We start from the raw sequence: 71,923 nt of genomic DNA, 5'->3' as shown, positions 1-71,923 counted from the left end.
GGTGAACATTTGCATCTTCAGAGGAAAAGGGGATTGTTTGAAAGTGATGCGCAGTTTGTTTTGACCGCCCTGGGGCAAAAAGAAGCTGATCGTGAGAAGTTTGCAGTGGGGGGGGGGGGGGGAGATAGTGCATGGATAGTGCAAATTTCTGGACACCTTGCTCTAGAAAGAGCGCAAAATGAGCTACTGAGCATGCTGGGGCTGCCTGCGGGTCTCTCAGCGCGGAGACGTGCATGTGATCGTTGACGATCAAGCCCATGCAGGCGTCAAACTCCTCTCGGTTTGTTAAGGAGCAAAGTTCATCTCCTGTGATGCCTGCTTTTGGGTAACTGTGCTGCTCCTGTCCTGAATGGCCTCACACCTTCATGGGCTCCTCAGTCACCCCAATCGGGTACTTTGGCCTTCCCACGTGCTTTTCTGAGCACACACACGCACGGTGAATGGGAGGCTCATCGCCTGGGGGCGGGGGGAATCTTACCCAAAGTGGGATCCCTGTGTGGCACTCTTGTGTGACTGAACCTTTTCCCCCAGAAAGGTGGAGGGTGTCTGTGTGCGTGTGTCTGTGTGAGAGAGAGAGAGAGAGAGAGAGAGAGAGGCAGCAGTTCGGTACAGTCCTGCCGTTAGCCTTGGCCAGTAAGTGAAGCCATTACATTTGGATTATTCTGTTCCATAAATACCTGCCCTTTGCTCATATTTAACTTCTGATATCCTTCATTAATATTAATTCAATGTTCGTGCTTTTAATTCATATCTCTTCTGTTTTTAAAATATTATCATTGCTGTAAAATAGAATGAGCTTCCCTGTTGCTTTTGTCTGCAATCGGTGTCCATGGCCCTGGCAACAAAACAGGCCTGATTTCACTCTGTGGGGGTGTTAACCTCAGTCCGTCTGCTGGGTGTAGTGTGTGCTACGTCGGCCCCTCCCTCCATCACAGTGTAATATAGTATCAGCATCAACCTGATATAGAGGCAAAGTATGGAGGTGGATTTATGTTAACTCTGAAGGGAGATGTGTTAGACTGTAAGCAATGTGTCTTCATAAGGATAAACTGGTATGAGGTGCATGGTCCAAGGCACACTCCTGCCTGGGGGGCGGGGGGCAAGCAGCTAAGAAATAATTAAGAATAAGGAGTCACTGAGAAGAATGTTTCATGTAAAACACAGACTGATATCACAATCATACTTTTAGAGGGCAGCAGGGTAGCTGTACACCCCTGAAAGACACCTGAGTGTTGAGATGTTTAGTAATGTCACAGTAGAAATCGGCAGCAGAAGTCACACTTATCCAGCCTTCACTGCTCATGCGATTCATGGCATGTGAAAAGAAATAAATCAGTGATAACATTTTTGGCTTTGTGTTTTAGTTTTATTATTGTTGGAGTTCATTTTCACCTACTCGTGGAACTGAGAAATTAGGCTGAAATTATCGCTACATCAGACTCAGCGGTTAAAGGGTGAGATGTTTGACCCAGAACACCTAAACCACACCTAATACCTTGGTGTGAAGTGGGCAGCGCCAAACTGCTTCTGAGGAGGGCTGAGGGTGGAGTTGTCAATCAATTAAATAATCATCCCCACCTGGAAGGCAATGAGCGTCTCTGCTCCGATTCCAAGCTGACGCTTGGAATTGGGTTCTAGCACAATAAACAGTGGACTCACCCTAACTCTCAGCCTTTCTGCACTGGAGTCTGGGCATCATGCATCTGCATGATGATTTACGGCGTCTCCTTGTATGGAAGCAGGAACGCGTGCCACCCTGCATCAACACGCTCCAGCGGGGATCTGTGCAGACTGTCTGCTTACATAATGTTCCTTTCCTCGCCTCTCTCTCTGCCCTTCTCTCGAGGGGAATGTTCCATTCATGCAGGCAGGAGATGCTAATTCAAGATGCAAGCAGGTTGCGCGCATAGGTCATTCAGCAGCACGTTTGTGCTGCCTTACCACCCACAGAGGTACGCAGTCAAACGCCATGCCCTCAGCGGGACATTCTGTCGCCTCTCCTTAAACTCACAGATATGGCCGAACAGACATGCAAAGTTGGCAACAGCTATATTCATCCCATAATCACAACTCTGCAGCAACGAGGCTTGCGGGACGTCTCAGGGATGTCGCGAGGAAAGCAAGGGCAAGCTGCCGTCCACGCAGCCCCTCCATCCTCCCTCTCTCCTCTATCTTTTAACGAAGGCTTTGATACTTGTAGAGCACTTAAAGTCAAGACTGGGACAGGGTGTTTCAGAGATGCTGACAGCTTGCTCAAGTCAGGAAGTACTTGTTGGCTGGCAACCCATCTAAATCCGGAGGCAGAACCGGATGCATCGGACCCGACCAGATCCTGCGCTACTTTTTCTATCGGTTTATATCAGTGGCGCCTTGTTTCAATTTCACTTTTTAATTTTCAGATTGTTTACATTCACATATAATCCAAAATAGCATGAAAAACGACTGCGGCGAGAAAAGAAAGGGGGTGAAAGTCTCAACAAGAGTGAGATCCTAAGCACTGACCAGCACCCCCCCCCCCCCAACAGAAATCTCCAGGGAGGTAGGTCCTGCCCCCTCCAGTGATGGCATTAAGCTGGAATCAGAAACTGGGATTTTTAAAAATTTGTTTCATGTTAGGCCTGGATTTAGATGGTCAGAGCCGATTGCTGTGAAGGAGTCAATAATCCCTGGCTGAGACCTTGCCCCCTCTCGTCAGGCGGAAGACCAGCCCCCCATCTTGATCCAATATAGATCCATATCTCTTTCCCAGGAATGGTCCGACCCACCATCCCAAACCATCCCACTCCTGCAATCTCCTGAGTTCCCTCTCCTCTCAGCCCTCTATCCTGCCCCACACGACTGCAAGGCTCCTCCAGATGTTGCTAATATCTGCAGAAAACACCTGTGTTAGTTGAAGACTTATGATTACACTATAAAAAGCCAAAAGAGTTTTTAATGGTCTAGAGCTGGTTTGAGGTACCACGTATAACATCAAATTTTATGTCAGTGTTTAAACACAGTGGCAGACTAATTGAGCCTGCACAACGGCTTGGCTGATGTACGTATTGCCGTACACCCCCGGGGTTTGTGGGTAAGAATCCAGCTCTCACTCTTCCCCGTGCTCACCTGGTCTTTCCTCCCAGTCCACGGACTCCCCCCCCCGTTCATTTGGTTATGTGTTGGGTGTGGCTTACCGCCCAGAACATACTCTGTGGATTCTGGCTAAAGGTCATGGTGACCCTAAAGTCCATGAATTGCAGCTAAATAGAGCGAAGAATAAAATTAATTTTGTTGTGCTGTTTTATGGAAATGAAACATACTTGCAGCCTCTCCAAGTGCCTCATCTGAGCAGCGGCTCCTTCAGATTAAGACATTCCATGTCACAAACCCACTTCTAAAATGAGAAGTCTTACCCCATGAAGTTGTATATTGCTGTCCTTGTCACCCATCGAGGATTCCCTGCTTTGGTCACCCTATTGAGTTGTGCCCACAAACTCATACAAATTACAGGTCTTTGTAATCATTATGCCCCCCCAGTCCATCCAGAGGCCCTATTTGACATAAATGCAGCTCATACTTAAAGCACTTCCTAGGTGTTCATGCTAGAGGTGTAGGTTTCTTGCTGCAATGTGGAGAGGCAGGCTGAGAGAGAATGACTCGCATGAACACCCAACTGCATCTTCATGTGATATTTTCTTCCCTCTATGAAGGCTCTGTTTAAAATGGCGCACTTTGCCTCTAATTGTTTCCATACCCTCACCCCCAGCAGCCTTAAAAACATAAATTTAAATACCATGATTCATGTCAGTTTCCGTTCTGTGTGAGAGTTGTGTCACCCCTGCAAAATGCACTTCTGCAGTTGTGCTGGTATTTATGACTGCGCAGGCACATCTGCCTCTAAAGGCCGGTGACGCCCCCCCCCCCCCCCCCCCAAGCAATATACATAAAAGCATAATACTGTAAATGACGAAATCAAATGTTACCCGCGACGGGTCATCGTGAAGTTTGGGGGACATTAAAGGCATGCAAGTAAGTTGCCAGACATATAAACAAGGCGAAAGGTCTTGAAATATGAAGAGAAAAGTGAGAATAAATAACTGCAAAGAAGGGATCAAGGAGTAAAGCGAGGTGGAGGCATGAGAGTGCAGTCTTGGAGGTCCAGTGACATGCTGATGGAGAAACGCCAACGTGGAAAAGCACACCCACAGCTGGGTCTCCCATTCCTCTGTAACACCCCTCAGGAACCATTAGCCATGTGGGATTAAGGTATGGGGGGGGGGCACTATTGTAGGAAAACACCACCATTACAAGGCGAGGGCCAGCACCTTCCCCCGGAGAGACCCAGTAAAAGCCAGCGCCCAACAGAATCCAGCAAATGAAGAGCAGGTCGGGAAGAGTGAGGATGCGGTTTTGGAGAAGGCAGACCCAGACTGGGTCCTAAGCTCATTCCAAGCTGCATATACATCGCATGGAGGCCCGCACTGATTAATGCACTGGCCAGCGAGCCCTTTCCATCTCCCACTGAGCTATCCGGGTTCAGGCCTTGAGCCGGTCGGGATTTCAGGCCCTGAAAACCAATCCCCGGAACAGGCCTGGAGAGTAAATCGATATCCAGGCCGACCACATGTGATTTTTTGTATTAGCTGATTTCAATTTTGACTTGAGCCAAAAGCAGAAAGCAGCCGGCCGGCCGGCCCAGAGGTGCCCTGTGCCGTGGTACCCAGAGATGGATAGCCCCGATCTGAGTCTGGCTTTGTTTTGCCTTCGGTTCAGGTTTTGTTCTCATTAGATTTGCGTCTTCCCCTCCAAACCCCCCTCCCTTCTTAATGCGCTGGCAGAATTTGTGCAAACGAGAGAATATTTCTGGTAAATGAAACCCCTTTCTGGCTGATGCCGATGCAGTGTTTCGCAGGTGATGTGATTACCACAGCAACATCACCGCAGGCCCCCCCGCATATGCGCCTATGCCTGCACTTCTGTCTAGCTCTGCACAAACACACACAGACAGTTTTGCATCGCACTCTCTGTGGAGACTTCTTCGTGACTCACTTAATGACATTAATGACTGCTAACCTAACACAACAAAACTCACAAATATCAAGCTGACGACAGACGAAAAAAGTTTCTATGACTTGAGTGGTGTCAAGGAGGCAGGTATACTCACACACACACACACACACACGCACATGTAGGATATACCTATCCTTATGGGGCTCGCTCATTCACTTCTATGGGAAAAATACTAACTCTAACTATGACAACCTTAACCCCCACCCTAACCATAGCCATAAGTAACCAAGCAAAATACAAGAGTTTTTGCATTTTTAACTTTTTCATAGCAGTCACAGATTTTTATAAAGTAGAGTTTTCCCTTATGGGGACCAGGAACCCGATTCCCATAAGGGAAAAAAAACAGATATTTATCACGTTATAGGGACATTGTGTCCCCATAAGGATAGGTATACCCGCTCACACACACACACATTTGTATTCATATCTTTGTGGGAACTGCCCATTCATATCTATGGACACAATCCTCATCCCACCAACAAGAATCTTAAACCCCTACCCAATCCTAACATTACATTTGGTCCCCACAATGTAATGTATACCTGGACCACACTCCTTTGGTCACCTAATTCCATCCATTCTGCCGTTCCTAAGCCACAATCATCTGCCTAAAACCAACTTCTCTGGAAACAGAGACCAAGACACAAACTGATGAAGGTCTATAGGGTATCTTGAGATATTGCCTAGCTGGCAAATAACCACAGGATAAGATACAGGCAATACAAAGTCTACTTCAAAGCTGTTCGAAACCCCTCAGGTAGCCATGGACCCACTTGGGTTAATTTGAGAGGCACGCAGGTGTCTGAAGAAACAATGGCTCTTTCATAGGAGCACAACAGCGCAGCTGAATCCAAGCCCAAAGCCTGGCATGCTGCCGTCGGTCGGTATGGGACAGAGGTAAATAAACACAGTCAGAGGACGGAGGGGGGAGGCATGCTCGCCTGGGTCAGCCAGGACGGGAGCTAACGCCACCAAAGCCAGTCTGCTCACATCCCCATAATTCCCCTTATTGCTTTCCAGCACTCCAAAGCTTTTCTTAAACAAATATGAGTGGCCTGCATCCTGTGGTGTGAGCCACCCCCCCCCCCCCCCCCCACCATACACTCCTCGCATGCTCTACATTCTACCCACAAGACATTTCAGCAGACAATGATCATATACATGTTGAGTTCCTGGCTTTTTTTCCCTGCATTTACCTTATTAACCTACACCAGCTGGTATTTTGACAAGATGATGTAATCTAGGAAAGGTAACAGCTCTCTCCACGACAGCACAAACAAGCTCATTACTTAGACAATTAAGCACCAAATAACGAAGCAATAACTTCACTACAGCCAGACTTGCAGGGAAAACTGACAGATGATTCCTGTGAGACTTTAACTCTCAGCAGGAGTGAGGCCTTTAAATGAGTATAAGTCTGGACTTTATGAAGCATCTTAACTCTGATTGTATAAAAAATAATCAAGACACGAATAAAACACAAGGATACATAGATGAGAACATAACTGGTATACTGAAAATATGTTTTTAAATTAAAAACTTTATATCTCTCTTTTTTCTGTGTGCTCTTCGAATAATAATAATTTGCTGATAATTCTTTCTTGTAAGTCCTGCAGACCCTGTAAACACCGTCATAATGCCATGTATGAATGTGATTGACTGCCCCCTAACAGTCACGCATAGCAGTACATCACTTCTGCCAAGCCTCTGATGTGGGTCGACCAAAATCAATGCCTTTTTTTATTTATAAATGCTACAGTATAACAAGAAACCCTGCCCCCTGTCCTCATCTGAGAGAACTACATTTGCTTTATATGGGTGGGCAAACACACACACACACACACCTAGCTGTGGAAAAACATTAAGAGGCCACATGAAAATTTTCACTTTCACTCATTTCGCAACTTATGGGTGTGTGCCTGTGTAAAATATACATATTTTGGAAACTGCAGTCTGGCCCTTGCCTGCTTCTCATTAATGAAGGGCTTCTTCCTTGCTTTAAGGCTCTTCAGTCCTGCTTCTATGACCATGTTATGAGTTGTGCTAGCAGTGCACTTCACACCACTGAATGTTTCCCATTCTTTTTGAAGGTCACTTGGGGTCGTCCTTCGATTTATGAGGCACTGTCAGATAAGTTGACGGTCATCTCTGCCATTAGAAAGTAGCTTCTGCACTCTACCTGACTGGTTTTGGTCATTGCATGCTTCACCTTGCTCTTGTCCTAGAAACTTCGAGCCTGGAAGCAGCCTGCCTCGTAGTGTAGCCTTCTGTCAGCAGAACCATGATTAAACCAGGACTTAAAACTGCAGATTTTTAAAAACTATAGAGTGGTCTCTTATTTTTTCCAGAGCTGTACATGTAAAACTTAAATCTTAAGAGGACAGGGTTACTACGTTCCAGTTCCTGCCAATTCCTACGAACTCTTCAGCTACCAAAAACCCTTCCTTTGCCTTCAAAGCGAGGGCAAGGTCCGATTCAACCAAGTGACTGGCCCAACCCACCCAATGGAGAGCACAGTGAGACTGTTTTAGCTCCAACCACTCACTGGATGGTGATATTTGTTAAAAGTGCGGCTCTATATTTCTGCATTAAATCTTCTTAAAGGGAACTTTGTTAAGAATTATTGTAATAACTGACCAATAACCATAATATTATGGATGAGGCAAAGACAGCATTCCTGTGTTAAATCATGCTTGTAATGGCTGGAATTATTAAGAAAAATTAGCAGTGGTTTTAATGAAATGGAAAACAATAGGATTATTGTTCGACCTCGTTCAGGAAGGCTCAGAGGTATTGTGTCTGGTACCTCAGGAATTTGGGTGAAACGGTAATGCACACTATAATTGCTATATACAGTAGCTGCCATTATGATCGTTTTTGGGTATTTTTTAATAGTGTTATGACCCGGTCCAGGTGACTGGAGTCTCAGTAGTAGCAGCTCTGATGTGACCATAGCATGTCCCGGGCACCCAGGTGCTGCTCGGGTGGGTTTGGTGAACCGGGTCGGCCACTTTGTGACTGCAGACCTACATGGGAGACGTGAGAGAGGGACCTGGTCCTGAGATGGGAGTCTTGTTCTCACAGGCAGCACCGTTCCTAATTTAATAACTGTGACCCACTTGGCTTGTGCTATTAGTTCAGCTTTTGTTTGGCTTACGCTGTGAGGCCCACTTGAGATTTAAGACAGACTTGCTGGTAAGTTCACTGCCTCGTCTGGTACACTGAAAGGCTTACGTGTGACTTTGCACCAGGCGTCGCAGGTCCCCGCCCAGAGCCCTGATCATTCTCTATAACCGGCCCATGGAGAGATTCCCAAAAGAGGAGGCAACGAAGAGTCCCAAAAGAGGAGGCAACGAAGAGTCCCAAAAGAGGAAAAGGGGGAGAGACTCCCGAAGGATGAGGCTGCTGAGAGAGTCCCAAAGAAGGAATAGGGGAGAGACTCCCGAAAGATGAGGCTGCTGAGAGAGTCCCAAAGAAGGAATAGGGGAGAGACTCCCGAAAGATGAGGCTGCTGAGAGAGTCCCAAAGGAAGAAAAGGGGAGCGACTCCCAAAAGATGAGGCTGCTGAGAGAGTCCCAAAGAAGGAATAGGGGAGAGACTCCCGAAAGATGAGGTTGCAGAAAGTCCCAAAACAGGAGATGGTGGAGAGAGTCCCGAAAGAGAAGGCTGAGAATAGAGTCCCTAAAGAGGAGTTAGGGAAAGAAGGAAGAGGCTATGGGGAAAGACTCCCACAAGAGGAGGCTGTAGAGAGAGTCCCAAAAGAAGAGAAGGTGGGGAAAATCCCAAAATTAGAATCCACAAAAAGAGTCCTGAACGTGGAGCCCACAGAAAGTATAGGAGCAGAGCCTGATGCCACGTCGGATTTGCATGTACTGACCCGCGTTACGGTGCTGCAGCACAAGGAAGATTCACTGGCCAAAGAGGCTGCTTGTTCCCAGGCACAGAAATAGCACACCCCACCCCAGCCACCCAAGCTCTCCATCTGCAAATGTAGTCAATTTCATATTTCATGGATGATTTCTGTTTCAGCACACTGATGTGGAGTTTACGCTCTCGTAAATGAGCCTCTGTCTGCCATCTGCCTTTATTCGGACATTATTTCAATATTTCCCTGGGCTACTGTGGAATGATTCCCAGCTATGAAAAGTACAAACATCATTTAAAAAAAACTATCCATCAAATTTCATTCCTTTGTCTGATTTGACTGCAGAAGTTATGATTGGACTAACTGTGAATTCCTCAGAAACGTACCGACTTGGGAGCAAGGACTGAGCAGTGAAGCATTTTCCATATGGACGGTGGGACAAATCCCCGAGTTAAACTGCAGTGTGCTACGCCCCGTAGTTAACCTCGTGTGGAATCCCCGTGTGATCAGTTGTTTCTGGTTGTTGTCATTAGTTCTCTGTATTTAGTCCATGTTTCAGTTTGTTTCCCCAGTCCGGTCATTGTAACGTCATTGTGCTGTTCTGCCTGTTCTCAATTAAACCCTATGTTTCCCAATCGCTTGAGTCCTGTCCCTGCATCCCTGGTCCCGGTGTTCTGTCGAGTTTAGCTACTTTGTCAAGTTAGGCTACCGTAGTGCTAATCGACAGCCCTAACCTTAACCCTAAACCCCCCCAAAAAAAACTAAAACCCTTACCCTAAGCCAAACCCCTAAAGCCTAACCCTAACCCCAAGATGGTGGAACTGCACATGTGCAGAAAGGCTCGATAGCACATCTAGATAGGTAGCTCAACCGGTGTTCTTACGAGTTGAGCTACCTATCAAGACATACTCTTTTTTCTGTTTCAGCACTTGTATGAAGAAACATTTTTTTAAATATAAAAACTATAAAATTATTTACATAAAATTATTATTGAGGCCTGTTTCTCTGTGTTAAATTGTTTCTAAGCCAATTTACCTGCACTGAATCTTTCCTTTTTTCAGAATGGTAGTTTATTTCACTAAAGATAACAGAGGATGTCTTTTCAGAAGACAGTGGGTGCAAAATCCAGGACGTAGGGGATTGTGGGAGCGGCGAGTTCGACAGAGAGGTGAGAAGCAGATGGAGTTTACTCAGAGGAAGGGGCAACAAAAGTTTTTCCTCATGCAGCAAACTGCTGTTATGAAAACTGGCTTTAACTCCGGTTTAACTGCATTCTTATTTGCTTTCAACTTTAAGGCAGGAAGACGAGCCGAAATCTCAGCCTGACAGGTTGGATTTGCCACCAATGCTCTTGCTGGAGGCCGAACTGCTGCAGCCATCGGTCCAGCTTTGTTGCCCAAAACAAAGGTCTTAGGAACGTACCTCGACCCCGGCGAGACCCCGCCTTTCCCACCCGGCGGCCTAATGAGGTGCGGAAAGTTGGGGGGCATTAGTGAGGGTTACTTTTTTGGACGCACGGCAGAGAACAAGTGTTATGACAGGGTAATGATTGAGACAGTGCAGAGCACTTTGCCCTTTTCTCAGACACATGACCCTAACCCCCCCCCCCCCCCCACTGTAAACACGGTAGAAAGTAAATATTTCTCCGCTGAAATGTGCCCTTTGTGCGAGCTCCAGTTCCTCAGCATGATAAATATGATGAGCTTTGGGATTCCAACATCCAGCTTTTTAATGGGAAAGGCAATACTCTGTCATTAGCCTTTTACACGCAGGGAAAAATTCTGCCCTCTTTTCCAAGAAAAGAAATTTAGGGGCTTGGAGGCTCCAACAGTCAATGCAGAGTAAAGAAGTTGTAAATTTCACGGATAACTAGGATATGCAGATTTTAATGGCGCTTTTAAAAATTGAATTATGTGAAAGTTTCTCCTAATGGCTTAGCTTGAAGTGACATATAGGTTTAACTGTAGGTTTGCCTTTAGCTCAGGAACTGATACTCTGTTTTCAAAAGGAATGATCCATTTTAAAAATCAGTACAAGTGAAGAGATATTCAGGTGGAGTCAGTCCTGTCGGCCACAACCGACAATCAATTACCGGGGATCACTGGTGCATCGAGGCTCATTCTGCATGTATTGGAATATAACTTTCAGGTGACTATTTCAACATGAAGCATTACAGTAACTCCTCACATGGTAATAGATACAGACTGTGTTGTGGGCAGTCTGCTACAAGGATAGCCAGGCCCATCAAACAAAGAAAATGGATGAATGGATGGATGGTATGACTCAACTCCTTGCCATTGCTCAGCCTTCTACCATAAAACAATATGATCCTCAGCGGGTGAATCCCAATATGGGTACTTGACTGTACTTGTGTTCTCATGTACCCGTTTTACGTCATCTTCCATTGCCAGGAACCAGTTCCAATACTAAGAACAGAAGTACAGAGGGTGGTAAAAATCCCCAGACGTTGGTCTTGATCCACCGCAAATATCAAAGATTTTCATTTCATTTCATTCATTGTGTCCCAAGTTCATTCTCGGAAGGCAAGTTAGCAAGTTCAGTCTTGCCAAGACTACAAGAACGGTCACTGCGTTCTTGGTTTTGAGATTCACCCAGTATCTTGGACACATTTCCATTATCCAAAATTCACCTTGTACGTTCTCCTGATCACTAGACATATTAACATTTTGTGCCACCTAGCTTATATCCCATGGGCTGCTTTAACTGCAGCAGATACACCAAACCTAACTGAAGACACAAATGATGGGTCTAGACTATATGCAGGGAAGGTCTCTGCAGGGTGTTTCAGGTGGCCCGGTTCTACCTGTATCTTTTGGTTGGGTTTTGACTTCGGACCAAAACCAGAGCCCCCCAACATCAGCACTGCCACCAACCGATGAGGGAAAACTTAAACAAACAGTTCTCTTCAGACCCCTCCATGTCACACGGCCCACAGAAAGCTGCACACACACATACTCCCCCATTACCATTTTAACATTTACTCATGGACAAACAACACATGGCTTGAAACAGTAACATAAACCAGAGATTTACTCTGTAAAGGAGAACAGAAAAAGGTGATACTTTTGCACAAGAGAAGTGGATCTTCTCCTCCAGAGTAAATGGCTCCATCTTCAAATAGGTCAACACTGGATGAGGAGCAGAGGTGGGTAGTTCAGATCCAAAGAGTAAATGTCCAGACCAAGATTTTGTTTCAACCAACCAGTTGAGTACTCTGTGGCAGTCAGTCTTTATAACTGATTGGTCGAAACATAATCTTGGTCAGGACCTTTATTCTCTGGGTGGACCTGAATTACCCAACTCTGGTGAAGAGCTTCCAAAATAAGACAGTGACTGGAGGATTCCAAAATGGCCCCAAGTCAAACTGAATTGCCATGCTGCCCGGCATTTCTGTGGAGTTTTATTGATTTTATCATTTAGTTATGGGTGAGGGTGAAACGTAAAGAGTGTGTAATGAGTGCACCCCCTTTGAAGGGGTGCCGACGCTGAGCAGTGTATTACCGGCGGCGGTGACTGGAACAAGGTACCGCTCTGTCATGGAGGTCAGTGTGCCATGAACATGATTGCAGGTTAGGGGATTTCTTTAAAGATCAGCAGCTATCACTCCCCTTAAATTCCTGCGGTCAGTGAGAATCCATTGTCCTCACAGTGGGGTGGGTGTATTTGGTGCTGTGTTTATGAAACGTTTTTTCCGACCCACCCCCAAGCAACGAAGCTAGAAAGCCCCAGATTGTAGACACAGGGCAAGGAAGGCTGATGAGATTCCATTTCCGTTTGAGGGAGACGGGGGGAGCCATGCATCGGCCCCTATTGCAGTACATCTCTCCTCACCCCAAAGAGACGAGGAACAAGGTATTCTCACTCTATGTAATAATAACAGCGATGAAGTGGCCATTCATTCATTCATTATTGTGTAAAGAGATTCCTCACCCCCCGCCCCCCCTCGTCGCCACAGACACCCCCCAGAAACACTGACAGCTGTGTTTCCTTCTCCAGCATGTGGTCTGAGCAGGGACAGAAATGAACTCATTTGGCTCAGGAATGCAGGCTGCACCGGGAAGCATGTACGTGTGTTTTCTGTCTAAGCCAACCAAGTGGCTGGGGGCTGCGCACAGGGCCCCGTCGAAGTCTGCGAAATGGGCCCCGGCCACTATCCACTAGCAGCGGGGTCTCCCCAAAGGGGGTGCCCATTTCTGGCTGTTCCCTTTCACCTTTACTCAGAGGTCCAGTGGGTTCTTTGGCATATTTGTAGGAAGGCCTGACGAATGGTGGAGCTGGTGATGTAGGTGAGGGGGAGACAAGCCGGCGTGGACAACGCAGGGGGCTGGGTGTGGAGGAGGACCTTTAAGTTAACGATTATTTTTCCTCTGATGGATGACTGACATCCACAGGCCCAGTGCCAGTGAAGTTTTTCTGGGGGATGTATGACTGAAAGGGCCTTCAAATGATTAAGGAAACAGAGCTCAAGTGAATTCAGACGCTCCTACGTTGAGAGAATGCTGGAATCGCCCTGTCCTCCAGGGAGGAGCCGCATCACCCAGACGCTCCTTGATGTCACTCAACTAGAGAAGCAAAGTCATGAGATATAATTCTTGTGCGATTCTGAGTTCTTCCGGAGTCCAAATGCTCCCAGAGGGAACAGGCGTAATTGTCAAGCTCTGGTAGTCCGTGTTCAGCAAGCTCAGTGACTCATACTGGGGGGTGGGGGGAGGACCACAGACACATTCAGCTTCATGAACACGCTTTACTCTAAGTCCTTTCGTGCTGTCATCACCCCACGTTTGAACCCGCCTACCCCTCCTCCAGCCAGGGAGATTCCAAAGGGGCAGCTCTTCTTTCCTGGGGTTTCCATGTGTAATTACCTTAAATCTCCTGGACGGTCCATGCGGGGGAGTGAGCGTCTAACTCGGAACTCTGCTGACTCTCTTCATTAGCGGCTCATTCCCAGTCACTGGCTACAACAAGCAAAGCAATGATTAATCTTCATAACGGCGAAAAACTCGGGGCCCCGTTTATCATGGCGACTTTGCTCTCCGCACCTCTGCTAACGAAGCCGCTGGTCGGTCCCATGCATCAGCATTAGCCTCCCCTCCATCGCAAGCTTTTAACCCTTCCTGTGTCATGCGTGAAGACCCCCCACTAAAGAGCATCCCTTGTTTAAGAAGGGAGGGGGGCTGTTTTGTGAGTTTTAAGACGTGTGTGGAAGCAAGGGGAGGGGGGGCACTGGATGGTTGTGGCATTTTGAAGAAGTAGACCAAGACTTTGGAAAAGTAACTGGATTCCGGTGGGGCCTCTCTGGGTGCCCATGGAAAATGGCGCCACCTTCTGGAAAACTTCACAGGAATCTGGGGAAGGGCATGGAGGTGGTGGTGATGGAGGCAGGGGGGGCAAAACCCCATGCAGGAGAATTAAAATAGAGTTGTAGTGGCAGGATCAATACAACGTGGTGGGAAGGGCCGGCAGTCCTGATCGAACTGGCTTAGAAAAATCCCATCGATTCCTGTCAGGGAGTGCTTCCTGTTCGGAGCTGGTTAGTCATCTATTTCAGATGTCCTGAGATTAGGTGTTTTTTTAATTAAAATCTCTCAGATTAATGGTGGGCACTTTTCAAACTTATAGCACAACAGGGTCAAACACAGTGATGGTCTTCATATCTGTACCATCTCCAGTTGTGCGAGACCTTCAGGTCACTCTGCAGTCGACTCTCATTACAGGATGAGTCTCATCATCACATTCTCATATGACTCCACTGGTCTGTCAGTCCCTGTCCTTCTTGGGAAGATGCTGCTGCTGTTGCCTTGTGAATCGAGAAGCACCTTGAAGTTCTGAGATCTTGGGCAGATGGCGCTGCCCTAGTCTAATCCTAACTGGAAGGCTGCTGGTTCAAGTCCCAAGCAGAGCTCTGCTGTTCTACTCTTGAGCAAAGTACTTAACCTGAATCTCTCCAGCAAAAAGTCCAGCTGTATAAATGGATTGACTAGCTCAAACTGGATAAAAATGTCACATCAGAAAGGTACACATATGCAATCTGGCCATCTCAGATGAAAAACTGTTGAAGTAAAAAGAAAAACTGCATATTTGTGACTCGTTACACTATACGAGGAATAGAATTAGGTCCAGAGCATTAAATATCATGAAAGACACTCACCACCCCTGCCATAAACTGTTGCAGTGGCTGTTCTCAGGTTCGCGCCTCCAGAGCCTTATGGCCGGAACTGAATGGAGTTTTCAAAGTAAAAGTATTTCCATCCACACAGGCGTTTTCACATTGTTTTCCATACACAATGAAACGAGTCAAAATGCATATGACGTAGCTGTTAGCCTATACTGGGTATGTGTGCATCGACACAGTTACGGGAAAATTAGCCTCTTTTTGAACACTGTATAACGTGCATGCAGGTCAGTAACAGGGAAAGCACCATTGAAAGCAGCTCATCCATATTTGCTATGTTGGGAAAACTATTTACTTCCCAATAGGGTGACCGGGTGACCAGTCAGAAGGGCCATGAAATGGGTAGGGACCAACTAGGGTGCTTTAAGAGTCTGTGTTTTCAAGAGTCTCCATTTTCACTCATCCACACTGCAAAGCAAAAATGGAGTTTTCAAATGTACACGGTTCTGAGAGTGTTTTGGGGGGCTTAAAACTCCAAGGTAGGGTGAATGAAAGGTGAAAATAGACTTCAATGTCTGCGCTTTTAAACTAAAATGTAATAATGTGGATGTAACCTGAGAGGGTGAGGAGAAGCTTCTACCCCTAAGACAATGGGATCATTAATATCACCAATTAAAAACTAAATGGACTGACTTGTTTATTGCACGGTCTGGAGTAGCAGCAATTTAATTTCACTGCTGGTCTACCACTACATTCATGCATGTGACAAATAATTTTGAATCTGGAAAAATGGAGGCAGCATTTTTATACACACAATAAAATGACACCCCCTCCCCCTCCCTTGTTTCCATAGCAATTTGCTTTTTTTCACGCAGGGAGAAAGACACAGACAAGCGGAGAGTGAAATATATTGGCTGACAAGCTTGTGAACCATGTCAAAATGTGATATTGCACTTTCAAGTCAGATTTAAGCCAGGCAAAGAAGTGAAAGTTTATTTAGTTTTTATTGCTAAAGAAAATTGAAGGAGCAGCGATTGGGCTCAATCAATGACGAATTCCATCATGGCTTGCCAAGCCTGAGGTATCTCGCTGCCTGTTATTTATACACACGGGCACGCAGGCCCCACGGGCGCTCGCAGGCAGCACAGATACATCGGGAAAGCTTGGCTGCATGTACTTCACCTGCCTTTCTTCCTCCTTTATCCATATTCCTCCTTCCTCATCATCCTTTTCTTCCTTCTTCTCTGTCCTTCTCTTATTTCCTTCTATGTACTTCTTTTCTAGGACTGTAATGGACCTTGAGGTCTTTGATCGCAAACAAATCAACCACCTTAAGTGTTTAATGTTTTTTTTTTAATAGCCCAAAGATATGCTTATATGTAAAACACCGTAACAGGGTCTTATATCTGAGCTGCTGCAGAAATTTACAGCGCAAGCAATCTCTTTAAGACACCAGGCCACGTCCTTGAGTGGACCTCTTAAAAAAAACTTTGAAGAACTGCAGGCAGGGGGCAAGTAATTTGTTAAATGAGCATCATAAAATGAGCCTACCCTTTGCCAGAAATGCTAATGTCATTCTCTAGACTTGCTATTACTCACCACTTAGACAAGCCCCATAAAAAATAAAATAAAATAAAAATGCCCTTTGAAAGAAAAGGAGAAGGAATATATTGTAAAACATGGGAAGTGACAGGCTGGCCTACACTGAAATAATTTCACTTTCTGTTTGATATATGCGTGAATCCCTTGAGTTGGAATTAGGCATAATTACGCGGCTCAGTTCCGGCCTTGTTTTTACCACACATCCGACCTGGTCTTGATCTCCAATCGCATCAGCATTAATCTCTTTCCAGCGCTACATTTTCAGTCGGGAACTTTATCACTAATACAATTTTTTATTTATTTTAACAAGGATTAAACAGGCATTCAGCTCGAATCACTATATGACAGCAAGTTATCTATGAAATGAGCGGGCAATGAAAATGGTACTTAACTAGGCTGTGATCCAGGAGAACTCAGGAGCCGATTCAGTGAGGAGAGGCCTGGGGTGCTTGGGAAAGGTGAAAGGTCATCAGGTGAAGCTCCGTCATTGGTGCCCTCTGTTGGGATCCTCCGGCACTACAACCACAGCCCCCATGGTATGAACATCTTTGGGGCAATGACAGCTTCAAGTTAGACAGGACGACCATCTACATATTTAAATATACACAGAATATAAGGTGAACATGTCTTTGTGTAATTTAATCGCCTCTCTACACCCAAAAACATTGCCGGACAGATATTTTTGGCAGCAAGAGACATTATGGTGATGTGTCTTTTACTGTTGGTCTAAATTGCATAATAAGTCTGTTTAATAAGGTTGGTAGCTGCTCTGAGGGAAGTGCATTATGTTAAGCGTAAAAGTGCTTACAAAGCACAACAGCTAGAAGGAGGTGTCGGGGGGGGGGGGGGGGTGGGGGGGGAGGGAGGGTGGCTGACGGGGCCTGGGGTGGCAGTGGGGGTAGCTCTGTCGTGACAATGCAACAAAAAATGACGACAGCATTTTGGACAAAAAAATGGATTGAATACATGTCCCCTTTTTATTGGTTGACGGGGAAAAAGTTCATTTTATTGATGGAGGTGAAAAAAATGCCCTTTCAGTCTTGATTTAAATGAACTGGGTTAACATGGTCCGGAAGATTTTGACTTCCCCCCGAGGTATCAGTCCTCGCTTCAGTCATCACCCCTTTTTTTGAATCCTTTGGATTATCTGTCCAGCATGTCAACCTGCCCAAACCACCCCGCATCCCCTTCGCAAAAAGGCCGCAGGGAAAATAAATATACAATCATAATTCCATACAGCCTTACAGATTTTTCCTGTGAAACACAGTCAGTGTCCATACTGAGGTACAGTATATCGATTCGCAGGAGTTGTTTTCCACTATTTTATATCCAGAATCCAAGGAGATGCCGAAAGGGTTTAGAATCTGTCACGCCTTCTTCATCCTGTTCTCTCTCTCTCTCTCTCTCCCTCGCTCCCTCCCTCCCTCTATCTCCCTCTTTCTTCCAGTCCGTTTCTCTTGGCAGTTAAATGAAATCAAGGTTGAACAAACGAGTTTCTGTGTTTCTTCCCGGCATGGGGAGAGGTCGATCACAGCGGTACCGGGACAGCGATCCAATCGCAATTCTGCGGGCATCGCGGAGACGCCATCTGCCACTTCAGCATGGCATTGCCTGTGCTGGCACAGGCCGGGGCTCCAAGGCGCACACGCCCAGCGCGGGGCAGGCCCTCCTTCCCACTTCTCCTTTTTCTCACCTTTCCAGTTTCTGCCTCGACCCCCAAAATGAAGACGTCTCACTTTACCAGTTTGTTCCCCAGTATGCTGACTGCATGTTTACAGCTGCAGGTACAGGGTTGGCCAAAGATAGCAAACGGCTGTCAATTCAAAGACCTAGAATTGACTCTTCCATGAACAAAGATTCCATCTATCCACTTGTCTTACATAACTGCTTATCTAGCAGACTAGGCGCATTCTGGATGACATGCTTGTCCATCGCAGGACGCAGTCACACCCAATATCGCATTAAGGGCAAATTACACCTTCCCTTAAACCTCATGCCTTTGGGTTGGAAGTCAGAGTACCCAGAGGAAATCCACATGAACCTGAGGACAAGCAAACTCCACACACACACAGAGGAGTACGGATACAGTACAACGTGCAGCATTTTAAGTCGCTTTGAGTGTAATGTATTACCAAGCCATTACTGTACAATGTGGTGGCACCAATGGCAGCTATTCAATACAAATTACATTTCTGTTACTCTACATAAGCACGTGTGCTGAGTGAAAAACATACATACAAAATCAAAAGCAGCTTTCTACCTTTACTGACAGTGCAAACACTCTGAAAGCTTTAACACGAACTGACAGCCTCCTTGACACGGACCTGCAGCGGACCACCTACTGCCGGTAGGAACGTGCTCGCCAAGAGGGAAAGCGGACCTGTTTCACATCGATATGAAACCGCACCAGCGTTTCAGATTCCGCTCAAAATAAAAACGCTCATTACCATGGCGATTGTGATGAATTTACTGCTCTTCTAGGCATTGTTTGCATTGGGTGGAACCACGCAAACCCAGGGGCTTAGGTAAATTTAGTGGACTAGCCTTGTATGTAATGTACACGTTATACACTTTATCCAAAAACCATACACTTTAATAACAAATAAACAAATTCCCTTAGCTTGGAAGACCAAACTGGTACCACTTTACAATACGGGTCCCTTTTGCCACTTGTAAATGGCAGTAACTCATCAATAAAAAGAAACAAAACTGTCTATTACTATTTTACAGAGTGTTACAACCTAATTAATAACCAGATTATAAACCATTCATAAACTCTTTATATGGGAAGCCATTATTATTGTAAAGTGGCACCGACCAGACTACTAATTTGCTGTTGAAATAATGAATACTAAGCAGAGGCCAGGAGTCTGGGCCTAAATTAAGGACTATGCTTCATTTGAAGGAGAGCTGGAATGTAAAAAAATCTCCAGGATCACAAAGTAAATAAACGCCTTCAGACTGACCTTCACCAAAATCGATGCAGCTCCACGGGAGGAAAACACAAAGCGACTAAAAGTGAAAACTCGCAGCGAATCGCGGCCGATGCTGTGGGCAAGTCTACCGGCCGTCTGCCAGGCAGACCAACGCAAGGCGTGGAATTGACGATGACACATGCCGAAAGTCATTCGCTGGATGACGCACACGGACGTGAGCGGGCTGCGTTAACGTGAGGGAAAAGCACTGCTTCACTCGAAGAGATATGTCAAAGGGAGGGGAGCAGTGGGGTGGCAGCGGCGTGCAAAGCGCCCTGTGTCCCTCTGATAGTCGCCACTCTTCTTGCGCACAAGCAGCGAAGCATCATGGGGCGGGGGGGGGGCGGGATTCTCCTGGGACAGAGATCTGAGCAATGCCTGACCCACTTTACTCAAGAATCAAAATGGCATTGCTGGGGAGAGGGACAGCACACAGGAAAAGGGACAGAGAGGAGGGAGGCCATGCAGGGTAAACAGAGAACAGCAGTGCAGGTTTATGAGGGGTAACAGAGACGGCGGGGGGGGGGGATGCACACACAGATAATCAAGGCAGGGTGCAGTGAGAGATACAGGGTCACATGTCCCCTCTCCTCCCCCACCCGTTCCATCCACATTCCCCTCACCTGCCCTGCGACGTGTGCAAACTCACGGCACACGCAGACTCTTCATACTGAACGGGCGGCACCGCGGTGGGCCTGCTCTCGGAGCTGATGGGTACCGAATACGCACACAAACACACGTATGGCAAAAGGGCCCGTCGCAGCAAAAAAGGCACACCAGCGCATACAGCACCCCCAAATGTAATTATTTATTTTATAATTCATATTTAATAATAATTAATTACATTTAATTCTACTTAAATAGCATTAAGTAAAACAACTAAATACTGTATACCTATTATATACACAGACACACACATAGGTTTGTAATTACATCTTTGTGGGGACTCTCCATTAATTTATATGGGGAAACTCTAATCCCAACATGAGGACATTAACCCCCCACTCAGCCCTAACTCTAACCATAAGTAACCAAACAAAATATGACATTTTTGGCATTTTTACTTTTTTGATGCATTCACAGATCTTTGTGAGGACCCCACAACGTCAAAATAACAGGTTTTTACTACATTGTGGGGGACATGTGGTCCCACACACACACACACACACACACACACACATAGACAGATAAAAAACATCACTGAGGAAATGAGCACCCAGTAAAAAACATTCAACAGGTGACCTGCAGTACTGGGAACCAGTGGCCAAGAGCCCCCCCCCCCAACCCCTGTAGAGTGATGGATGGTGATAACGGCGCCGTGACTGGACCTGAGAAATGGTCCTTTCACAGACGCTGATGGAGAAACGATATCGCAAAGCCCAAACTCAATTTGCTCAGCCTGCTTGGACTTCTTTTTTTCCCCTCCTCCTCTTTAAGAAAAAAGGATTTATAAATCATGATTATTTTCTTAATGACCCCTAATATGAGCCGCCGTAAATCAAAACTAATCCAGAGCCTTGAGGGTTCAATCATTCCTGTATTTGCTTAAGTGCGACTCAAACCACCGCCACACGCTCCACTCTGACAAATCTGACATGACAAATGCGCAGTCTGTCCTTCCGCTGGGACAGGCATCTACCTGGACACCACGGCACTGGTCCTACAGGCTCGTGTCCTTGGCCCCCTGCTGGAACACAGCTTGCTGGGTCTCCACTGCCGGCTGTGTCATCCAACTCCTGTCCTCAGCGACTTGCAGACCTGCAGGGTTTTTACACCTGAGACACCCACTGCGATGACAATTTTGTTAACTGATTCAAAAGTGGATCTGATATCTGATGTTGAGCAGAAACCGTGTAACAGTCAAAAATGTCAGGCTCCTCCATTTGCTGAAGGTTTAAAAAATGTCATTGCTACAATGTTGGCTAAGCATCATAGGTGAGTAATATAAAAAGAAATATTAATATAATAAACATTATACTTTAATTTGTATTCCCATTTTCATTAGCCTCTGAAACATATCCTGCATCTCTTTAGTTTCAAGGCTTCTTCTCATGCTTGTTTTATTTATCAGCCTTTTCACCACGATTCCATCTTTCCCCACCTCCACCATTTTAGGTTCTAGCTCCCCTCCACCCAGACGCCCCCAACCACCCTGTTTCTCCTCTCTCTCTCCTTCCCTACCTTCCTCCTTGTCTACATGTACGAGCAGCCATCTGGGACCTGCCGCACCGGGCTGCCACGAATCCATCAAAGGACCTTCCGGTGTCCGTCGGCCGCAGTAAAACCTTACCGTTACCTCTGAGACCGTCACCAAACGCAGCTAAATCCATCATGCTATACTTATGTCAGTCGGTGAAGACAGGAGTTCGTCTGTCCTATAACAAAACGTCAGATGCGAGCTTTATTGTCTGCAAGCGTGCATGTTTCCAAAGGGGGTCTCATGAAGTTATTTCTAAAAAGAAGCCCCATCCCTGCTAAAGGAGCGGGAGAGCGTTAGCAGAACAAGATTAAAACCATTCCTCTTCTTACACAATGTCTGACAGAGCTTTCACTTGTCATTTCAGCCTCCATCGACGGGGGCAAGTTACAGATAAACTTAACGAAAGACCATGAAGCACAGACACAGGCATCGGAAGACTGACGGTACCGTGTATCGTTTACTGGGAGACTGTTGTGGTACACAGGTACGGCTACGTGTCCGCATGTTCGCCAATGGTTTCCGAGAGCGTCACTGTCATAAATGCCAGTATTCAATTCCCTCACCTATTGCCACTGTCCCTCCTACTGTAGTGACAGCCGGTACCATCGATTGTCTTTTCGATATGATTTTGATCGATGGAAGGTTGGTATTGCTGGTATCGAATGGGGGATGGCAGGTTACGAGGGTCTTTGCTGGCTGCAACCGAGAACTAAGCGGTTTGACACGGAAATGTTGTCTTTTTTCAAAAACCGATCGTTCATATAATGTGCCCCTGTTCAAGACCTTGGTCAGCCATTTCCTTATACTCTCTGGGAAACTTCCCCTTTCCCCCCACTTATGGATGGCCATGCCCCATTTGTTATAAGTCTGCTGTTTAGAATAATATAAACAATTAAATTTCAAGGTAAAAAATAGACATTTTAACGTCAGAATCGATTCTCAAAATGAAAGCACTCAGATCGAAAGAATATTGATCCGCACATCCCTACTACCTTTTCGGATTGGAAGATAGGGATGAGCGATACCATTGGTTTTCTTTTCAATCTCATCCAGTAGATACCCAGGCCCAATATTGAGACTCGAAGAAGAAACAAAAATATCTGACAAGTTTAAAATTGAGCCGGTCGGAAACAAAAAAAAAAATTAAAACAACACTTCAGAATGTTAACCAGTGAGTCCCCTCTCTCTCTCTCTCTCTCTCTCTCTCTCTCTCTCTCTCTCTCTCTCTCTCTCACACACACACACACACACACACACACACAATAAACCACGATTGGAGAAAAGCGCAAATACGCCGCACGTGCGTCAGTGTTATCGCGTGTCATTTATAACTGGGGGAGCGCGATATGCCGTCGCGCAGGTGCCACAGTTAATTGTTTTCTGTCGTCAATCACTGGAAGTTTCTGGAACGATAGATATTAGAAAGAGACCAGGCGGTGCTGGAAAAGTCAGACTGCCTGAACAGTTCAATATGCTATTTAGTATTTTTTTTTTCCTGAAATGACAGTAATAAATGTATCGGAATAATAAGACTTTAACTGTGGATCATTTATCAAAGTTCCCTGAGAAGGAAGACAAAATGTGCTGGCCATAAGACTCCCGTGCTGAAAATGAGTCGCATCTGCCTGCCGATGCCCGATATTCTCCCATTCTCCAGATACTCCCAGTGCCCCCCCCCTCCCCCCCCCCCCGACCGAAAAAGGTGCTGACCGCGAGGGGGCGCGCCTCGGCTTGCCCTCACGTCCAACCATCCATTTTCCAAACCGCTTGTCCTACTGGGTCGCGGGGGGTCCGGAGCCTATCCCGGAAGCAATGGGCACGAGGCAGATCCCTCACGTCCCCTGACATATCTGCATATGTGTGCAGCTACGGCCGCATAAAGACGACGTTTACGGTAAACTGTAATAACTTAAATAACGGCTTTTCTGTCAAGCTCACACACTTGTACCAGTTAACGCCATTTCATGTACATTTTAGGCGTGGAAAGGCCTCACTCTTCAACCCAAGAGCTGAATATGTATTGCCGGTAATGTTGCACACCATTCAGGGTTAGCTTTACACACGTCGTTTTTTCTGTAAACCTAGTAGCTTTACTCGTACAGTTAAAGGCCGCTGCAGTGGACGTTACCTGGTAAACGGGATAACTAGCAGCGCCAGTTCCGTTCCTCTCTGATTTATCCCGTTTACGTACAAAGTCACTGTGCGAGTTTCATCACTTATTACATCTCTTATACCATATTATTCATACTTTGTTTCCAGTTGCTGTTGTGGTTTTAAGCCCATTTCGGTTTAAATTTAGTTTATGGTGTGGGTTATTTGCCATAAGTTCATATGTAGGCCTATTTGTGTCGTACTCTATGTCCATCTCTTTCCCTCCGACGAATTGTGGTGATTGCTGTAACTTAATGGAATCCACAAATTTTTGACATTTTATTTATATTAGTGAGCTGCCTTTTACCTTTATGCTCTCAGCTGAGAGAAATAAGGGCGCAGTGGCACGGTTGCGGAGATCCTCTCCCCCCTCCCATTGCCGGGCGTCTCCTGGCGAGGCCGGCGGGGGGACGCCGCTATCTGCTCCCCTCTGACGCACGCATGACAGTCTCAGAGATGATCCCGCACTTTGCTCGGCGGCTGGCAGCCGAAGCCGCCATTTAGTGGTGGCGCTCCGAGACGCGTTACTGATGCCTTACTCAAGCTGGACATTTTCCGATCATCTTCCAATGACGCGGATGGGCTTCTCGGGGAATCATCGCACCCGGCCATTTGCGCCCAGGTTTCGGGGGGAGGGGGGGGATATGGCAGAGGAAGGGTGCCGCGCAGACGTGACACAGGAAACAAGCTCCTTTGTTTTAGAGGATGAAACATGGTTAATTGCACTGGTTTGCCCCAGGCGTTACCCTCCTAAATCGCCTTATAAATCACAAGTGAATGACAAGATGTCAGTTAGTCATTCATAATATAAGGCTTTTATTAAACTGCCTCGCCATACAAAAACCAATCGCTCATATAATATCAGGTTTATCAGGGGCACATTACGTGAATACGTATCCTGAGTTTACCTAAATAAATAAAACGAAAACGCCGCAGAATATCAACACTTTGATAATCAGACGCCTTTTTGAAGATTTGTTTTAACTCATCAGGATGATGCATCAGTTCCTTCGTTTGTGAAGGAGTCGTATTTTTCGGTTATTGATTATAAGCAATGCGGAGTCATAAGCAGTGAATGACAAAGCGGCAGTGATGTGATTGAAGCTTTCGGCTGCTTAAACAGAACCGCTACTGCCACCTAGTGTACAGCACGATCCTTGCTTCGGTTTCCTGAGAGACATATTTAACATGATTGATTTAAAAAAGATTACTGTATACACTACATTAATATTTGCAAAAACTTATTAAACAAGGTAAATAAAAAAACACTGGCGATAATTGTATATTTATGATGTTTGTTTAGTACATTTTGACTGCTTTCTCCTTCATGTTTCGGTATACTAGTAGGTCTGGCTTTGAACCCTTATCTCTGTGCACATTAATATGTACGTAGGGGAGAGAAGCTGCCTCCCATTCAGTGAGAGTTCTAGACAGCTCTACGGTCATGCTGAGTTCATTCGCAGCATTGAAATGCAAACCCTTTATGAGTGTGCAAAAAGTCTGGAGCGAGAGGTTTGAGGTAGCAGAAGCTAAGCTGTCAGACCAGCAGTTCATCACCTAACCTCCCTAGGTCTTCTGTGTCCCCATAGCACACACCTACTTTCCCTTGTCTAAAGCTCAGCAGACTGGGAGATATGAATCAGGGGTCAAGAAAGTGTCTGTGGCCTGAGAGGCCTGGGTGCACTTGAAGTCACAGGGATTAAGTGATTTGCTAGTACTAAGCTTGGCTAAACTAATATCTAAATCTGATGCTCTATGCAGGCTGACTTGCTGTTGAGCAGCAACTCTGTGGGTCTGAGGGACTGCATGAGGAGCTTCAGGAAAGGGATGGAGTTCTGCAGCCTCTAATCTCTCCAAGGAACACTGGAGGTAAGCTCGACGTTTTAGGGAACCCGCCCCCGTCTATAAGGACAGGCCGAATGGGTGAATACCATAGACCAGAAATACTGCCATAGACTGGGGCGGCATGGTCTTGCAGTGGTTAGCACTGTTGCATCACACCACTGCGACCTGGGTTCAATTCTCTGTTCTATGTGTGTGGATTTTGCATGCTCTTCCCATGAGGTCATAGGGTCCCGCCCCCAGTCCATAAACATGCTGAGACTGATTGGAGTTACCAAATTGCTTGTAGGTGTCAGTTGGTTGGGTGGGTTGGCGCCCCGTCCTGGGTTGTTCCCTGCCTTGCGCCCGTAGCCTCCAGGGTAGGCTCCAAACCCTTGTGACCCTGAATAGGATAAGTGCTTACAGAAAATGGGTGGATGTATGGATGCCATAGACTACCCCAGGGAATGATCATATGGAACTTTTCCTAGCTGAATTACAGTATACTTTCCAGCTAGATTTAAATGACCTCAGCATTTTTCTGTCTTGCTCACCAGGAGATCTGTTTTACTGGTTATGAGGCCTAGTGGTACCTAACCAGTATATGTATAACTTTATAACAAGAATTTAATGTACAAGTTCCTCTTCACAAAAACCTATTTGAGACCAGCTGATAAGTTTGTAGTTTCTGGAAGGGTAACAGCATATTATCCATTTAGAATCTATGTAAGAGCAACAGGAGGGTTGAGCAGAACACCCCCCGGCCCCCCACCCTGCTGTAAAACAGCTTGGCTGCATTAATACTCAGCACCTTCCAAAGCATAGAATAAATCCCCTCGTTTAACTGGAAAACCTGGCGAAGGCTGGGGAGCCTCACGCCGACGGTGCTCACGTGTGTGAATCATGGGCTCCGACAGCAGCCGTCGATTTGTCCCAGCCACCAGCCCGAAGTGACAAGCGTCGGCTCGTTAATCAGAGAGCCAAGCGGCATGACCTTGGATGGCGGATGGGTTCAGGTGACGGGACTCTAATCTGTTAATATGCACAACGGTGTTCCTCCTGTTATTACGCGCCGGCGCTGTTGTTGTTGTTGTGATGCCATGTTCCCCTTACGGAGATTTAAGACTGAGGTAGGTAAACAAACCGGCCAACCGCAGACAGGCTCCCTCCTCATCACAGTGGGCTGTCATCTGCCGGATCGCTTTAATCCCCAACTGAACAAGTACGATGGCACCCATCCCATGCCCCTTGGCTGGGCCAAAATTGGAGGGGGCGTCAAAATCAATGAGGGCAAAAACCAGGGACAGGCTGGAGGCGTAAGAAAACAGTACACGTCAGCAACTCACTCCACCCAGCTTTTGTCTATATAAAACATTACACAGGAGACACAGATTCATATAAACAACTGAGCTGATGGATCTGTGTAGGATTTCCTGTGGCCCCATTAAAAGCTTTGCTGCTATGCAACAACCAGCTTGGAGAAGTTGATCATTAACCAGCAGTAATCAGGTTGAATAAAACCATACCAACCATGGCTTCTTGGAAGATATTTTCAAACATCTTTCCTCCAGCAGTCGTGACGACGCTTGTGCTTTGTGGTCACCTTGTGGCTCATCTCGCGCCCGACGCACACACTCAAAACGCGGCCCGCTCATGAGAGAAGGGTGTACATACAGCCATAATGCTACAGCAGCCGCCTTTGCTGTCTGCTCCCATGAATGCATTCGTCTTGTGCTTAACGAGCGTTCCAGCGCTTCGGTCAGTCTTTCCAGGCGCAACTAATGCATTAATAACCATTACATGCAGAACCTGTCATCAGGCCTGGTACATTAACATGGTAATATATCCATTTTTGTTGGAAGGTGACCCCAAACACTGTTTATAGATAGTTGTATTACATCATGGTGAAGAGATAAGGCGAAGGATACATTGAATTGTTAAAAAATGAAATATTTTATCACCTTTTTATTATTATTCATACTTGCTCCATGCTAATTTTGCAGCAAATTTGTATTCATTTACTTTAAGGAATGTGTGACGGCCAGCTGGGCTGTATCAAGAAATCATTTTCCCTGAACCGTCTGTCAGCATCTGTCTGCCCGTGTCACATGACTCTAATCAACTCTCCTATTCCCGCCAGTCATCCATCATAATGCCCCCCCACCCAGCAAAGACAGTAGCTGACATCTGTCCGGGGAGGAGCGGTGGACAGCAGATGGGGAAATACTCTTCTCCAATTCATGTCCATTAACCCCCACCCCCTACTCAAAGGACACATAGATTGTAGTGGGGGGGGGGGATGGGGTAGTGTCACCTAAACAATCACTCGGGTGTTTGTACAGCCACAGCGTAGTAGGCCTGTTCTCGCTAACAACCTCATCCATTATTGTCATTTGCTCAGTTTCCACACTATCCTGTGAGCTGCAGAGTGTCTGTCAGCGGTCTGCTCCATGTGCCAGTGCGGCCCCTAGCTCTCCTGAGGCCCTGTCCCCCTGCCCTCCACACCCGCATCCCCATTTTTCTGATGTCATCTGTGAGCAGTTAATTTTTTCCCCGCTAGAGGCACTATCACTGAGTAACCCGCTGGTGAAACCTTCCCCCCCGTTCATGTGCAATTGTACATTAACTGGAGAGGTTCCAGTGTTGGAGGCAGACACTGGAGTGGAAGAGGCATCTTTCCAGTGAATTGTATCATCAGGGAAATACCTACCCGAGTGAAGGTACGGCTCAAATGAGACCACATTTTAGGTTTTAACTTAAAAATACTCACTCCAACTTATCCAGCAAACATTTTGTCCTCCTAGACATTAATCTATTTTTCCAACAGATTTTTTTGGGGAGGTGGGAGCGATTGAACTGACCTGCCAGAAATCATATTTATGCCCATTCAGCTCCCAACCACTAGAGGGCAGACTTCATCCAATGAAACGGGATCCTGCTCAAATACGGAAAAAAATATTTATTCAAGTATACATTATGAAATTTTACACCTTTTTTCCATCTCAGCAAACCCTTGTACACACAAAATACATCGATGTATAGATTTTAAAATCGTAATAACGTGGTTTACAAAACACCATACTATGATTATAAAGACAGTACAGCCATAAAAATAGCAGAAATATCAGGGGCACCTTCATAACTTTTATTTATTGGGAAATGTTCATGAATTAACGGCACTAAAATAAACATCTGTAGACTGGACACATACAAATTTCAATATCGTAAAACACCTTTATGTTCAACACTGGATTTTTTTTTAAAATATGTATTAAAACTAATTCAGCTATAGAAAATATCTTGAGAAAATATCTGCATTTATACAGTAGAGGAACATCTGTACCTTCCTTTAGTGTTTGAAGAAGTAAACAAACCCTGCTTCCATGGCAACTTGTGCAAAAAAAAAAAAAAAAAAAAAACACCAAGGACGGTGGTCAGTTTTCCACTATTTAAAATCTCATTAATTACCCGACCAGGTTAGTAAACACAACTTTTTAATGCCAAACCACTTCTGAGTACTCCCTCCACAAGAGGCGGCAGAAGCTTCGGAAGATCTCGAAAAACAGCACCATGTTGGTATTTACGATGTATCATCTACTGGAAGTCAGATTATCTATGAATGATGTCAAAAAACCTTTAACTGTTAATTTAGCAGACCAGGCTCTGTTCACCCTGCATGCGAGTTACTGATTAATCTCAGTAGTGCTGAACTCTGGCTTGATAAGTGGCACGAGGTCTGCTCAGAAATGAGTCTCGCTTAAACAAGTCACCTGTTCAGTTATTAAAGTGAGAAGTTTCCTTTTAAATTCCAAAGTGGCTAGTGACACACACGACATATATGAATATAATCTAAGTAAATGAACATGAGAATGGCATGACATTTACATACGCAGTATATGTGTGTATGTATTATACAGACACAGGCACAAAGTAATGCACTTTATATGTTTGAAATTATATTTTGAAGGGAAGAATCATGGTTTTACTTAAGGTTTTTTTGTAGCACTAGAGCATGAGTCACAGCTAATGCTACTCTAACGAAAAGGAAGTAACAGGTTGGGACACTCTGGGGACGGGCGATCCCCCATCAGACAGGCCTCCTGTGGCAGGCCTCCTGGTAGCTGGTGGCGTTGAGGGTCCTGAACATATCCCTGCGAACGAACGACAGGAAGCTGTTAAAGGGGCACAGGGGCTGGCCAGGGAGGCGCTCGTGAGACCAGCAGAAGGAGGTTTGGAAGGTGACGTCCTCGCCATCATAGAGTATGCGCACAAACAGCTGCTGGCGCTCTGAGTTGCCATCTTCCTGCCGGGGCTGCGGCGGGATCCGCCACAGCTCAAATACCAGGCGCGCGGCAAAACGCGGGAAGCGGGCCTTGGCCAGCCCCAGCGCGCTCAGCAGCGGCACCAGCGTCACATCATGTGCCGAGAAGACCGCCAGCGCCTCCCCACCGTCGCGGCCCTCTGCGGCGTGCAGCATGCGTCCCGCCGTGCGGTTCAGGAAGGGGTGCGCCGCCAGCAGCGCGTAGCGGCGGTATAGCCCCTGGCGACGGCGGTCCTCCTCATCCTCCAGCTGCTGCCGCTTGATTATGGCCAGTTGCCGTGGCGATAGGCAGCCCTGCGCGGTACATGGGAAGCTCAGGCCGTGGCAAAGGTGGCACGTTAGAGAATCGACAGGGTTGGCGGCACGCAGCTGTCGCGGGGCCACGCCCACCATCCGCGCCATGTCCGCGTACATGTGGTCCAGCTGGGTGTCCGCCACGCGGAGTCGATATTGTCGCCGTTGCTCCTCTTCCAGGTAGCGGTTCCGGGCGGGACAGTCACAGTGAGCCCCGCAGAAGAGTGTACTGGCCTGATGCTGCACCACCACCTCGGCCCAGTCGAAGTCCGGTAGCAGGCCGTACAGCAGAGCCAGGCCGCTCTGCAGCGTGCGGCTCTTGCCCGTCGACTCCACGTACAGTTGCCGCGCCGTCCAGCCGGGCTGCAGCAGCTTGTGCCGCTTCATGTAGGCGTCACGCAGGAGCTGTCCGTTTCGCAGGTGTTGCACGATGCCTGTAGGGGGCAACAGAGAACCAGATGTCTGCTTACAGAAAGATGCTAGCTTTAGTACATCTCTGAGCATAAAGGAATTGGTATCAGGGAACAGACAGATAATTCTACGGAAAAGTTTATCATAGCTCAGTTAGATTTATCAAAGCCTGTTGACCTACTTACTCAGCTGGACTGTACGGCAGATGCAGTGGATGAGACAGCACACCCTGAGAACTTACTGTCTGATTTCAGAATTGCTCAACACTGCCCTGTAGCCCCTCCCCTTTAACAGTCCACAGTCTTACCTGTTTGTGTGAGCTCCCCCATCTCACACATGCTGTGACTGGGGAGGCGGGGCAGGGCACTCAGCATGGGGTCCCAGCGTCCACGCCCTCCCCAAGACATGTGATTGATAAAAGTGGCCAGCAGTGGGTGGGAGGGGCTCCTGTGGGGAGGGGGGAATGTTAATTATTCCATCAGATAACACAGCGAACAAGTTTTCACTCTTCAGCAAGCTGTGGGTCTGCTGCATATCCCCACATGACAGGCAGTTCCTCACAGCTGCAGCTGGCCAGGGTGGCTGTGGGGGAGTGGGTGGGGTTTGAGACATGGTGAGCCTGCAGGGACCTATATGTAGCTGGGAACGAGGAGTAAAGGGCAGGCAGCCTGGGCGTCTCGGGGAGGAGAGGGGGAAGAGACAGCAGACCGCTCTGTGAGAACGCTGCCCCCTTCCTGGTTAGAGTTGGGGCAGCTACAGACACAGCCCACAAACACAACACAATATCCTCATACTGTTCAGAATGAAGCGTGCTGAAATATAAACTGACCCCACCTAAAATTGTAAACACAGCAGGGAACAACACAAAACAGGACCTTATACTCCCCCAGAAAATGGTAATGAAGCTTTGTGGTGACAGCTCAGTCAAGTAAGGTTTAGGTAAGATAACTATTCTTTCAGTGATTTGATGTCTTTTAGTTGGTGTGGTTGTCATGTCTACCACCAGAGGGCGCAAGGACACCACACATTAAAACGATTACCTCTAAGTCACTAAACGATAAAAATCACTTCAAGGAAGAATTATAACAATCTGTGAACACCCTACATTAATCTTTCTTGACAGCTGATTAAACATGTAAAACCTAAGCTCTTATTAAAAAAAAATATTTATCCAGTAAAGTATCTTAAGATAAAATGTATTTATTAAATCAACAGACCGGCTTGACATTTGAAGAAAACTTAAGACAAGGAAACACAAGGACTGAAACACATTCCTTCATATCACCTTACTAAAGGAATATGTTGGTTATGTAACACACACAGGTAGGAATTCAGAGCCAACTTCCTTTACACACGAGCAGTCACTCGCCTAACACACAGAACCATTTTGAAATTTCTCTTCACTACTGCCACTGCATCACAGCTGGGCTTCCCAGAAGCCCTATAAATGAAAACCCACTTTCTGCAGCCCAGACCAGTCAACTCCCTCATGTCATCCTGCACGGGGCTAAATTTCACATACAGTCTATTCAGGAGAGGGTAGTGCACCCCAAGGCCCAAGCAGCATTGTGTCCAGAGGTACCACAGTGCAACCCCCTGCCCCCCCCCCCCCCCCCCAACCCCAACCCCTGAGACCACAATACTGAAGGGTTAGTCCTACTTTGTATGGCCAACACTGGGCCATCCGGGCCCCCTCCCCTTCCTTCTCTTTCTTTGTCCCCCCTTCCCCTCCGTGAGTAACGCCCCATATGTGAACTCAGAGGTCCAGACCTGGCTAGGTTATTTATACAGCCCTTCTCTGTTGTGCAGCAGGATCCTGGACATGAGTGCCGAGATTGAGGGTGGCGTGGGGCGCATGTAGAAAAATCAAATGCAGAAATCGCACCTCAGTCACACCCCAGCCATTGGGCACAAGCTGACACAGAAACCTGAGTCTGCAAGGCAACGGACAGCCACTGTGAATAATTCCAATTATTAGCATCCCGCCCCACCTGGAAATTACGCAGATCCTCGCCCCAGCAGGCTGCAGCTTCCCACATGGTGACGCCTCTGTGATTAACAGCTTCACTCCTGTCCCCCCCATGCTTGTCCAGCAAGAGTGAGTATTTTGAGTCTCAGGATACTGCATTCACCCTGGGACCCGTGTTGGATAACAGTGATGTGACAAGCGTAGATCCAGGAGGGGGGCTGTTTTAATACATCTGCCTGTAATACATTTGTATGCCAGAATTACGCGTCACGGGCTAAATGAGTTACAGATTAATTAGCACCAGTTGTACTAACGTAGTAGAGTGAGCAACAGTATTAATTGGGAGCAAAGTCTTCCCTTCTGATACCCAACAGAAGCACACAAAGTAACCAGACTTTCCACAAGTTCGCCACAATAAGGAAATTAAGGTCTTTAGAAGGTGCCTTCAGACTCATTAAACCCACAGCAGCTGGTAGCAGTCTCCATGCCAGGCTGAAAGTGCTCTCATTAGGAGACACCTAGGGACTGTGTGTGTGGCTGGTTGGTTGACTATGGGGTAGAATGAGGGAGGAAGGGAGAGAGGAAGAGATGGAGGGGTATGCCACATACCAGGGTGGGGGAGGGAACATTCTTTCGAAGTGGAATAAGCAAAAATCACAGAGAAGAGTTGCAGGCCAGCATGGCAGAAAGGCAACTGAAACGCAGCCCCATTCCCATAATTACAGGATGTAAAAATAAAAGTAGGAAGATTATGCCACTAGTTATAAATAGGCTTTGGTGCTCCCTGTAACACACACACACTCTACATGCGGAGCACTCTTTTCAGCACCACAATGGACACAATCCAGAGAGTGTTCCCCATCTGAAGCGACCACCTTTGCAGTTTGCACCCCCCCACCACCCCTGTTTTGGCCCTGTGTGAGGTGGTGCTCGGTTGGCACGATAGGAGGAGATAGCAGGAGAAGCAGTTTAATAACAGGAGAGGGATAAGTTACACAATCATCCACAGTCGGTAGAGCACTGATGAAAGACATAAATAAACATTACACTAAAAGCCTGGATGAAGTCTGGCACTGTACAAAATGATCTGTAATGTTTTACCAATCAACGGACTTCTCAGTTTAAAGCTGCCACAACTCGGTTCCTGAAGGAGATTCTAGGTACATGGAACATGGGCCCTGTGCACGAATTCCTGGGCTGACTAGACCTGGGACTTGGGTAGATCCTGGCCACTTTTGTCTGTCGCTTTCACACTGCACAACAGGAGCTTGGGAACTTATGCTAAATACGCATGGGAGATGCAAAAAGGTCATATATTAAACTTCACACGTACCTACACTTCACTGGCACTCCAAAACAATGGAAGATGAGCAAGTCGTTTTGTTATGAGCCCAGTAGTTTGTATTCAAATGAGAAGCACCTAGTCTAGAGCAGGTACTAAAAAAAAGTTCCAGAACTGCTTCCAAGGAATTACAAATCGGGCTTTGCTCCTGCATTGTGAACATGACAAAAGTTCCTGGTTCTAGAAAAAAGGTTGTGGTTCCTGAAAAAAATTCCTGCGGTGTAAAAAGCGATCTCTGACACAGAGTGTGTGGTTCCCCTCCCAGACACTAACATGTGAACTGGAAAGTACCCCCCACCTTACGCAGCCTCCGTGCCTTCACCTGGCCCCATCTCCTCGACACCTTAAGGAATCTGACAAAGGCTCCATTTCAGAGTCGAAGGGTTACATAGTGCAGAGGCACAGCTACACTGGGTTGCATCAGAACAGGTGACTCTGCCACGAGTACAAAGCCGCCCACTGTCAAGTTGCTCGCATGCATACACACGCCCACATTGTGTGTGTGGTGTGGCAGTAGGCAGGCACAGTGCAGCCCCACCTGGCAGGGGAAGTGGGCGGGAAACAAAAAGGCCATTCAGTTGCAGTGGAAAAGGGGAGAGCTTGAGGCTGAAAGCCAGGGTGTGGCAGCCACAGAAAACTCAGCTGCAGCACACCGGTGCTGCCCCAAGATTTTTTACGATGCACAAAGTGGAAACACAAGAATATTTCAGCTTCCTGGGCCGGTCACTTGGTACAGCGGACATGGCGGGAAAGGATCCCCCAACCGCACGTCACATAAGGGAAGATACACACTTCAACCAAAAATGGCTGTTGAACATCAGAACAAAGAAACCATAGCTGGGGAAGACGTGACGGAGGTCAGAGGGGTGAGAATGTGGCTCTGAGGCAGGGTAGGGGAGCCATCAGGACTCATCATAGAGGGAAGCGTGAGCTGTCTGTGGGTCACTCAGCCGTCGGGAATGTTCAGCATGTTGAACAGAAGGTACTGTGCCTCACTGCTGAAGCCAGAAAAATTTCAGTGGGGTTGCCAGGGTGGGACCAAAAGTCATTTTGGGGTGGAACATAAATGTAAATATGAATAGAAGGCATCTAGAAAAAAGGAATATTTAAGGTACCATCCATCCATCACCGTAACCATCGTGAGAATAATAGCTGCAGGCTGGAACCAACCCTGGGCAGTTGTATTTAGGGTACCTGAACTCTATAACTGTTTATAATTCAGGCATTGGTGGAATCATCAAATCCACATTTAATACATATATCAATTTCTTGCAGTTAAGGTAACAAGCTTATATTTGGTACAAGTTTCCCAAACTTCCGCATTACTGCTGTTCTGAGAGCACATGCTTAGCTCAGCAGCACTATGGTCCCTCATTCTCATCAGGGACACAGAGAAACAGTTATGAAATAAAAGGAGTTTTTAAATCAAAGTCTGGTTTAACCAAAATGCATATATGACAGTGAGAGCCAATGGGGTGGCCAGGTTTCAGTATAGGGGGCCACAGCCACCCTTTGCCACCCCCCGATCCGCGTATGATGTGCCTGCACATGTCACGTATGCCTGGGGAACACAAGGCCTCTGTATGCAACTTCCTTTCCTTGCCCTCTGGCTTTTCATTCCTTAGAGGCAAGAATACGAATAGAAGCAGCTCATTCTTCGGGAACGTGACGTACCGACCAACCACACGCCGTTTCCATCCATGGCAAGGCTTAAACTCAGCTTGCTGACAACCTGGTGGGGCTGGACAGCTAAGGGGACCCCCCACACCACACCTTCCTATGATAGGAATACAGCAATATGTACTATAGATATATGACAGTAATATAGAGGAAGCTGAAACCTAAACTGCCAGTTTCCCTCAAACAGTAATCAGTCAAACAGATATCCATCAGATAACCCTTGTGTGCATTTTCACTGTGGGTTTTCACCATGGTTACCTAACAATCTCATAGCACCATCCCGTCAGGCAAAGCAATGCAGACAGAGTGCTTATGGTGTTGTCACGGCAGCAGCCATGGGAAGCAACTCACCTGTAGGGCACCAGCATGCAGTCAATGGCAGGCCTTTTGGTTTTGGGAATGGCGTAGAGCGGGTACCGGTCGCCATGGCGAATCATCACCTGGACTGACAGCAGCTCGTAGTCGGCTGGGCTGTGGCCTGGATGATGACACCATGCGATTAGGACTGTGAGGGAGCCTTCAAACACAGACTAATATGAGTGTAGGAAAAATATCTTACCTACATTATTAGCTGAGGCATAAAATTCAGAGACATGACCAGTGAATAGGCCTGCGTCGTGGATGCTTTGCAAAATCACTCTTCCCATTTACCACCTCTCCAAAGTGAAATTACAGTGAAACTCAAAACTGCATTGTTCTGTTCTCTTACACCCCAAACACACTGGCTGCGTGGTGCATGTGTCGTGGCTGCGGCACTGAACCACAGCGTCGCATATATGTGCAGCTGTCCACGCCACCCGTGCTGCTACTGAAATTGTATCTTACTACAATGTGTTTACCTTTGATAATGGCCATCAGTAATAAAATGTTTGTTTTCAGGTCATTTATTTATAGTTTACACAGACAACGGTTAAGCGTGTGCTACAGTAATCATGACAGCACTACTCCACAGAAAAGGGGTGAGGGGCTTTTGAAGGCCACACTTGGAGTGATTATCACATGCCATCGGTAGGGTATGACCATTCAGCCCAGAGGGGCGGCTCGCAGTCCCACCCACCACAAGCCTGAAAGTTTTACTTCCTCCATCACCAATGAATCACAAGTGAGAGCAGATGACTCTTTGACAGCTGGCTGGAGAAAGAGCGCACCGCAGTGAAGTCTAGATATAGAGAACAGATTAGCAACTCTAGAGGTGAATACGCCTAATAAATTCTCTTTTTTTGTGTGTTACAGGGCCAGGCTGGTTTTTACAGCGGCCTTAGCTTTGTCGCAGACAGAAACATTAGCAGACGTACCAGTCATGCAGGAAAATGTCTGCATTGCAGCAAAAATCCAGTGTTAAAATTACAGTCCTTTTGAAGACCTAAGGGCCATAAAACTCCAACTAAAGAAATACCAGAAAAACAGGATGGGAAACTCAAGCTTCCCTCAGTTGACTTGGACGAATCAGCAACCGAATCCAAGGTCACTTTATGACCAATGTTTATTTTATTATGTGGGATCCAGGGAGGGAGCCGCGGGAAAGAAATATGGAGGGAGATACAGTAAAAATATAGCTGGGAGATATAAAAAACATCACTCTTGTTATATGTCTCTGTGAAAAAAAACTATAAAATGTTTTATACACAGAGGGATCTGCAGCTTCCCAGCTACATTTCACGTTATGACAACACAAGTGCGCTGCCATCGGTGAACTGTCCTTTCTCGTGTGTGCCGGTGGTGAGGTAGTTCACATGTACAAAAACCATTTGGCCACCTGCTGGCCGGACGAGAAGGCCTTACCCTCCCAGCCTTGCTCTGTGCGATTGGGGATGTTGCAGTAGGCGTAAGCCTCCCTGATGGGGTCCAGCACTGGGGCCTCTGTGTGTAAGACAGGAGGCATCCTTTTCCTATTTTTCCCCGGGGGCCTCTCATCTCCGACAGGGGAGACGGGAATGATGTGCACTGGGGAAGGAGAGGACAGATCACCTTATTTAGATGTAAAGAATAGCTGAGAATAAGCCGTGGGGGAAACACAACTCCCGAGACAAGGCAGTCAAGTGTGCATACAAACAACACACACACGAACGCACACACACATCAAAGACTCTTCAGATTAGTAGGGCCATAATTAACAAGTATTTTGCCATCTCCTGCAGCAGCAAAATGAAAGTGAGACAAACATTCCTGCAGAACGAGCAAATAAATATATCTGAGGAACTTGAAAACCACTGGCAATTTATGGTTCAGCACGGAAAGGTAGAAGAACTAACAGTCAGTTCTGATGTTGGCATCTGATGTCACCCAGGATGTGAACACTCGTCTTAACCCTGAGGGAAAGTGCCACTTTGTTCTTTGGGAAAACAGGGAGAGGGGCTCCTTCAGACACCCTCAGGCTGTCCCGGGAATGGCTGCCAGGAAACCGCGTCTGTGCTCAGGCAGGTCTTTGGGCAGCCGGGTTGCGATGATGGGACTGCCTGTGCCGGTCGAGGGAGGAGTACCACACTGCGGGGCTCTCTGTCTGACAGGCTAGACGCCGGGGTTCACTGTAGTGTGTGTGTGCGCGTGAGTGTTTTAAGAACGCAGGAGCGTGCCCAGCACGGTCTACCCAGCAAAGCCACACAGTGGACACTACAGCAGACTGAAAGGGTTAAAGGGGATGTGTCAGGTCGTTTGTGTGTAAAACACTGCAAAGAAACATTCCGAGTCATGCAACCAAACCAGTCTGTAAGCTACACATGGATACAAAACATTTCAAGCTTCTTCTATAATAAAAGCTGCTGAAGAGCCTGTGTTGTGCATAAGCTGCAAGTCTAATTGCAAGTCAGTTACACACAGCTTTTGGCTTCACCTGTATGACATGCCAAGGAAACACAGGGGTGACCCTGGTTATAATTTGGGTAGATACTGCAATTCAGGCACTGCCAAAACAACCATCTCTTCACCTTCTTACCTTCACGGGAATCGGATACAGATACGCACGTGCACTAAAATCCCGGAACAATAATCCCAGCCATTTCTGGGGAATGAAATAAAACAGGACAGGGTTCACTCACCAACCAACAGCAGCAGCACTGGCGATATAGACGAGGAGGGGACCATCCTCTCGACAGCCCGGCGCAGTCAACCAGCTACACACTGGCATCTATTCACCACTGTGATGCCTGAGCGCCTGCAAGTTTAATGGTCCCCGACCAGCAGCCAATCACAGTTTACTGCTCTCTGTAGAAAGGCCCCTTTATAGTCTGTGGTTGGTTAGACGCCCATGGAACTGCTCATAAGAGCTTTTACAAAACATGTTGCCGAAATGTAGACCCCATGCCTACATGGTACACACCCTTCACCCATCTTTACCAGAACTCATTTCTAAGTAGGAGACCTCCTAGATCATCAATGGCAGGGACCTTCTAGGGCACTTAGGGGTTAAAAGAAGCCTCTCAGAAAATCAGTCGGGTACCAGACCACCTACTCATTCAGCCACCGACATTGGCAGCACTTCAAAGTCTATCTCTTAATAAATTTCCAAACCAGCAAGATGTCTGACTGATTCTCCTTTGAGAAAAACATATTGTACAAACACAATTGCAACCTGGAATTTTCCCATTTATGTGTACTATGTTACTACAGGCTAAACAAATTCCATGTGTGAATTCACAGTATGAACAGAATCATTTTTAATGATTTCTAGCAGTTTAAATCCTGCCAGTTGGTTTGGATCAGGAGGCGTTTTGTGTGGCAGCTGTCCACAGAGGAGGCTTGCGTTCATTCCTGTACTCAGTGACTGTGCCCCATCTGACAGCTTACACATCATAAGTGATCAGCATGTAGACATCGCTTTCATGACACATTAAAACCTATCCCAAGAGTGCTGTCAGACTTCACGGGTTTCCCATAAGCTTAAGGAGCCGACTTGCATTTTAAGTGTCATTATCACCACGAGAAAGTCCCAGACCAAATATGGACTTTTTTCTTTAAAAAAAAATAAAAAATCAATAATCTGAGATCAAGTGGCTTTCTGTTTCGAGATTGTCAGATCATGTGGTGAACCTCAGGGTATTTTGCTATTGATATTATGGTGTTTTTTTTTTTTTCTTGGTGCGGGGGGGGGGGGGACACGAAGGAGGCTGGCTACAGTCACTGCTGATAATTCAGTAAATATGCCCATATTATTCCAAATATAAAGATAACCCGGTGCCTTGTACTTATGGGTTCCGTTACTGCCCATGTCCAACATAAAGAGTCCATTTCATTGCTTGGTGCCACCCCATGCTTTCAGACGTCCTCTCTCCTCACGCTCCCTCCGCTCCACCTCCTCTCTACACCTTACAATCCCCTCATCACTGTGAAAGACGAAGTGACACCAGAGTCTCAGCAAAAAGAGGATCCTCATCAGATGTGGGAATGTCACAATCAAGCAGCATGGTTCATGTGCTTGTCTGCTTCCCTGGCATTCGTTCTGTGCTCCAGGACAGTGCCAGAGTTTCATATAAATCTATGAACTGTGAGTGCAGTCAGTTGCGACAAAAATAATATCTACGATGGAAAGTGAGGTTTTTGTACCATTAAGTACATGCCCTTATATTGTGATACACATGTCAAAACAGGGCATTACGAACACAGTGACAGGCACACAGAAGAGGGGAGTATGCCAGTATAACCAGTGCAGGGTACAGTCGAACCTCGTTACTACGTACAAGACAGGATATCAAAAACATGTACGTTATAAGCATAGAACGTTGTAACCACTTAGTGCAAGATGGATGAAAGAACTCACGAAATATCCATGTAAATGATAAACCTTTAATAGAACAGACCCTTAAATTGACTACAAAACAAACGAACACATTATTACTTGTAAAATAATTCGACAAAGCTCTTTGGATCCTTGAAATTTTCCTTAAATCACTCACGATTACTTAGTGCCGGCCGGCGATAAACGGCAACGAAAATACACAACGGCTGGTCAAAATGGATTTTTAAAATAAACATTTGCATCAAAATTAGCATTTGGCCTGAAAATATTAATGAAATATTGGTCGAATTAAATCATAAAATCCTTTACTTCCATTATTATTCTGAATTCACAATTACCGGCATGACCAGTATTTCACAAGGTTTAATAAACAAAGAATACGCACACAACACTTAACAAGCCATTACTACGATCAGTAACGATCGGTCAAGGCAAGTCATTTAACGCCAAGCAACGCAATAGACAAATGTGCATTGTTGGGCGAAGATCAGGTAGATACAGGTAGATGTAGCGACACAAGTTGTGGTGGGCGGGGAGAGTGCTGTACGTTGTAACGATGGTTAGGTTTCGTATTTTCTCTAGAAATTTGGATGTCGTATCGAAGTTTATGCTGTAAGGGTGTACGCTGTAAACAATGGCTGCTATTGGAATAATACATAGGCTAAAAACGGGAAAGAAACCTGTACGTTGAAAAGGTGAAAACGTTGTATTCACCTAGTACGTAGTAACGAAGTTTGACTGTACGGCTGTTTATGAGGCCAAAGGGCAACAACAGTGAACATTAATGTCACAGAAAGGAACTGAGTGAGGGTGTCAGCTGTCAGTCTACCCAGTGGTTCTGGAAAGTTATGACTTGTTATCACAGAGTCCCATTGCAAGCGGCAGAACAAATCTCACGGACGGGCCCAAGATGAACCTGGGAGGGCAACGTGGGGTGACGACACACGCAGGGCTGGGCGTCATGGACCAGAAAGCATACCTGGATGTTTTTAGGCAGAATAGCGATACACAACACTATATCATATCATATTATATATCTGTATTTGCAAGGTAAGGTGGAGAGAGGGAGGAAGGCTAATCAAAGCATTAAAAAAAATCAGCGTCCCAGTAGCTGTCAAGGCAGTCAACTGCATCAGTGTATTTCAGCCGTAATAATAAAGATTTCTTATCATTCACAAATACTGGAAAGAGGACATGAGGGGTATTAAGTGCATTACCCCATTCATACAAAAGTTATCAAAAAATAAAACCCCGATTGGCCCACTTCCTGCCCAAGCGGAGTCGAAGGGTCTGGGGCCGTGATGTAACCCAGGCGATCAATGAAACCGACCTTTAGCTGAAAGGCAGAATGCCGCTGACTCCAACTCAATCAGGTTAGAACACAAGACGCTGCTCTCAGTTTCTGTGGTGGCTGGGAGCATTCCATTTTCAGATGGGGGGGGGGTGATTGTTCGACTAGGGGAGATGTCCTCATCCTAGGCAGGAGCACAGAATCTGGAGGGGGGGGCTATGGTAATCTCAGTCCCTCAGAGAAGAGCAGCATGAGGCCGACTGACCTCACACTTTGTGTGCCCCGTGTCAACACGTGCATGCCTGGTCTCATGTCTGCTTCTGCATGCCGAAGGCTCCTTCTACGCCTTCCAGAAGGCATGCGCCACCTGCTACTTAAATGCTGCGATTGGCTTTAATTATATATCTTTATTCTGCAAGAGCAGTTTTAAAGAATTTAGGGCACATTCTCAGTCATATTTAAACCTGCACAGCATTTCCCATTTCAGCTACAGTAGACACGAGACCACTTCTATTGTGGCTTCATGCTTGGCAGGCGTGGTGCCCTCTGACACACTATAATCTTACGCTCCCCCAGTGACACGGAGCACAACGGCAGGGCTCTACCACCAGTGACAACCCAACAGCCGCTCAAACCGAGACAGAAACGGAAATACCACACCTGTATAAACACATTCGCCGACCAGCCAAGCACAATGTTAAAAACAGACCTAACACTCCACAGTCAGGTATTGATGTCCATTTACACTCTATCTACAGGAAAGGGACATTCATCAAACTGTGAATGTAGAATTTTTCTTTCTTTGTCATTATTCACCATTGTGTAAGTGTTATTTACAGATCAGGGAGATCATGTTCATTACTGCACGTACTTTTAATGCATCATGCAAAACTTTCACCACATGCACAGCCATAAAACAAAACATAAAAAACACACAACAAACTCCTGCTTCATTCAGGCACTGACTGCTCTCCCATTTCATTTTACATAAACACACTGGTTTGTAATTATATCTTTGTGAGGACTCTCTATTCATTCCTATGAGGAACACTTGAATCCTGACATGGTGATCTTAACCCCCACCCAGCCCTGACCTTAACCATAAGTAACCAAACAAAATACTTTTGGCATTTTTACTTTTTTGATTTCATTCACAGATCTTTGTGGGGACCTGAAAAATGGTTCCCACAGTGCCAAAATAACAGGTTTTTATGACATTTGGTCCCCACACTGTAATATAAACCTAATCCTCACACACTCTCTCTCTCTCACTCTCTCTCACACACAGACCTGCATTCATATCTTTATGGGGACCATCCATTCATTGCTATGGGGAAAAACCCTAAGTCTAACAATGACAACCTTAACCCCTACGCAGACCTAATCTTTACTGTAAGTAACCAAACAAAGTCTTTTGATATTTTTGTTTGGAATCACAGATTTTTATAAAATTGAATTTCCCGTTGTGTGTTGAATGACAGTCATCGAAATAACAGGTTTTTATCACATTGTGCAGACATTTGGTGCCCACAATGTAATATATACATTATGACTGTGCGGTATGACGATGTGTATCGGATGACGAAATAAAAACATCTATCGTTTCATGTTTGTTTATTTCATGGTGTCGCAAAACACACTGTTTACATCAACATTTGTTCATCATTTGAATGACAGTTTGCAAGGTTACATGCCTCATGGGAAGTTTTTATACGGAAGTTTTTATTGGTCTTTATTATTTGTAACCCACAGAAGACAATCCACAAATATGTACTATGATACACAAATGTTTAACTATCGATAAATATGTATTTTTAAATTTGTGTTGTGTATAATCATATCCACAAAAATGCAGAGCGATTTGTACACTTGAAACATGTTTTGTACGTCTGTGCATCACTTTCTGTCTGTTTGTGAACCGTGTTACATTTGTGACTTCCCTCCTATTTATTTACAGATTTTTGTCCAGTTTGTACCGCAATGGAGCCCCTATGAGGTCTGGGTGGGAAAATATTTTTTTAAATAGTTTTACGTTCACTTGCAGTAGTTTTGCGATCCCAATATACGTGACGACATGGGTAAAACCTAAATAATACAGACATGCCCTGTAAAATGCGCTTTAAGAAGAAAACTATGGGGGACAATGTACACCATGTAACTTTAATATTATGTGTTTATATACGTAATTATTAATAATTAATAATCTATTCATCGCCAGTGACTTTAAGCTAGACAGCTGGGCTATTGAACGTGAAAGTGTACAGATACAAACAAGTACAGGTAATATTTCAGCGTTTCTGTGTGCACTTCACCTTCAATGGTGCAGATGTCTTGTTTACAGGAACTGATGGTGAAATTTGTATAAAAACACATATATCAAAGTTAGATGGTGTGCATTGTCCCCCATAATTTAATGCTTAAAGCATAATTAACTGGACATGTCTATCATTTAGGTTTATACTTATTAGTCCATTCTTTCTATCTTTTGTACTTTAGATGGATACAGTACAGCTTATTTTTAGTATAGAAAAGTATTGCGACATTAAACTGACACAGTACAGTTATTATTGGCTATGAACTGCAAAAGTATTGTAAGAGAACTCAAAACGATTTCAAAAAATATTTCCTCACCTAGACCTCTTAGGGGCTCCATATACTCAGGGGCGCTGTAAAGGGGGGGGTAAACGATGACGATTCTCAGGGCCCATGACTGAGAGGGGGCCCAGAGAAGCCCCCAATAAACTGTGTTGGGGGCCCTGTCAAGATTATTTTCATGGGGCCCAAAATCCTTAGCAGTGCCCCTGCATATACTGCAGCTGATCCGTAGGAAAAAAAAATCACAAATACATCACTTTCTACATATATTTATAATTTTGTGTTTTGTAAAATCATATGCACAAAACTAGAGCAATTCGTACACGTGAAAAGGATTTTGCACATTTGTGGATCATTTCCTGTCTATTTGTGGATCTCGTTACATTTGTGACCTCGCTTCTTTTTATTGCGGATTTTTGTCCAATTCCTACCGAATGTGATCTTTAGAAAAAAACATAAATATGAGGTGCTGTCGTGATATATATATCATTATCAGGATATGAGAGATTTCGGTCATATCGCTCAGCCCTACTACACATGACCACACACACTCACCCTTGACATATAATGTGTTGATCAGGGACAACACCACTAATAACAAGAATACCCCCCCGGCCCTTCCACGACCAGAAGGCAGGATGGCAGGTTGCTGACACTTAGCAGCCTAATTCAGCACATTTGCATTCACACCACAGCACCCCCAACCTGCTGCTCTGGCAGTCTTTCCCCCCAGTCCTTTGCTTTAATGAACAGTCGGAGTGATATTGCATTGAATCCTCTGTGGGGCTGTAATTTTCTTGTGCAACGTGGCTCCTTTGGCTGACTACAGAGGGATTGTGCTGTAATTTAACAGCTTAAATACACCCCCCCCCCCCCCCCCCCCCCGCTTTACCGACTCTGTTTCCCATCCCAGTTTAAGCACAATAGACTAAAGATGACAAAAATGAATCCATGACCCTATGGTTTCTGCACAAAGCCGACAATTCAAAGCCGATAGCTGGTCAATCGGCAGCTCACACTTACAGAGACCCGTGCGCTACACATACAGACCTGCATTGTCTCTTCTAACGTATTGACCTTAAAGACATGACATCCCTTTAAACTATGCAGACAGACACTAACATCGCCACTTAAATCCAGCCCACTAAAGCAGATGCATCTCGTTCACTGATGGTCTACAGAAATCCAAGAAAAATCAATAAGTACTTAAAAAATATTAGAGGGGCTTTCATAATTAATTACCCATTTCAGGTTATCAAAAGCATTCTGTGCAAGTTACGCCAAAAAACATGCATGAATTCACATGACATGCTGGGGTCAGAAGACTGGAGTGGGGGCTCCTTTTGGCCAAACTATTTAAAGTGTTTCCAGTTTGCATGCCCCCCCCCCCCCCTTCAGAATATGTCCCTCAGAAAGTCTCTACACAGACCTGCGGAAAGCAAACAGCCAGTCTAACCCTTTGCAAGTTTTCATGAAAATGCTGATATACAATATGCATTCACAGACAGAGTGGTATCTTGGGGGGAGGGGGGGCTGCCCTACTTACAGAATTGCAGACTGAAGCTCAGGACTGCCAACACTGCTGCCACCACCAGCAGCAGAACGAACCGGGTTCGGGCCAGCATGGTCCAGGCTGTGTGGTCCAGGTCGGTCAGCCATCCACTCCCTGCCCCGTGGGAGCTCCTGTGCCACACGCACCTGGACAAGAAACAGCGTCAGTCCTGTCCGACTGCGGTGGGTTTACTTGCTGATCCTACTGCAAAGCCATGGTCTCTTCCCGAGATACACAGACCTGCTACTGCAATCAGAAGGTAGCTACCTTTAGCCAGCAGGGTGTTGCTTGTAAAAACTATGGTCAGAATTCATCGCTAAGCTTCAATTAATTTTAATCCAGAGGAGTACAAAGCCACACTCAACTAGAGCTGCAAAAAAAACGATTATTTTGATAATCAATTAATCATGTGATCAGGCGAACAACTAATCGATTTTTTTGGGTCAAAACAGGGTTTAAAGAAAATGTTTTTAATTAAAAGCATTTGCATTTAATAGGTTTTTTTAAGTAACTGTATAGAGATTTTCTACATAAAGTGACAGAAACAAAGATCCACTGTCTCTGCCATGTTTAGCTTGCTAATTATTGTACTTCATAGCAAAGTGTACCGTGTTTTGACAGCATTTTCAAAAGCAATGCTAATCTTACGAATCTCTCAAAGCCACGCTATGCTGTATTATCGTAACACTACCTAAGCCTATACTTAAAAAATGGAACAGAAACCGCTGCGCTACATTCCCTATATTTGTTGCATTATAAACATCGTCCGTCTGCTCGTCTGGTGGAATATTATTGCTGCACGCGTGCACCGACTGATTCACGGACAAATGTAGTATGTACACGAGTCTGCATGCACAACTGGGTGTTGACCGCAACGGCACCTGGAAAAGTGTAGCATGAACTAGGGCTTAACACACCGATGTTAACATCGCTAGGCGGTGATGTCATTTTATGCAGCAAATGCAAAAATACAACTCGATGAAATTTGTCGTCAACTATTTTTTATTACCAGTTATCATCGCCATTACTGATTAGTTGTCGCAGTCCTGAACTCAAGAAAAAGACCACCTTGTGGTATGGGAATAACGGGGTTCGTAGACAGACAACCTACACCAGGCACTTTGCAAGGGGGTCCCCAAAGAGGGGGCAGATGCCCTGTGACACATGTCCAGGCCCGGCCTTTACTGACATTCACGGCGGGCTCTAGGGCTGGCACACCACCCGGCATTTCTGCAGCTTGTGATGAGTGACCGTTTCTCTTCACTAGCGAAAGTAATTAGCTGACACATCACTGCACAATGAAAAGTGTCCTCTGCATTTAGCCCATGTGGGGCACAGCAGCGGGCAGCTATCATTTAGTACCTGGGGGTGGTACCTTGCTCAGGGTACCTCGGTGGTACTTTGATGCTCGGGGATTCAAACCAGCAGTCTTTTGATTACAAGTGCATGTCCCTGACCATTAAGCCACCACTAATACAAACAGCAGAAAGGAACCTTTAAAAATACCCACATGGCAGTGATTACATTTGTTGACGTGGCGCTGTGTTGGCATTTTAGCCCAGATAGGAGTAACACAGACATAAAAATAACCACCTTCTGTGTCTTCATAGTATGGAATAACACAAAACATGTTAAACCTAATAAAAAAAAAAACAAAAGATCGTCCTCTGTGCTTTCAGAAGTACATATTTTTGGTAGAATGAAGTCAACACATAACCAACTTATAAGGATTTCTCTTTTTTTCCCCCAGGTCCAAGTTCAAAAATGCCAACTCCTTCATCCATCCACCACGCAAACAAATACATAAGTAGTGTTAGAACAGAATGGTACTTAGGATCCACTATACAGTGGATCTGCTACTGTGACCTTTACATGGTTTTACTTGTCCACACAGGTTTGCTATTAAATGCAGCCACCAAACCAGCCTGCACACGTCCCACGCTGAGCTGGCCGTAAATGCAGGCTGTAGGTTAGAGATGTGAACTCGGAATAAGCAGTCAGCTTTTTATATGTATGTAACCGTCTCAACAGCCAATGTCTGCGCTGAGAAACAGAGTGGGAGTCAAGAGGCTGATTAGATGATGAGCGTCTGTTTACTCAAGCTAGCGGGTCTGACCCATGCTGCCCAGATCTCCCTGTGACTGTACATTGGCCAGGCTGACATGTATTCATGTCATGGCTGAATTCTTCGAGATCACCTATGTGTGGAGTCATCTGTTCCATTTCATTTCTGCCCATCTGGTCTCCATCCATCTTCTATAACCGCTTGTCCTATTCAGGGTCGCAGGAGGTCTGGAGTCTATCCTGGAGGCTATAGGCACAAGGCAGGGAACAACCCAGGATGGAGGGCCAGCCCATCGCAGGTCACACTCACACACCATTCACACACACATGCACTCTTACGGGCAATTCTGCAACCGCAATATACCTTAGCGTGTTTTTCACTGTGGTGGGGGGGACCGGAGTACCCAGAGGAAACCCCATGGCGACAGGGGGAGAACATGCAATGTCCGCACATACAGAGCCGGAGCAGAGACTCAAACAAGGAGTCAGATAACAGTAGTAAACCCATCCAACTCCATCAGAGAAAATGATCTTTCCAGGACACACAACCTTCAGTACCTTTTTAAAAATCTCTGGAGCTGTCATTGGTTTGATGTCCTTCAGCGTCCAGAGCCACACAGGACAGAATTTGGTAACAGAAGAGAGGAACATCTTTTGACTTAAATGTGATATTTATATGATTAGAAAGTGGCCTTTTATGCAGAGCAATCAGAAACAGCATTGATGCAGCAGCTGGATGGTGGCCGACCCCTACCTGGGACCTTCAAGGCATGACTCAGTGACTATAACACTATCCACTGCAGCAAACAAGCCTATTAAATGTTGTAGACCAAAAATCAAATACATATCAGCAGCTTCACTGCTGGCGTTGTTGATTACCGTCTTTTAAGCATGCTTAGGAGGGTCTCCAAAGCAGTGGCATGAAGCCAGGTCAGAGAAACGGTATGGGGAGTCACTCAACTGGGTAAATTAATTAATGAAATTCTGAGGTGCTTTATGGAAGACACTACACGCAGCTATGTGGGCGTCCAGCTGATGCAGCTCGTTCACATCATATTTCCTTTAACAGTGACAAAGAAGTGGGAGTTGCGGTGGCTGCATCGGATGTTTTGAAGCGGATCTCCGCCGTAAGCAGACATCGCATTGCAATTGAATCGCCTGGCGTTGCATAGTGGTGCGTTTCGGAAACACCCAAACGGGTCTAAAATGATTCAATCTTCCCCACATTGCATCCACACAGCGGAAATATTTTGGGTAAAACACGGACACACCCTTTCAGCCGATCATCTGTACCTACCTTACAATTCTTATCCCCTTCAAATAATTCACATTAGTCTCTTCTGCACGTCTAAAACGACCGGGTGGTGAAATAAATCCGTGCACCCATGTGGGAAAATGCCGGTAAAACAGCAAATGTCCACTGTTATAACTACCAGCTTCTCTGCTCTGACAACTGTGGCTTTGTGAATGAGACCAGCTCGGCGGCGACTTTCCTCCATAGCTGCTCGGAGCCTCGGGGATCGGTCCCTCTGGATGCGGCACCTCTCTGCCTGCTGTGCCTGCATTACAACCAAACCCAGCCCTGTGCCGTCTACCATTGCGATAACGCGGACGCCCCCGCTTTCCTGCACATCAGAATAAAGCTAGCAGCCTAACATCACCGTCTACCGGAGACAGCGCGACGCCATCCGAGCTGTGGGCATTCCCACCGACGGTGGCTGCATAAAACTGCGCCCGCTACACTTGTGTCGAAATGATTATTTGCAGGAAAAACTACACGTATGAAGCTCACCCAGTCCGGTGGAGGCGCGCACCTAAAGTACCGGCGACATGGGAGCCTCGATCCGCCGGCCGCTTGCGATACCTTCTTCGAATAAGTGACTGAATGTAGATTTCTTTCCCCCACTCACTCTCACTCTCTCTCTCTCTTTCTCTCTGCCGGCATTACGATAAGCAGACCTTGATGTTCATGAAAGCTCTGCATGTGCACCCGGCAGCCAGTCGCGCCACCTTGCGGATGACTAGTGTAACGACAGCCAGCCACTTCCAGCATCTTGCGGAAGGGAACAGTTTGCTGGTATTATTCGATAAACTCTGACAATATGTGTAATACAGAAATATCATGTGATTTAAGATCTATCAGAAATAATACCTGGTTCGTCAGAGATATGAGCTCGGGTAAGTGATATTTTGGAAGTGTCATCTGCGGTAAGATGAAAGACGTATATCCTTCGCAGCACAAGGCAGTAAATCGCAAATTGTCTCATGGCTATCAGAAGAAATACGAGTTTATGCAGAGCAGCTAGATGTAATGACGCTTTCGCAACTTTATTACGGAAAATCAAGCTGTGGGGAGTCGCGACAATGAGACCAGGCTGAAAAATCATGAAAAACAACCAATGCTGCCACAGTGTGGCCCAGACGCGCCTTACACGCCACCTTAGTCTTTACACGTAATCGTAACTTTTTTAGAGTGAACAAAATGGAAATCCAAGACTGCACATGATACAGACTGGGCGGAGTGACAGTACTGGGCAGACCGTTGTGTTTACCTCTACATTTCAGTAGTTTGAACAATAAAATCAATAACAGAGCATCCCATGGCCCTGCACTGTGCAAGTTGGAATAGAAAATGAATGTATGGAATAGCAGAGCATCGCTACACATGCATTGGTCAGCTGTGGTTATTTTCTGTAACCTAGAAATCCCCTTTCCTCTGCAAGACTCTGTTTAAACACATGCAAATGTCACAATGACTCATCACTGTGGACTCTAACCTAAAATACTAAACAGATCCATCTGACATGAGCCTGGCCAAAAAGCACTGAAGTGAAATATTAATTTTAGCAAAATGTTTCACATACTTAGATTCTGGAGCCCAAAAGCAAAATGTAACATCCTCTGACGCGATGGAAGCACACAGAAATACACCAACAAAAATAACAGTAGCAGTAATTTTAGGGTGTTGAAACAGAGACAGTTGGGCGTAACCTCAGACAAAGTTAGGGAGTGAATGCCCTTTAATAAAGAAAGCAAACCTTGATTGAGGAACCTGGGATCAGCAGAAGCCTTCCTTTGATCAGCTGGCTGCAGACTTATCCCAAAACAGAACAGTGTCACACCGCTGGTTTCCTGGGCAGACCAGCTTATCCACTTATCCAGGTGGCTAAAATTAATGACTTTTTGGGAGATACAGGCTTTTCACTGTCACATGGGACAGCACCCACTGCCTGTTCATCCATCCATCCATTTTCCAAACCGCTTATCCTACTGGGTCGCGGGGGGGTTCGGAGCCTGTCCCGGAAGCAATGGGCACGAGGCAGGGAACAACCCAGGATGGGGAGCCAGCCCATCGCAGACTGCCTGTTCATTTCTTGTGTTTCTCTAACTCTCTGATCCACCCTAAGGTTCATCTTCAAAGGGATCTACAGTAGGTGAACTGGAGAAGAACATATTATTGAAAAATCTAAGGTAAAGGGGAGGAAGTGGGGGCTGCCTTTATGCTGGGCTCATGCTATAGCTGTTGAGGCCAGTTGATAGTTACAAAATAGAAGCAAACAGTAGGATTGAATATGAGGCCTTTCTCAGCATGCCTTCCTACTGGCCACGTCCTCCTACTGGCCACATCCTCCTACTGACCACATCCTCCTACTGGCCATAGCCTCCTACTGGCCACGTCCTCCTACTGGCCACGTCCTCCTTCTGACCACATCCTCCTACTGGCCACGTCCTCCTACTGACCACATCCTCCTACTGGCCATACCCTCCTACTGGCCATACCCTCCTACTGGCCACGTCCTCCTACTGGCCATACCCTCCTACTGGCCATGCCCTCCTACTGGCCACGTCCTCCTACTGGCCACGTCCTCCTACTGGCCATGCTCTCCCATTGGGCATGCCGTCCTACTGGTCACGTCCTCCTACTGGCCACGTCCTCCTACTGGCCACGTCCTCCTACTGGCCATGCTCTCCCATTGGGCATGCCCTCCTACTGGCCACGTCCTCCTACTGGCCATGCCCTCCTACTGGCCACGTCCTCCTACTGGCCACGTCCTCCTACTGGCCATGCTCTCCCATTGGGCATGCCCTCCTACTGGCCACGTCCTCCTACTGGCCATGCCCTCCTACTGGCCACGTCCTCCTACTGGCCATACCCTCCTACTGGCCACGTCCTCCTACTGGCCATGCTCTCTCATTGGGCATGCCGTCCTACTGGCCACGTCCTCCTACAGGCCATATCCTCCTACTGGCCATACCCTCCTACTGGCCACGTCGTCCTACTGGACATACCCTCCTACTGGCCACGTCCTCCTACTGGCCACGTCCTCTTACTGGCCATACCCTCCTACTGGCCACGTCCTCCTACTGGCCATACCCTCCTACTGGCCACGTCCTCCTACTGGCCATATCCTCCTACTGGCCATGCCCTCCTACTGGCCACGTCTTCCTACTGGCCACGTCCTCCTACAGGCCATATCCTCCTACTGGCCACGTCCTCCTACTGGCCATGCTCTCCCATTGGGCATGTCGTCCTACTGGCCACGTCCTCCTACAGGCCATATCCTCCTACTGGTCATGCCCTCCCACTGGACACACCCTCCTACTGGCCACGTCCACCTACTGGCCACGTCCTCCTACTGGCCATGCCCTTCCACTGGTCATGCCCTCCCACTGGACACACCCTCCTACTGGCCATGTTTTCCCATTGGGCACACCCTCCTACTGGCCATGCCCTACCATTGGACACACCCTCCCACTGGACACACCCTTCTCCTGGCCATGTCTTCCTACTGGGTATGCCCTCCTACTGGCCTTGTCTTCCCATTGGGCACACCCTTCTACTGGCCACCCTCCCACTGGACATTCCCTCCTACTGGCTACCCTGTCACTGAGCATGCCTTCCCACTTGCCATGTCCTCCCACTGGCCATGCCCTCCTACAGGCTATACCCTTATACTGCCCTTGCTCTGCCTTCTGTCAAGGCCCTGCCGTTTTTTGACCTGGCGTCCCAAAGTCTGCAAATAAAATGGCACCGGAAACTGGAGCTCACTTGCCCCTTAATTTACAGTGGCATTGCTGATTTTAATGAGGATATCACTGTGTGTGGGGGTCTCATGTCTGCTGCACCCACTCTGGCCATGTCCATATGAGCTGCACACACACACTCTTTAGAATTAGAATTTGGTGATCAGTGGTCATTGTTGACACACCACAGCACACAACAACGAATTGTGTCCTATGCCTATATGTGACATCGTGACATAGCAGAGGGCAGCTAATTCAGCACTTGGGGAGCAGCGCTTGGGGGCGGTGCCTTGCTCAGGGTACCTGAGTGGTGCCTTGTTGGTCAGGGATTCAAACCAGCAATCTTTCAATTACAAGTGCGCTTCCCTAACTATTAAGTCCTCCATCCCCTTAAAGCTAAATGCACACTTATGTCCCCCAGCACACTATTCCAAAGTATCTTTGTGTAACACACTAATCTGTTGGGCTGAATCAACAGAATTGCACCCAGGAGTACCAGCATGCACACGGAAGAGATAAAATGACTTGCATCCCCTGATGGACTAGCGGTTAGACACCAACACAGATGACAGCACATGGAAGTCTCCAGAAGTGCCCCTGACGAAGCTGACCAGACCCTGGCCCTTTGCTAGATGAGCCCAACTGTTTGAAGCAGGTCTCTGATTGTCGATGATTCAATAATGCATTGAAATGCTTCTTAGGGTAGCTTTCCATGCCGTGGCCGCTACGGACCACCCATCCCTGCCCCTCTATAACATTTGGAAGTATGTCTGTCATATGAACTGGGTGCAAAACGTGCCTTTCATTAGAAGCTATTTCCAAGCCCTGCAGGACGAGAGTCATGGGACCTGGGCAAGAATCTGCAGCATGTGCGAGCATCATGAGATGCTCGTTAGCTCGTTTCCATCTGTCTTGCTCTTGTGCTGTGGAAAATGATTCTTTTTCTGTGTTTTTTTTTTGTGTGAAAGGTTTGCCTACACGAGATTCCCAAGAGCGGCTGTAACTTACCAGAGTTGGCCAGTCTGCGGAATTTTTCATAAAACTTGCAAAGAGAGATCAGCTTTTTTTTTTTTTTTTTTTTTTTTAAACGGAATGAAATATTACGAAAAGGCCGCTTGCTGTTAATCTGAGGTTTTCGCTTACCATCGGTGTGTGAAATACTCCACAAACCAAATTCATACTTGTACACATATGTTTTGCTGAAGGTTCGTCTAATTTATGTCAGTATTTATGGCTCCCAGATGAATATCAAAGTTAGGAAAAAAAGTCTTTCGGAAGAGTAGTATCTGGAGCTTCAACACCTCCAGAGGAAGCTATCAGCTAGCCAAGATTCCCGTTAACTTTGGAAAATTCAGACACCAAGGAACTAAAGATGGGCGCAATTTTTCACTCTTCATTTGATGTCATGTGGTCAGTGGTCAGAATTCAGTCTTCACACAAGTATTTTGGGATTGCATGAAGTCATGGAGTTTGGGCCACCTATGAATGCTGTCACTCTCACTGAAGGGTCCAGAGTTGCCTCACCGTGTCAGTAACTGCTAAAGCCATAACCTCGCGGTGGACGGGGTTTAATGACACCGGAGATATTAATGGCTGTGGACACAAAGGCCCAGCAGATTGAACCATGAAGCACGGTGAGCCGGGCAACTCGGTAGGCGAAGACGCGGGAATTCTCTCACACAGATCTCCAGCGGGAATGAGATGGTACATCTGTAACCTCTCTAAGACCCAGGAGATGATCATGGGCTTCCTGAAGAAGCAGCAGAGGAAGTACACACCTCTCGAGATTTCCAGGACTCCAGTGGAGAGGGTCAGCAGCTACAGGTACCTCGGAGTACACATCTCTGAGGACCTGACATGGACTAGCCACAGGTCCACCCTCGTGCAGAAAGCTGAACAGTGACTGTATCACCTGAGGCAGCTGAGGAAATTGAAAATCTCCTCTGCATCGCAAAAAAACCTACAGCATTGCTATGGGATCTGTGCTTTCTGGGAGTATCACTGCATAGTATGGCACTGCAGCCCCGAGGACCACAGAGCACAAGGTCTCATTGCACAATGTGCAGCCATCTTGGGCTGGGGACAGAAACATGGCTGAGATTTTGAACTCTTTACAGGCCTGCCATTGCTATGGAGGAAGTAAGTGATGGAGGAGCCCATGCAAGCCTGGAAAGACTGATCTGAATGACAATAGTAATGTGAGGTCTGCAAATGGCAGGTGTGGTACTGTTCTAGCTGAAAGGGGCACATTGTTTTTCATGTCCTGCTTTTATTGACAATGCACACAAAGTCAGTGTCCAACGTTTGTTTTTCTAAATACTTCCTTTGTTGTTGCTGTGTCTGTACTTTCTGTGGTTGCTATTGATTTCCCTTTGAATCACTAAAATTAAAGTGTGAAATATTTTTTGGCTGCTTTTCTTGAAAACAATGCATGCGTTTATAGCATAATAGCTAATGTTAAACTAAGCATTAAATCCCTGTAATTCTTATGATCTTCATATACAGATGGATAAAATTCAAGGGATTAAGGAACTCAAAGCTTCAGTCTCCCTTACAATAATCGTTTTATTCCCTGGACAATCTGATGCCCCAGGAGTGTCAGCCGATGCTGATTAGAGCACACAGCACAGAAAGACCCTGGACACACACACATGTCAACGAGCGTTACACGCTGACGAGTGGTACACACCGACGAGCGGTACACGCCCACGAGCGGTACACGCCCACGAGCGGTACATGTCGACGAGCGTTACACGCCGACGAGCGGTACATGCCGACGAGCGGTACACACCGACGAGCGGTACACACCGACGAGCGGTACACGTCGACGAGCGGTACACACCGACGAGCGGTACACGTCGACGAGCGGTACATGCCGACGAGCGGTACATGTCGATGAGCGGTACACACCCACGAGCGGTACACGTCGACAAGCGGTACACGCCAATGAGCGGTACACGGAGTGCATACTTGCATGAGCCACTGCTCCAGCAAAATGTCCATGTATGCTCAGGTGTGCTGATATGCGTGTGTGTGTGAGTGTAGAGTTCATTTTATATGCTAAAAATACACCATTGCTGTCAGACCTGCTTGTATTTACTGATGGCTGATGTTTCACCAGAGCTACATCTGTTTATTTATTTTAGAGAAACCATATCGGTGTCATCAAACAGATCTCCTCTCGAAATGTAACGCACAATATTTGCTTTCAAAGTTCAAAATAGCTCTTTTTTTTCTTTTTTAAGTGAGCCCTGTATTTAGCATGGACAATGTGTGCTTGGCACCTGGTGAATATGCACATGAACATGACCGATCTAACAAAGGGCGACTGAGACCAGCAGATCGAGGAAACGTAGTCAAAGGCTGCGACGCAGAGCGTTTAAGGAATGCCAGTGGTGAGAAGGAAATTCACGCAGCTGCTGATAAATTTAACGTCAAAGTGACACCATCCCACGCTTCCGCTAAGGCAGGGCTCTTCAAATCTGACCCTCGATTCCAAATCCAGGCCTTGTTTTTAGTTCTTAAAAAAGCTGTCAATTTAATAATTACTGATTCTGATTGGTCAGAGGCTTCACACCTGGCTCACAGGTAAAGGAAGGCTGGAAAATCAGCAGTGCTCGGCCCTCGAGGACCGTGATTTGAGTAGACTTCTCTAAGGGATCTCCAGCTGGTCGATGTGTGCAGGCAAGTTGGTGTTCTGGCGGTTAGAGGACTGGAACCTGGGCCAAAATTATGCAAGCTCATTCCCTGGAAAAGTCTGCTAATCTATTCTTAAGCACTGTACTCGCTTAACCTGAATTGTTCCACTAAGATGGTCGGCTGACAAGCTACTTAACGTAGTACGGGCTGCATGAAATAGCCTAATAAGCAGAAAGTAATACAACAATTGTCCTGCAATCGGTTCATGCCACACAGGCCTCTGCAAGGAGAAGGCGGAGACTCTCCCTCTCAGCGAGAACCTCCTTTCCAGGAGAGCCAGCCCCATGCTCTCCTTATATTGGAGGCACAAGCTCTCGTGCTTTTGATTGGAGGCATAAGCCGCACTGTTCCTCCTGCCAGACTGTTAACATGCTAACTGCATTATCAGCATGTTGAATGCGGATCTTCACACTTAACCTCGGAATGCGACTACACCTAACATTACCCTAGCCAGCAGCATCCAGGACATATTGCATAAGTATACTCACACGGATAGAATCATTGCCATAATTCCACTCCATCTTGCTCTATTCCAATCTCGTGACAGGTTCTGATTTATCAGGGTCAACAGAACATTTGAATGGCACTGTGTAAAAAGTTAAACATACAGAGATTACTAGGCTTGGGTGTGTGACATTGTTCCCGGGGAATGCGACTGTGACCCACAGAAATGAATACTCATTGTTGCGAGGAAAAAAACGACAGAGAACCGAAGGAATTTTCAGTCGCAGGAATGTCGATTATCCATTTAAATAGGATACAGAGTCAAAGATGCTAAAACTTTGAGTTCATTATGCAAATAGTCTGAACTGTGGTGCAAGTTTGCCCATTGACGCGGGATCTGCGTGAGATTGGCCACAAAAGACCGGCGTGTAGGGAAGTTGGGGTAATGACCTCCTGCTTCGTACAGTCGTACTGATCCATAATGCGATTAGGACTGGCTGCCCAGCTCACATGATCTCAAATTCATCTGATTGCAGGCCGAATTATAAAACCAGGACTGAGTGTGATCCATTCTGCTGCCGCACTGAGTAGATCGTACTCATTCCATGCAGCCACACTGACGGCCATCAAACACAACACCAAAAAGGCATCTCCCTCAAATGCTCTGCAAACGTGCCAGTTATCCAGGGAACATGCCAATGATTTCTACAGCCAGGTAAAATGGTACTTTACCTAGACAGAGGTTTGTGTGAATATAGAACCATCTTTTCTTCAGAAGCTCCTCAGTCATGCTCTGTTTAAAAAAAAAAAACATTTGCATGAGAAATATTTGGGCACTTACTCAGAGGCTGGTTTATACAATAGTAACACCAAAATTCTCTTGTGACAGGTCCCAAAGTAACTGAAACAGACACATATTGCACAATTTGTTATAAGGTACAAAGAGGGAGTAATGTCATATTTTCATTGGAGTTTGATAGCAGTTCATGATAAAAGAATCTCCCACGAAATCACATTGTCACTGTTTGTGACAAGCGTTCTTCCCATTTTCTGCATGTGTGATAAACATAGTGTAATACATCGATAAACCACAACTCCAAGACAATTCTATAATTCTAAAGTTCCACAACTGTTTATGTCATAGACTATGAACCTCTATGACCCCACTGTGAATGGATGCTTTTTTGGCAACAGAGCAGTCTGAGTGGTCTGCAAACAGGCTAACAAGACCATTTTTCAGGACAGGGTGTTATTTTGGAGCAGTGGATGCTGATGTGTGTTTACACAGCACCACAGAAGCTGTACCAACACCAAAAACACCTCAGTTACTCATAGAGCTTTCTCTGTCTTAGGTGATATGAAGCTTCTCCCATCCAACCAGCATACTATTTAAATGTTCATTTGACATAGAATGCACTGAACAGATCATGCCTGCGTCAAAAAGTAAAATGCTGAAAAAAATGAGGGGTTTTATTGTATATGAAGCTTATAAACCGCTGAATACAGAGCAGGCTTATAATACAGACATCACACCCCCCAGCACCTTCACGCACGTGGGTTTTATCCCAGACTACATTGCGGCCACTTGCCTCTCGGCTTCATTCACAGCTCGGTCACGTGATTGAGGCGGAGCCGGTGGTGACGTGAGTTGCCGTACGAGCCAATCGGAGTGTCTGCTCGGCCTCTCGTCATCGTAGCATAAACACTGCGAGCCGTCGTGAGCGGATACCGCTGACTGACTGGCGGGCTGAGGCACAGTGGTTCGGAGCCGTTGGGGGCATGACGAGGGGAAGCAGGCGTTTATGTTTCTGAGGACTGGCCGTTTCCTATTGCTGGGAGCTGAAGCCCAGTTTTAGTTAGTGTGGAGGCGGCGGTTCGTTGCACTGTGTACCGACCGGACCCACTCTTGAGGGCCGCTCGCTTCGCCCCGTCCGACCCTCGCGCCGCTCAGCTGCCGGACGATGATCCAGGATGAGTCAGAGAGACGCGCTGGTTCATCTCTTCGCCGGAGGGTGAGTACGGCGGACGGCCGCTCGGACTACGCTTCCCGCGGCGCGGTGTAAAGTGACACCGGCCCTTTTGGAGCAGCACCCCCCTCCGCCGTCTCCTCCATCTACGGCTGCACGTCCTTCACGGGGGGGGCGAGCGAGCTTGGCGGTCGTGCGGGGTTCTTGGCTCCCATTGCTCGCCTCAGTGCCCTGTGTGGTGCCCTCGTACGGCACACAAAGCCGGTGTCGGTCCTACGGCCTGGCCCGGCCCAGCTGTCGGAGCCGCGGAGTTTCCCGGGGGCACAGGCCGACACTTTTCACCGGCGTCGGTCACAGATGGGAGACTGATGACCTCCCTGGGACGGTGGGATGTTTGTATCCGACCAGTGTGCGTTTGATCGTCTGCTTCTTGCGTGAATAAGGCGGGACTCTGTGTTAAACGCATCAAGCTTATTTTGATACTCTCTCGTACAGTGCAACAGTAAGACTATTTAACAAACTGGTGCATGTCAGATATCAGACACTGTAACCCTGCTGGAAGAAAGCTGCTTGCAGTGTACTGGTGACTGGCTGTTTAAGAAGCGGCGTGACATGTTTAAAGGTCTGACACGATCCATCGCCACCCCCCTCCCCTCCCCTCCCCTCCCTCGACCCAGCTGCTGCTTTCCCAGAACTGGGGAGAAACCTGGCCAATCCGCCACACCTGATGAGTTCACGGGGCTCAGCCTGTTCGCCTGCTGTTGGAGGGGTGGTCGTGTTGTTGCGTTATCGCACAGTGTCGCACATCTCACTTGTCCATTTCTAGTTTTTGCTAGGGAGAAAGATATGAAGAAGCTGCCCCGTTATTGTAGCGTGGTACCATGAGCAGTTTGCCGGGCCGTTCTGGTGGCGGAGACCAGCTCATTAGCTGCGATGCTGCGGTTTGACCCAGTATATTGTACTGTTTGTGAGGGTAGGGCTGCTGCCTCAGGTGAGCTGCTTTATCATTGTTCCCACTGGTCGCTGTTTTTAACCCCCCAAGGTCACCCTTCGTGTGCTGTTCTTTATAGTGGCCGTCACTCAGTGAAATTTGGTCTGTGTCTAATATTAGAAGTAACGCACAGCAGGGCCCTGGTGTTCAAATGTGTCATGGGTCGGGTGTGAGTGAGCCCACAGGAGAATCGGGTGCCTCATCAGTTTCTATGCCGACACTAATCATCTTGATATGTGGCTCTCCATTTTGGCGAATTGGTCGGCTTAGAGAATTTCTCATTCGTATGTGAATCCATAGGGGATCGGTGTAACGGCGTCTGTCCTGGGAGCCTTCGGAGGGGTGTCACTGTACGGCAACATGTTCCCCCCAGTGCCAAATATCACCTCTGTATGATTCGGTGTATTGCAGGGGTGTGTGTGAGAGAGTGAGTGAGTGGCTTGTGCTCTCTGTTTGACAACCTCCTCCCCTGCCCCCCTCCAAATTCCCATTTCTGTATCTAGGTGCGGGGGCACTGTGGGCGCCATCCTGACATGCCCACTGGAGGTGGTGAAGACACGGCTGCAGTCCTCATCTGTCAGGCTCTACATCCCAGAGGTGCATCTGAACACGGTGAATGGTGCGAGTGTGGCCCGGGTATCTCCAGGGCCTCTGCACTGCCTCAAGTAAGCGAGCCGTACCTGGCGCTTGGCCCCTGTCACGTATGTTACCTGTGTTGCATACTGCAGAGTGTTTTACCTACCCCTGGCTTCTTCACTTACACTTGCAAGGTATGCTGGGATAGGAAATCACACCCCAAGGTCTCCTGAGTTTGTATGTAAATATGCAAAGTGCTGTTTCCAAAGTTTGCTGGAAATCAAACGCCATGATTTTTTTTGGTCTGTCTTCCGTGTTCCTTTGTACTCAGTTTGTTAAAGAGTGTTAAATAAATCGAAATCAGATCTTTAAGGGTCAGCTCTCATTAAGGAACTGCAAGGATATCACATGATATCCCACTGAATTTCAGGAACCTAGTTCCTGGTTCTGAGTTCCTGAGCTGTCTTAAGCGGAATCTGTTGTAATTCTTGGACACTTATGTGTTGCTTTCCCACCACACAACAGTAACTGTGAATTCTATGCTAGATAATTATGGGAGATGCAAAAAGCCTGCAAATTGACTTGACACACACAACTACACCCCCACCTCAAAATAGTTGAAGATGGACCAAGTCATTTTGGTATTCGTTAGTTACTGTGGGGGTTGATCCAAAAAACTCTGGAACACAGACTTTTATTTATACGACCTGCGACATGTTTATAATTCCTTATTAAATCTGACCAGCAGGATTGAAATGTTGCTGCGCAAAACTGGATGTTCCACTGTATCCATTTCTTGCATTTTTTATAGAAACAGAAGTCTAACATAGCAATGCTGGACAGTGTCTGAAAGCCACTCTTTGACAGAAAAAGGCCCGTTTTGCAGCATGTGTGGCCCGTCTTGGCAGGAACGGCTTGGAACCCAACCCTGCCCTGTCTAAAAGAATAGCTGCTAGTTTAGACTTGCTGGCTGTTGCGTGTTGCTATAACCACAATCTGCACCTCCCTCCCCACAGGTTAATACTGGAAAAGGAAGGACCTCGTTCCCTCTTCAGGGGACTCGGGCCTAACCTGGTGGGCGTGGCACCATCCAGGTACTAAGTATCTCCGTTGCCGTTTTACTGACATGTCACAGGAGTGCATGAGTGCCTTAGCTGTTGTAAAACTCATACCCCTGCTGCTGAGTGTGTGACAGAGCCCATAACAAGATCTTTGTGCTATGACATTTACCGTACTGATTGCATTGCTCATTTTGGCTGCAGTCGTCACTAGGTGAGAGGGACATGAATTTGCCTGCTGGCACTGGTAACTGGGGCAACAGGTGGTGGTTCAGACCATGGGCTTATAGCCCACGTGTTTCTGGGTCCAGTTGCTGGGAGGCCCATGCTGTAATACCCTTGAAAAAGGTCATTAACCTAGATCGTTCTCTTGAGAAACGTTATTGATCCCCGGGGGAAATTCTCTTCGATATTCAGCTGTATGAATGGGTAAAAACTGTGACTTCGGGTGAGTTAAAAAACAAAAAAAAGACCATCAGCTGATCATCATCCTACACCGGTTATAATTCAGAAATTTAGCTGCTCTTCCAAAGAAACTGGGACAAGTTGTCGTTGACTTTGAGGCTCAGGCAGGGATCCATGACCGATTAGAAAATACATCGCAGTATATATTTATCCCCACCCCCCGCGGAGGTGGCGCCTGCTGTCGGCATGCAGAGCCTTCGCTAGGATGCTTTTGCACAGATCCTGCTCTCACATGAGCTGAGACACTGGGCTTTTACACTGCCTGTGAGCTTTCTGTCAGGAGGGAGTCTGTGTGGCTGATTGGCCTCGTAACGGGTCGTGTCCCGCCTAGCGTTCGTGGCACTTGTCAAGTAATATGCCTGTCAGTGTGCCCTGCATTTCAGTCATTCGACAGTGTGGGGACTGCAGCAAAGCTCAGTTCTCGTGACCAGACTGGGTCATCCTATACTTCTGCCGCCTGAGCCTGTACCCCGCCAGTCCGCCTCTGGTAGTCGTGGCAGCCCGGCGCCTTCGGCTTGGGGCCGTCCTGTGTGGCTTTCACGCTCTGTGCATGAGCCTGTTTAGTGATTCCTCCTGCATGTAGGTCAGGCAGCTGCCTGCTGTTTCATCCATCCGTCTTGTCCAACTTCCACTCTGACTGATTAAATAAAGGAATGACGCGAGAGGCCCGTTTTATGCCTGAAAAGTACCAGTGTCGCAACACTGCCTGTTACCTAACCCTGCTTTGGCCAGGGGAGAAGGTTGTCAGGAAATCAGCGTCATTTGAAGTGGTAAGTCAATGAGAGCAGATGGGTGCTTGTGAAGGTCCTTTTCCTGCATGTGGGGGGGGGGGGGATGTGGAGCAGCCGCCATCAAGATAAATGGCGGCTAATGCTAAGTGTGTGTGGAGAGCTTTGTTGATCCTCTGGCGGAGGGAGATGGGTAATACCACCTTGCGCAATGTCATTTTCAAACCACCTGTGTGCTCAGGGTAGCTCCCCTCATGCAAACGGACGGCGGGTCACGTCCGGCTGCTGTTATCCAGCTATGATGGGGCTTTTAGCGCGGATGCGAGCCGCAATCGGCCGTGATGGGAGTTCTGCCCGCGTGAGGTGGGGTGCTGGCTTCGCTGAAAAATGTGCTTCCAGCACATGTGCTTTATTTTCTCCTGTCCCTGCGATAGTGCAGCCCGCCCTAACCTGCCTGTCTAATTTAGTATTTACATAGGCTCAGGCTAAATGCTTCAAGGCCGGGAGATGTGGCACAGTATTAATCCAGTCAGTAACCCAATGGCAGCCCTCCAGCCCAACTTCAGGTTTGTTATTTTGGTGCAAACAGCAAGTCCTTGTTCGGGGGGAGGCACTACACATCTGCGAGCATGTGTATTATTTTTCCTACTTGTGCACATGAGTCTCAATTCTATTCTCTCTCTCCCCCCCCCCCCCCCCCCCCCCAACCTGCAGAGCAATATACTTTGCTGCATACTCGGGTGCGAAGGAGAGGCTGAATGGCATACTTGAACCCGACTCCACACAAGTTCACATGTTGTCAGCGGGTTTGGCAGGTAAGAACCGCTCCATTTGACCAGTTAGGCATACCTCAACAGATCTTGTGGGGAGGGGGTGATGATGATGTCATGCAAGTGTAACCTGTTCAGGTTTACTACTGACGTAGCTGGTTAGTCTGAAGCGAACAACCTTTAAACAAACCTCTGTATTACTGTGCTGTACTGCCCTTTGGTTAGTATTTGGTTACTTGTCTTTCCTCTATAGCCTTTATGAATACGGCACCTGAAAGTTTGTAATGGCTACGTTTCTGTTCCCACTTGAATCCCTTCTCTGTGCTTTCAAGACATTGTCCCGATTTTGAATGAGAACGCAGTTTGGGAGGTTTTGCTTCGGAATCTGTGGGATTTTCAGGAAACAAGCAGAAAATTCAGGAATCACTGCACGCCCTCCTGGCGGTGCTGAACGATTCTGAAAAACCTGTCTGTTAGGTGGAGCTTCAGCCAGTCTGGTGCAGAATCGCACATGTGAGCATGCCGCCCCCCCCCCCTTTAATTGGGCATCCTGTTAAACTCGTCTGGCCGCTGTAACCCCAGGTCTGTTGACTCCACCTGCCAGCAGCAGAGGAGCCCTGCAGTTTGAATTGGATCCGGCCTCCTGGCACCTTATCTGTCCCCATGACGACCCATTACCTGCGCCGTGTTGTCGTGCGCGATAGACAGAACATAACACGATCTTATCCTGACTAAAGTGGGAAATGTCCGCTGGTTACTTGCCACTGTTTAATGGTCATATGCATTATACTGTGTAAGATGTACACCTGTTACCATTGTATAGAGATTTTTGGTAGTGCTGTAAATATCTATGTTTTAGACTGATGGTCAGTGTACTTTGACTTCCCTCTGTAGTATGTGTTTTAATTATGTAGCTTCTGTATGGTTAATTTCTGTATGGTTAATCTTGGACCATGCTGCTTTTCTGAGAGGGGTGGGGTTGGGGGTTAGGAGAACAGGGGATGGGAGGAGAAAAGCCTCTGTGAGTTTCCAGCTCTCTGGTTTACATGGTGATTTTGCTACTGGGGATCAAGTATTTAGAGGCTGAAGGTGCAGGTGCTGTGACTGGTAGCTTGTGGTAACCCTGCCCTCTTATGATGCACAGTTTGGACACTTTCCCCCATATGCCCTACCTAGCATTTTAGCCTTGTAATTCTCTATTGAGAAATGCTAACCTTTCAGAAATGAGTGTTTCTGTCTCAAGCAGGTTTGAACACTTCTGTTCTCTTGATCTTTAGAGTCTCTTATCCCTGGAGACCTAGACGGTGTTATGGTTACATGTAGATCCTGCTCCAGACCGACATGCCTGGAAGACCACTTTGTGAAGGGTTATCAAAGGGTATCGAGCAGAGATCAGGTTTGCTTACGTAGCTCCTGCTCTTGCCGGATGTGGGACAACCCGTTTCCCAAACAAATCCGCAAACGAGCTCTGTGTTTTGGTCGGCTGTATTTCGGGCCTTTCTGCGCCTGCAGACCATCTTCAGTCCATCATGGCTGCAGGGTTAGGGCCTGTGAGCTCTGCGATGGCCTGTGGTGAAGTAGCTTCTGCTTCTGAGGGAAATCCTCTACTTCTGTGTATGAGGAAGGGTGCAGGGAAAAGACGAGTAGCTCATGTTCAAGATGCATGTCGAATGATGTTTTTTCCTAAGGGGTTGTGGGGGGCAGGGGTGTGTGGCTTTATCCAGGGTCCGTTTAAGGTCTACAGGGCTGGCGTGATTGACATGCATGGTCCTAGTTCCACATGTGCTGTGAGAACTTGCAGAATACACATGGAATTCAGTGTCTGCTGCCTGTCCCGAGGCAGACTGATAAGGTTAGCATTTATATATCTTACCACCCTGTGCCTTGTGAATACATTTAATAGTAAATTTATGCACAACTGTTTTTATTATTTTTTTTTTTTACATTTTTTTTAACATCCTGGACAATTAGAATCTATTGGTGCTCTTCCACTTCCACCAGGAACCAAACTTTACCCGGCCCGTACCACAAACTGACAGTTTTCCATTGCAAAGGGTGCACGCCGTACCTGTGCTGAGATGGTTCTGCTTACTAGCAGGGCCGAAAGTGTGACCAGACCGAGCTGGTTGCGTCAACAGCATCTGATTGATTGACAGCACAGAGATACCAGTGACCTGTGTCTATAAGCAAGGACTATCTGAAGGAAAAAAACGGCACAGTCTATATCTTATTCGTTATTAGTAGTATTGCACTTTGCAATGTAATAATGCATTCCAGATAAGTCAGAACTTGCAGATCTCCAACCTCCTACTTAAAACCTACTATAGGACAGCTGAACAGCATGGATTTGTAATGCAAATTTGCACAAATGAATGCTTATTCGGCCAGCCTTTGATGCTAACATAACGCAGTGATTCTCACGAATGTGCTAGCGGAAAGGAGCGCACAGTAACAAACAAAGGAAAAATTCCACATAGCGTACCATGCTGTGTGCCGTGTGGACGGTGTTTGTGCGTCTCTCTCTCCGCATCCAATAAGGCCTTTACTTAGCTGGTCGTACTGCAGCGGAATACCGAGGCGAGCTGGAACCGGGCTGTCTTCGCGGTACGAGTCGGGTACGGGTCGGTTCCTGTATGCCAGTGGAAAAGTGCCATACATGTTCCCCCCCCCCCCCAATACTAAATCTCATGTAAATTTGGGAGTGGGGTGTGCATGTAGGGACTAAGCGGATGACCTGCAGCTGCACATGTGCACCACATGGGAGTGTATGCGAGCTAAGCAGTGTGCGAAGGTGCTCTGCTTTGCTCACTGTGGTACAGAAAAGCCTGTGTCTATTTTAGGCTCTTACTGTAGCTTTGAGCAGCGTGACGGGTGAGATGCTGCCAGCTCAGGGCTCATACCTGCAGCTTTCTCTCTGCAGCTGTAAGGAGAGGCTTGGCCCTCGTGAGTACATGCAAGCCTTTTCTACTGCTCTTACTGTTACTGCTGTTAATATTACTGTCATTATTGGTATCTTGTTTTTAATCCATCCTCAGCCCACACCTTAGGGTCCTGTCATCTCCTGTCACTACTTTAATCCCATTTGTTGGGAATTTTGAGGCCTCTGAAAGCCATTAAGTGCAGATTACCCCTTAGAACCAAGTAATTCCCCACACACTCTTAACAAGATGATACTGGAGTTTTAATATGGAGAGACAGCATTCTGTATTGATGGCCACACAGAAACACACACACTGTAATCCCACCTGCACACTGGCCCTACACTGATCTCTCACATTCTACAGACTGATGTCACATGAGTGCATTTTTACACACCCTTTATCCTCTGCTGTGGCCACATGATCATGTGAATGCTTTGCACGTGCAATGAGCATGATTGTATGAAATTATACATACACAGTAGTTTGCCCCAGCTGGTGTCATCTGTGTTGTAAACACATTCGCCCACCTTATGCAACACCTGAGCTTTGCACACACGTACAATCACATGATGATGTGTTAAGTTATCCCGGCTCTCCCAGTTTATCTGCATGTTTGGTTTTTGTGTCGTCCTGTAATTAGTCTGACAGCCTGTAAGATGTTCTTGCCAGTCGTACTTTGTTCCGTCCATATTCTATAGACACCCGTGTCAAACCATTTCTTGCAGTAGGTGTTTCACTAGGATGGACAATGGTGCTGGAATTTATAGCCCAAAGAGATCCAGTTTCTACCAGTTAGGGGAGCCACCACCAGAAAGCATAGTAGTAAAATCTTGCTGAGCTGGATGCTTAAGCAGTCCTGCTGAGATGAGCACCGGCAAGGCGAGTCGGTCCCGTATAGAGTCAGGACGCCACTGTCCTTCATGTCTTTGCAGAATTGCAATGATTCACAGCAGGATAGTTTACATTCTTCCTGCTGTATCCTGGTGCTGCAGCTTTTAATTCATTACACCGTTAGCCTGTGTCGCATTCCTGTCTGAAATGTCGTATCCCAAACCCTATTTTTGTTAAATAGCTTCTCAGAAGCATAGTACCCAAACATCCAGCATTGTCACAAACACAGCTTGAATGACGGAGCGCCTCCTAGTGTTTATTAGTGTGGTGTTACGAATGGTGGACTATCCATCCAAATCGGCCCCTTTCTTTTCCCAGGTTTCACCGCCATCACAGCCACCAATCCCATCTGGCTTATCAAAACCCGTCTGCAGCTGGATGCCAGGTAAGGCAGGTTGCACATACCGTTGTCTTTGATCCCTAGAAGTTGTGTGCTGAGGCTGGCTAGGCTAACTTAGCTTCAGGAGAGGGCCACCTTTAAGGCAAGTGTGCATTTCCTTTTAAATAAAGGGTCATCCTGGAAACCTGGCCCCTTTTTAGCCTGTTGGTCTAAGTGGAATTGCCTTTTCATCTCTTTTGTCATCACTCCCAGGAACCGGGGGGAGCGGCGCATGAGCGCGCTGGACTGCATCCGCCGGGTGTATCGCGCCGACGGCTTGCGCGGCTTCTACCGCGGCATGTCCGCCTCGTACGCTGGCATCTCCGAGACGGTCGTCCATTTCGTCATCTACGAGAGCATCAAGAGGAGGCTCCTCGAGGCTAAGGCCACCTCCAACATGGACGACGAGGATGAGTCCGTGAAAGACGCCTCGGACTTTTTGGGACTGATGCTGGCCGCGGCCACGTCAAAGACCTGCGCCACTTCCATCGCCTACCCCCATGGTACTTGTCCCTCGCTTCGTCTCTTAAGACACGTCTACAGCAGCCGTGCTGCTCACTGGTATCTGTCGTTTGCCGTTCCGTTTCTTTATTTTCCCTCCCCCTGCCTTGCAGAGGTTATCCGCACCCGGCTGCGAGAAGAAGGCACCAAGTACCGCTCGTTCTTCCAGACGTTGTCCATGGTGGTGAGGGAGGAGGGCTACCGGGCCCTGTACCGTGGCCTCACCACCCACCTGGTGCGCCAGATTCCCAATACGGCCATCATGATGTCCACCTATGAGCTGGTGGTCTACCTGCTGGACGGTTAAGCCCCGCCTTCACGCCCCTGGCCCCGCCTTCACGCCCCTGGCCCCGCCCTGCCCAAAGAGATGGAGAGCGTTCCTGGGCCGCCCAACGGGAGACCAAAGAAAGGTCAGGCGGCCCAGATACACTGCCACCCTGCATTCCTAAAGGGGGGTGGCGAGCTGTGGAGTTTCTCGATGATGGGCAAGGAGGTTACCAACGTGTAAAGAAGGCGGGGGTCACGCTGGGACAGCCTGCAAGCTGCACACACCCTGACAGGCAGGAGCTGGAGAGAGACGTCGCTTCTTCAGCCTCTGTGTTTAACCCCTCTCGCTCTCCCTCCCTTTCTGTCACTTATCTTGCTTTTCTGTCAAGATGCTGTTTCCCCAGTAACGCTGCTTTTGTAGGGGTCTTTTCCGAGAAGGAAACCCACCAGGGGAAGCGTGGGATGGTTTTTCAAAATATGAGTAATACCAACAATACTGATGATTGAACAACAACAAAAAAATCTCCAGATTCAATGCCGTATGTATTTGTAGGGTGCGCTGTGTAGCTCAGTAGGTTAGGCCACTGTGCTTGCGATCAGGTCACAGATTTGAATCCCAGGGTCAGCAGAGTGATTTCATCTTTGGGTCCTTGAGCAAGATTTGAAAGAATAGCTTCCATGCTAAGATTAAGGGTTGAGTGTTATACCTGTGAAGGTATTTTGTTATACAGTGTTGCTGCTTATACATTTCAGTGTTGGATTTTGTAATCCTGGGGGAGAGGAAAGCTTTTAAAGCCTTGACTGGACAGGTCATCCCATCATAAGATGTGCCCCCCCCCCACTCCCTCCTGAGAGGGTCTGCTGGGGGGAATGAAGTCTCTCTGAAGTTTGGAGTTTTATTTTTCTGCTCGAGGTTGGAGGACAATTTGAGTTTAATGTGTGGCTTAGTGTTTAATTGAATGTTCCCCCACCAAGGTTAAAGTTCTGCCTCCCCACTCAGGGGTGATGTTTGGGCTTATGTGACATGTCTTGTGGTGGGAGGGTCAGTTGGATTAGCAGCTGTATTGAAGCTGTATCGCAGATGGGAAGTGGTTCTTGTTGGGCTCCAGGCTCTTCCACATGTTTCTTAAGAGCACTCTGTCCTTGGCACGTTTACCATTCATAAACACACTGCAACCCGTTAATTCAAGCCTCGCTGAGATTATGAGCCTTTGAGTGTCTCTGCGTCAGTGTAGATGCACATTTGACCCAGCGCTAGCATCCGTTTGGGGGTCCTCCTTCAGCCTCCGGGTGGTTCGGCTGGGAGGGCGCCATCCTCGTCGTCTTGCTCTTGAAATGCAGCATGCTGTAGACCCTCATGATCCCTGTCAGCAGACAAGTTGCTGCTGAGTCCCTCGCCAGAGCTGCTGCGTTCCTCTGTAAATTTAAGTAGATCGGCACGAAGACAATATACTCTGATCTACCGCCGATGTTAGCTGGATTCTTCATTACTTGAACGTGAGCAGGTGACTCCTAAGCCCGGAGCCTCCAGCTGAAAGGTAAACTGTTAATCAACCTTTGAACGATGAGAGTTAACCCTGCCTTTTGTATTTCTCATTACTTGAAAAGTGTTTTTGTTGCGTTCCTGCTTACATTATGCAACAAAGAATCGCGCTAGCCATCGTCTTGCTACCTGAAGTCTGCCTTTCAGTCTCGGTGACTGTATGGTTGAGGTGGGTTTTGGAGTTAGAGGAGGTAACGGGGGGTGGGGATGGGGGCGGGGGCGGCCTGGCTCTCTCCCCAACCCCCCAAGCAATTCCATATGCACTTTTGTGGCCTTCTGGCTTGTGAAACCTTTTTTTGTTTTTGTCTTGTGTATTATAAGGAATAGTGTTACAAAGTAAATATATAAATGATTCCTGCTGAATATATTAAATTATTCAGTGTACTGACTAGTAAAGGATGTCCATGTGTACGTATATATGTGCAGCAGATGCATATATATGTTTACGTGTAAATAACATCCACTGATGCTAAGGTCTTCATGGTATGCAAGATTTTTGCAGTTATGAAGTATTTTAACTGCATTTGTTCTTATCTGAAATGTTTTTAAACTTGCAGCGTGTTGTCTTATGCATTGTTTCTGGTTAAGTGTGTGTTTTTCATTTCGTGATTTTTTTTTTTTTTTTTTTTTTTTTTTTTTTCCTCCCTCCATGTTTTGGGTTTATGGTGTAATTGCCTCGGTTTCAAACTGGTTTGATTATTGTAGTTCCTGTAATTCTTGACCACATTGTGCTTTTTTTTGTCTCCTTGTTTTACATGGAATCTGTGCACATCCAGTATTTTTTTTTCTTCTCCCTTGATGTTTACGTTCACTACCTGATTGGCAGGCTGTCCTCACTGTCCTCCTGCCTGTTGTATCTTACCGGAGTCCTTATTGTCCACGTTATTTTCACATGACCACGTGTACCTGAAAGAGCACTTTCCAAAATCTTTTTAAGCTGTGATCCTAAGGTCATGTGGTTCTCTTATTTTGACATTTCGTTTAGTTCAAAATTGCAGTGTATATTTCCTCCCTTGCATTACAACCAAATGCTGTGGGGGGTTGGTAGATTCCCACCCCCTTGTACTGTAGGTGGTCAGATTGGTGAATTATAAAGTATCAGCACCTGTACACATGTAGCCCAGCAGTGATTTAACCCCCCCACCCCCCCAACGTGAATCCCTGGTGCCGTTTTGGAACATTTTTAGTGAGGATATGAAGTCAAGCAGCAAATGCTTATTTTGTTGCTAGTGGATGCAAAGGCTCCATTAGGTACAGCTGGCAGTGACCAGTGTTCTCTGACTGTCAGGTAATACTGGAAGTGTTAGGTACTGCTTGTGTATTCCAGCAGCTGTGAGTCACCACCAGTGAGGATCTCTCTGCGAGTCATCATGATATTTGCATATTTTAAAGAGCATGCAATGCAGTGTGTGTGCGTGGGCACACAGTTAAACGCACAGTGTCTGTTTGCGTGAGTTTACGGCACTCGCACAATATTCCATGACCTCGTGTCCATCCCGCGTCTCTCTCAGCAGAGTGGAATCCTGCATCATCCGCCAGTGTTGTGTCCCCTTACTGTGAACTGGCAGAGAGTCCCAGTGGTTACACACGTGGTTCACAGGCCGGTCGCTCATCTCCTGGGACCGAGCTCTCTGCGCTTTGGCCTCTTGGT

The 71,923-nt window shown here is 46.9% G+C and overlaps 2 protein-coding genes and 1 long non-coding RNA gene across 8 annotated transcripts in view; 2 read left to right on the top strand and 1 right to left on the bottom strand.

The window, feature by feature from the left end:
* The first annotated feature begins 23,607 nt into the window (after positions 1-23,607).
* LOC125728373 (uncharacterized) lies at positions 23,608-30,684 on the top strand. 2 transcript variants are annotated; one of them, XR_007389047.1, is made up of 3 exons: positions 23,608-23,718; positions 25,737-25,844; positions 30,592-30,684. It is a non-coding gene; the product is annotated as an uncharacterized LOC125728373 (long non-coding RNA). The 2 variants fall into 2 exon arrangements; XR_007389048.1 differs by lacking the exon at positions 23,608-23,718 and adding an exon at positions 23,758-23,850.
* On the bottom strand, positions 28,741-58,010 carry pxylp1 (2-phosphoxylose phosphatase 1). Of its 5 annotated transcripts, XM_049005370.1 has the most exons (7): positions 49,862-50,013; positions 48,182-48,294; positions 45,978-46,129; positions 37,596-37,757; positions 36,165-36,291; positions 31,130-31,269; positions 28,741-30,845 (listed from the first exon to the last, which is right to left on the bottom strand). In XM_049005370.1, the coding sequence occupies exons 3-7, from the start codon at positions 46,054-46,056 to the stop codon at positions 29,884-29,886; spliced, it is 1,470 nt and encodes a 489-aa protein (XP_048861327.1). In that variant the 5' UTR covers positions 46,057-46,129; positions 48,182-48,294; positions 49,862-50,013; the 3' UTR covers positions 28,741-29,883. The 5 variants fall into 5 exon arrangements, with proteins under 5 accessions (XP_048861327.1, XP_048861324.1, XP_048861325.1 ...); XM_049005367.1 differs by lacking the exons at positions 48,182-48,294; positions 49,862-50,013 and adding an exon at positions 57,948-58,010; XM_049005368.1 differs by lacking the exon at positions 48,182-48,294 and having other exon boundaries at positions 49,840-50,013.
* Positions 58,011-58,888: 878 nt separating this feature from the next.
* The window catches only part of LOC125728371 (solute carrier family 25 member 36-A), a 13,728-nt gene continuing 693 nt past the window's right edge, over positions 58,889-71,923 (top strand). The window contains exons 1-7 of the mRNA XM_049005365.1: positions 58,889-59,227; positions 60,677-60,838; positions 61,766-61,843; positions 63,715-63,815; positions 67,901-67,967; positions 68,175-68,464; positions 68,576-71,923. The exon at positions 68,576-71,923 is cut by the window's right edge and continues 693 nt beyond it. Of these exons, the coding sequence (XP_048861322.1) occupies positions 59,187-59,227; positions 60,677-60,838; positions 61,766-61,843; positions 63,715-63,815; positions 67,901-67,967; positions 68,175-68,464; positions 68,576-68,769 (933 nt within the window). The 5' untranslated portion in view covers positions 58,889-59,186 and the 3' untranslated portion in view covers positions 68,770-71,923. The remainder of the gene's footprint in view (positions 59,228-60,676; positions 60,839-61,765; positions 61,844-63,714; positions 63,816-67,900; positions 67,968-68,174; positions 68,465-68,575) is intronic.

Source organism: Brienomyrus brachyistius, unplaced genomic scaffold (assembly GCF_023856365.1).
Source record: "Brienomyrus brachyistius isolate T26 unplaced genomic scaffold, BBRACH_0.4 scaffold266, whole genome shotgun sequence".
In the NCBI taxonomy this organism is placed as follows: Eukaryota; Metazoa; Chordata; class Actinopteri; order Osteoglossiformes; family Mormyridae; genus Brienomyrus; species Brienomyrus brachyistius.
The sequence above is the reverse complement of the archived record's forward strand: the minus strand, read 5'-3'. Positions and strand labels throughout refer to the sequence as shown.

Bases quoted from the DNA above. Each gene is read 5' to 3' on its own strand.
- pxylp1 (XM_049005367.1), bottom strand. From the start codon at position 57,979: ATGGTTCTATATTCACACAAACCTCTGTCTAG. The intron at 46,130-57,947 runs GTAAAGTACCAT...TTTCTTGTCCAG, and splicing joins TCACACAAACCTCTGTCTAG to GTGCGTGTGGCACAGGAGCT. The intron at 36,292-37,595 runs GTAAGGCCTTCT...GTCATCATCCAG, and splicing joins CACAGAGCAAGGCTGGGAGG to GCCACAGCCCAGCCGACTAC.